We start from the raw sequence: 72089 nt of genomic DNA, 5'->3' as shown, positions 1-72089 counted from the left end.
TGTTTGCTATGAGCATTGTGAGACCTTTCCTGAATGTAACCCGCTGTGTAGTAGAATGGGTTGTAAACCTTCCTAAATGTAGTCTGATATGTAATGGAATGAGTGGTTGTACATAAACTAACCGGCATTTCTCGCTTCTGTAAATCTGCTTGCTTAGCACATTCCTCACCTATCCCCTTCCCCTTTTTTTTTTCTCCCACCACAAGTAACGGACAAAGCCTTCCCGCCAAAGGACAGACAAAGGACGCCCAATCAGAAAACCACAAATGTCCGTACTTTAAAATCGACTAATCAGGCCCCTCATAATTTGAAACCTCACCTATGCTGTTTGTCCCTGTCTATAAAAACCCTATACTAACTCTGATCGGGGCCTCTTGCGTCACCGGCGACGAGTGCGCAGAGGACCAGGTTTGAACCTGCAATAAACGACCCTTGCCGCTTGGCTTTGACTCACGACTCTGGTGGTCTTTTGTGGGAGGTTTAGGAACTTCGGGCATTACATTTGGAGGTTCCACCGAGACCTCCCCCGAGCCCACCAGACTTCTGATCAATGGGTCGTATCTGATTCCGATCGGTAAGTAAGCCGGCTCTAACGTTCTTCCTTTTCTCTCTGATCTGTGCTTCTTCTCTGGAGAACCGGTTCTGTCTGGAAGCTGGTGTGATCCTGGCGGACGCGCTATAGGGCACCCAGCCGGGGTCAGTTGGAGACGTCCACTGACATCTGGGGGCCTGTTTGGCCCATCTGGGGCTACTTGGCCCATCTGGGGACCTGTTCGGTCCATCTGGGGCTCCTTGGCCCATCTGGGGACCAGTTCGGTCCATCTGGGGACCTGTTCGGTCCATCTGGGGCTCCTTGGCCCATCTGGATTCTTTTCTGTGGGCTGCTTACGCCCAACGCGCCTGCGAACTAAATACTTTCATTTTCTTTATGAAACTCCAGAGTGCTAAAAAATATCTCTAGGCGTCTAAAAGAGAAGAAAAACCATCTAGGCATGCCAATTGTTACCGGTATTTTGATGTGATGTATGTCTGTGTGTCTGTCTGTTGAATGGAATGATTGTTGGGAGTCAGGGGCACGCGCCTGACTTACCCTATGTGTAGTCCCACAGCATAAGCTACGGGATTCGAGTGGGCTCTAACCCGATTTCCGCGGTGATCCTCATACGGCTTAAGGCGGTCAAAATCTTCTTGATCCGAGCAGGGGGTTTATACCTGCCCGCCCATGCTAAGAGGCACCTAAGTTCCCGCGAGGGACGCGGACGGGCGAGTACGCGAGTGCTTCTTTGTCAGTCTAAAGAGTGCTTCTTTGTCAGTTTAAAGAGTGCTTCTTTGTCAGTCTAAATGTATTGTCACCCCGGGGTCCTTGTAATTACCTCCGTAACCCTTTCTGTTGGGCTAGCCAAGAAAGTTGGAACCGCTGCGAAAGATTTTTGTTAGTTCTTGTTTTTCTTTCATGGGTCGGATGTTTTATTGGAATTAAGTGTTTTCTCGGCTGATCAGAATTAATTATTCCATCCTTTGCTTCTCTCTCCTCCTTTCTCAGCTCCCTGCGACTTTCCTTCCCGCCCCCTGGCCAGCGGCGCCCCCCCTTCTCCTCTCCTCTTCCTCAGAATTATAATATGGGCCAAACGCAGAGCACCCCTCTCTCCCTCCTTCTCGCCAACTTCAGGGACGTAAAAGCTAGAGGACACAGCTTAAGCCTAGACATTCACAAAAGGAAGTTGATTACCTATTGTCGCTCTGAATGGCCCACCTTTGGGGTTAATTGGCCTACAGAGGGAACCTTCTGCCTCCCTGTGGTCCTTAAAGTAAAATCAAAAATTTTCCTACCAGGGAAAGAAGGTCACTCGGATCAGATTCCCTATATTCTGGTGTGGCAAGATTTAGTAGAAAACCCTCCTCCTTGGATGGCCTCTTCCTTAATAGCAGAGTCATGCCAAATCCTGGCGGCTAAATCCATCAACCCTCCCAAGCCGCCAACTCCAGCTGCACCCCCTGTTCTCCCCGACAGCCAAGATTTACCTTTCCTTGACCCTCCCCCTTATCAGGTTCCTCCTCGCACTCCGCAAGCTGCCCTTATCCCTGCTGCGCCAGCAGAACCTCCCATAGCCCAGCCCATAGGAGAACTGGAGAATAGAGAGGCTCAACCCGCGCCCATGCTTAGTGGGGGCGAAGTCCAAGGGCCGGCTGGACATACCCGTAGGCGGGCCCCACGTGAGCCAGGACTCCGCCTTCCTGACTCCACCGTAGCTTTACCCTTACGGGAAATAGGGCCTCCCGATGATACGGGGAATCCCCGACTTCAATACTGGCCCTTCTCTACTAGTGACCTATATAACTGGAAAACCCAGAATGCCCGATTTTCTGACAACCCTAAAAATTTAATAAGTCTCTTAGACAGCGTTATGTTTACTCACCAACCCACCTGGGATGATTGTCAGCAGCTCCTCCGAATCCTGTTCACCACCGAGGAGCGAGAACGAATTCAATTGGAAGCAAGAAAGGTGGTTCCTGGAGATGACGGCCAACCCACTGCTAACCTTGATCTCATTAACGCAGCTTTTCCCTTGACCCGACCCCCACAGGATGGCTGGGACTACAACACGGCAGAAGGTAGGGGACGGCTGCGCATTTATCGCCAGACTCTAATGGCGGGTCTCCGGGCTGCTGCACGCAAGCCCACTAATTTGGCAAAAGTGTATTCAATAATACAAGGTAAGACAGAGAGCCCTGCCGCTTATTTAGAAAGATTAATGGAAACCTTCAGACAGTATACCCCCATGAACCCCGAGGCCCCCGAAAATCAAGCTGCTGTTGTAATGGCCTTTGTAAATCAAGCAGCCACTGATATTAAAAAGAAACTCCAGAAGCTAGAGGACCAGGAGGGAAAACAGATTCAGGACTTACTCCGTATTGCCCAGCGTGTCTATAATAATAGAGAGACTCCAGAGGACAGGCAACTTAAAGCCACCGAGAAAATGACCAAAGTCCTGGCTACTGTTGTCCAAAAGCCCCTGGATAAACACAAGCCCCTAGATAAGGACCAATGCGCCTATTGCAAAGAAAAAGGCCACTGGGCCCGAGAATGCCCTAAAAAGAAAAAGCCACATCATGGTCAAAAACCGTGGCAGCCAAAAACTACACCTGCCCTCTTCACTCAAGATGCAGAATAGGGGGGACGGGGTTCGGATCCCCTCCCCGAACCTAGGGTAACGCTACAAGTGGAGGGGAACCCAGTTCAATTCTTAGTTGACACAGGGGCACAACATTCGGTCTTGATCAGACCCCATGGAAAAATTTCTGAAAAATCTTCCTGGGTCCAAGGGGCTACTGGAATAAAAAAATATCCCTGGACCACCCAGAGAACTGTGGACCTAGGAAATGGAAAGGTCACCCATTCCTTCCTAGTCATCCCTGACAGCCCGTGCCCCTTATTAGGAAGAGACTTACTCACTAAAATGGGGGCCCAGATTCATTTTACGCCAGGGGGCCCCCAAGTGACTGGCCCTCACAACCAACCCATTACCATACTTACTCTGAGATTAGAAGATGAATATCGACTCCATCAGGGGCCACCCTCACAAAGTCAAAACATAGAGCCCTGGCTCCAGCGGTTTCCAGAAGCATGGGCTGAAACCGGGGGTATGGGGTTGGCTAAACATCGCCCAGCTCTATTTATAGAGCTGAAACCGGGGGCAGATCCAGTTCGGGTCCGACAATACCCGATGTCAATGGAGGCCAAAAATGGCATCACACCACATATCCGTCGCCTCCTAGACTTAGGCATCTTGCGGCCCTGCCATTCAGCCTGGAACACCCCCCTGCTGCCCGTACGAAAACCTAACAGTGCAGACTACCGTCCGGTACAAGACCTGAGAGAAGTTAACCGCCGAGTCATGGACATACACCCAACAGTACCCAACCCCTATACCCTCCTAAGTGCCCTCAGCCCAGAAAAACAATGGTATACGGTCCTTGATTTAAAAGATGCTTTTTTCAGCCTGCCTCTGGCCCCCAAAAGCCAGGAGCTCTTCGTCTTCGAGTGGTCCGACCCTGAGAGAGGCATAAATGGGCAACTCACCTGGACCTGGCTCCCCCAAGGATTTAAAAACTCACCCACCTTGTTCGATGAGGCACTCCACGAGGATATGGGTGAGTACCGGAATCAAAACCCCGAAGTGACTCTCTTACAGTACGTTGATGATCTTTTAATCACCGCTGAGACTGCCGAAGCTTGCTTGCAAGGCACCAAAAATCTCCTCCGGACACTTGGTGCCCTGGGGTACCGGGCTTCAGCAAAGAAAGCCCAAATTTGCAGATCCGAGGTAACCTACTTGGGCTATCTGTTAAGGGAAGGCCAACGATGGCTCACTGATGCACGGAAGGAAACCGTTCTCCGCATCCCCCGACCCACAACCCGAAGGCAGGTAAGAGAGTTTCTGGGATCAGCCGGGTTCTGCCGCCTGTGGATACCTCGGTTCGCCGAGATGGCTAAGCCTCTTTACTTGGTCACCCGAGAACAGGCGCCCTTTGAGTGGACAGAGGAAACTGAGCGGGCTTTCCAGCAAATTAAACTCGCCCTGTTGTCGGCACCAGCCTTAGGGCTCCCCGATATCTCCAAACCCTTTCATCTCTTCATAGATGAAAATAAAGGGGTAGCCAAAGCAGTGCTGACGCAACTCCTTGGCCCATGGCCCAGGCCCGTTGCCTATCTTTCGAAAAGACTGGACCCAGTAGCGGCTGGCTGGCCCCTTTGCCTCCGTATGATCGCTGCTACAGCTCTAATGGTAAAGGATGCTGATAAGTTAACTATGGGACAAGAGTTACATATCACAACCCCTCATGCCATCGAGGGAGTCCTCAAACAACCTCCTGACCGATGGATTAGTAACGCCCGACTGGTTCACTACCAGGGACTATTATTAAATCCCCTCGGAATCATTTATGCTCCCATCCGAACACTAAACCCTGCCTCCCTGTTACCAGACCCGGACTTAGATACCCCTCTCCATGACTGCACTGAGATATTGGCACAGGTTCATGGAGTTCGGGAAGATTTACAGGACCATCCGCTGCCAGATGCCGAAGTTACCTGGTTCACTGACGACAGCAGCTTTATACATCAGGGTCAAAGGTACGCGGGGGCAGCAGTCACAACTGAAACTGAGACTGTTTGGGCAGAGCCTTTGCCAGCTGGCACCTCTGCCCAACGGGCTGAACTTGTGGCCTTAACCAAGGCACTGACTTTGGGAAAAGATAAGAGACTAAATGTGTACACCAATAGCAGATATGCTTTTGCTACGGCCCACATACATGGAGCTATATACAGAGAGAGGGGACTGTTAACTGCAGAGGGGAAAACCATCAAAAACAAAGAAGAAATATTGGCTCTTTTAAAGGCACTCTGGCTGCCTAAACGACTAGCCATAATACATTGCCCAGGCCACCAAAAACCGATCACACCGGTGGCCAGAGGAAATAATCTGGCTGACCAGGTGGCCCGAGAGGTGGCCTTACAGGTGGACTGTGCTTTAATGACCACCCTACCAGACCCCGGTCCAGCTAGTTTACCAGAAAGTCCCACCTACACTAAAAAAGACCTAGACTGGATCCAAAAATTGCCTATGACTCAGTGCCTTAACGGATGGTGGAGAGCAGCAGACTGTAGCATAATCCTCCCAGAGGAAATGGGAAATAAAGTTTTATCCAAGATGCACCGAGCCACTCATATGGGCACGAGAAAAATGCAAGATTTAATAAGACATGCTAGGATCACCATCAAAGACTCTAGGACAAAAATCGAACAGATAGTTACTAGCTGTAAAGCTTGCCAACTAACTAACGCCACCAACCACGGGAAAAACCCTGGCTCAAGAACTCGCGGAACCAGGCCGGGAGCCTATTGGGAAGTAGACTTCACCGAGGTAAAGCCTGGAAAATATGGATACAAATATCTGCTAGTGTTTATAGATACCTTTTCAGGATGGACAGAGGCCTTCCCCACCAAGCATGAGACTGCGCAGATAGTAGCAAAGAAAATGTTGGAAGACATCATGCCCAGGTACGGATTCCCTACCCTAATAGGATCAGACAACGGACCAGCATTCATTTCAAAGGTAATACAAGGGATAGCACAGTTTATTGGGGCCGATTGGAAACTACATTGTGCATATAGACCCCAAAGTTCAGGACAGGTAGAAAGAATGAATAGAACCCTAAAAGAGACCCTAACCAAATTGACCATGGAGACTGGCACTAACTGGGTAGTCTTACTCCCCTACGCTCTGTTCAGGGTGCGGAATTCCCCTTACAAACGTGGATTAACCCCCTTTTTTGAAATCATGTATGGAGTGCCCCCCCTATAATTCCCAACCTATAGTCTAATGTGTTAACTGAATTTGATGATCATGAACTTCTTATTTCCCTGAGGGAACTCCAGCACACCCACCAGGAAGTTTGGCCCAGATTGAGAGCCATTTATGAGAACGGGCCCCCTCCCGAGCCGCATCACTACCGACCCGGAGATTGGGTATACGTGCGGAGACACCAGCAAGAGACCCTCCAACCACGGTGGAAGGGACCCTACATTGTGATCCTAACCACACCCACTGCTCTCAAAGTCGACGGAATTGCTACCTGGATCCATTACACCCACGCCCGACCAGCTGATACCTTTGCGGTTCAAAAAGACTTCGTGCCGGAAGCCAACACCGCCTGGACGGTTGACCAGAGTAAGACCCATCCTTTAAAATTGACTCTGCGTCGAAAACCTGACCCCGAAAACCGGCTAAGACCAAAGGCCTGGGTGTCCCATACCAGGACTGTTGCAGCAGCTCCGGACCTACAATGATCGGAGGAGCCCTCATTAGCGTACTCCTGCTCACCTCCTACGGACTGATAAGCATTGCAAGTAACCCCCATACACCCTATACTTTAACCTGGGAAATTACTAACCTAGAAACCCATGAAATATATAATGTCACCACTAAGACAGATGTCCCCCTGAATACCTGGTGGCCAGATTTATATTTTAATCTAGAAAAAGTCAGTCCGTTAGAAGATATGGAAGAGGGTGAGTGGAGGAAGAAACAGCGAAGGGTGTCAATCAGTAGAAATGGATTTTATGCATGTCCGGGATTTAGGGAACCAGGAAAGATGAAACGCACCTGTGGGGGGATAGAATCTCTCTATTGCGCCGCATGGAGTTGTGTCACAACTAATGATGGGGAATGGAAGTGGAAAGTAACCTCCCAATTCATTGAAATGTCCTATGTCCGACCATGTACTCGCACCAGGTATAATGAAAATTGTAATCTCATCCGTGTGCAGTTCACAGAAGAGGGAAAAAAGGACCCTCGATGGGTTCACGGGCTGACTTGGGGACTCTATTTATATCAGTATCCTCTCTATGGAACCCTCATTCAGATAAAATTAAAGGTACAACCCAAGGTTCCACCACTGTTAGTAGGACCGAATCCAGTAATAGGGGCCACAAGTGAGCCTACTACTACTCCAGGGCCCACTAGTAAGCCTACTGACACCACGGGCATGGGTACTAGTTCTTCGACCACTCAGGTGACCCCGAAAAAACCCAAAAAAATTCAAATCCCATTCAAAGATGACCCCTTATGGGTAATGATAAATACTACTTATAAGGCCTTAAACCATACTAAACCCAATGAAACAGAAGCTTGTTGGCTGTGCTATTCCACAAAACCTCCATTTTACGAGTCAGTAGCAATAACAGGGAATTATAGCACTGCAAACAACTCAGACGCTTGCAGTTGGGGACAGAGAAGACCCGGCCTCACACTACCAGTGCTTACGGGAAACGGGACATGTATAGGAGCAGTACCAACAAAATATAGCCACTTATGCATAAGTAACAGAAATATATTCAATACTTCAGGGAACTGGATTATTCCACCAAATAACGCATGGTGGCTTTGTTCTCATGCGGGATTAACCCCTTGCCTCTATAAAGATATGTTCAATCAGTCAGAATTCTGTGTAATGGTAATTGTGTTCCCAAAAATCATATACCACACAGCTGAATATGTAGACCAGATGTGGATAGCACCTAAAAGAGTGACTAAACGAGAACTCATTACTGCAGGGACTCTAACTTTAGCCACCATATTTGGACTCGGGGCCATCGGAACTGGGACAGGGATTTCGGCCTTAACTATACAAAACAAGGGATTTAGTATACTTAGAGAAGCGGTTGACAAAGATATAGAAAGAATAGAAACTGCCATCACTTCGCTTGAAAAGTCCCTAACCTCCCTCTCGGAAGTAGTTTTACAAAACAGGAGAGGATTAGACCTGCTGTTCCTACAGCAGGGTGGTCTCTGTGCAGCACTAGGAGAAGAATGTTGTTTCTATGCTGACCACACAGGAATAGTAAGAGATTCTATGGCCAAGGTCCGAGAAGGGCTAAATAAGCAAAAAAAGGAAAGAGAACAAGAGGCTGGATGGTTTGAATCCTGGTTCAGTGCGTCCCCATGGTTAACTACCTTGCTCTCTGCCTTACTCGGGCCTCTGGCCATCCTACTTTTCGCTCTCACATTCGGCCCCTGCATCATAAACAAAATTATTAATTTTGTCCAAGACAGGTTCAATGCTGTACAATTAATGGTCTTAAGAACTCAGTACCAACCGCTCGAGACATTACAAATAGAAAACTGAAGATCCAAGATTGGCTCTTTAGGCACAAGAAAAAGGGGGGAATGAAAGGAACAATCCGAATGACAGCCCTACCTTAGTTTAAAGCTAGGTTCTCTTTTCTGCTTATTATGGATTTTTGATAAGAAATACAATTGCTGAGAAGTCTGTTTTGCTTGCTGTTTGCTATGAGCATTGTGAGACCTTTCCTGAATGTAACCCGCTGTGTAGTAGAATGGGTTGTAAACCTTCCTAAATGTAGTCTGATATGTAATGGAATGAGTGGTTGTACATAAACTAACCGGCGTTTCTCGCTTCTGTAAACCTGCTTGCTTAGCACATTCCTCACCTATCCCCTTCCCCTTTTTTTTTCTCCCACCACAAGTAACGGACAAAGCCTTCCCGCCAAAGGACAGACAAAGGACGCCCAATCAGAAAACCACAAATGTCCGTACTTTAAAATCGACTAATCAGGCCCCTCATAATTTGAAACCTCACCTATGCTGTTTGTCCCTGTCTATAAAAACCCTATACTAACTCTGATCGGGGCCTCTTGCGTCACCGGCGACGAGTGCGCAGAGGACCAGGTTCGAACCTGCAATAAACGACCCTTGCCGCTTGGCTTTGACTCACGACTCTGGTGGTCTTTTGTGGGAGGTTTAGGAACTTCGGGCATTACAGCATCGGTGAGATGCTGGGGAGAGAGAGCAAGTTTCAAAAGCACAAAGGTTTTATAGGGGTCTAGGGGCAGTTGGTGAGGTAATGGCTGTGGCCTCAGCCGATTGGCTGGGGAAGGGTCGTGACCTCAGCCGATTGGCTGGGGAAGGGTTGGAGTCCTGTTAGGCAGGTCGCCGGGTGTATTTTGATTGGGAAGTTTGAATGGGTGAGCGGGAGGTTACTCAAGGGGAGGAGGCATGGTCTGAGGTTTCTGCGATTTTCCTGGAAAGGGGACATGTCGGGGACATAGTCACTCAAGGTGGAGGACACAGAACAAGATGGAATCAGCCGGCATAGGTCCGCTCTTTCAGTAGGGAATTTAACACCCCATTTACAACAATGGACAGTTCATCTAAGCAAAAAATCAGCAAAGAAACAATGCCTTTGAATGACACACTGGATCAGGTGAACTCAAAAGATATGTTCAAAACATTTCACCCTAAAGCAGCAGAATACAAATTCCTTTCAACTGCACATGGTACATTCTTCAAAATATATCACAGAATAGGTCAAAAATCAGTCCTCAATTAGTACAAAAAACTGAGATCATACAATGCATATTTTGTGATCACAACCCTATGAAATTTGAGGTCAACCACAAGAAAAAATTTGGAAAGACCACAAACATATGGATGTTAAATAATATTCTACTAAAGAATCAATGGGTTGACCAAGAAATTAAAGAAGAAATACAAAAATACATGGAAAAATAAAAATGAAAACATGGCAATCAAGCCTTTGGGATCCAGCAAAATTGGTCTTAAGAAGATAAAGTATATAGGAATACAGGGCTACCTAGGAAGCAAGAGAAATCTAAAATATTTGTGACATTTTTTCCTTCTTTAGGAAGGATTTAGGAAGGACTGAATTGTGTTATACTTTCCTCTTATGACTGCCTATGCTGCATCCCAAAGATTTTGAATATATGTTTTCATTTTCATTGGCTTCCATGTAATTTTTAATTTCCTCTTCAATTTCTTGTTTAACCCAAAAATTCCTTAGTAGGATGTTCTTTAGTCTGCAAGTATTGGTGGTATTTCCAATTTTATTCTTGTGGTTGATTTCAAATTTCATAGTGTTGGGGTGCCTGGGTGGTTCAGTCAGTTAAGCGTCCAACTTCGGCTCAGGTCTTGATCTCACGGTTCATGGATTTGTGCCCCACATCAGGCTCTGTGCTGCAGCTCAGAGCCTGGAGCCTGCTAAGGATTCTGTGTCTCCTCTCTCTCTGCCCCTCCCCCACTCATGCTCTATCTCTCTTTGTCTCAAAAATAGATAAGACATTAAAAAATTTTAAAAATTCAACTTTCATAGTGCTGCCTGAAAATACACATGGTATGATCTTGATTTTTTGTACTTCTGATTTGTTACCCAGTATGTGATCTATTCTGGAGAATGTTCCATGTGTGCTCAAGAAGAAATGTTTCTTTAGGATGGTATGTTCTGAATATATCTGTTAAGTCCACCTGGTCCAGTGTGACAGTCAAACCCATTATTTCCTTGTTGATTTTCTGCCTAGATGCTCTATCTATTGTTGTAAGTGGGGTGTTAAAGTTCCCTACTATTATGGTATTATTATCAATTAGTTTCTTTATTTTTTTTAAGTTTTTATGTTTTATTTTATATTTGAGAGAGAGACAGAGCCTGAGCAGGTGAGGGGCAGAGAGGCAGGGAGACACAGAATCTGAAGCAGGCTCCAGGCTCTGAGCTTTCAGCACAGAGCCTGACGTGGGACTTGAGCCCACAAGCTGCAAGATTATGACATGAGCCAAAGATTATGAAGCTCAACCAACTGAGCCACTCAGGTGCCCCAGTTTCTTTATGTTTTTAATTAGTTGACTTGCATATTTGGGTTTTTCCAAGTTGGGGACATAAATATTTATAATTGTTAGAACTTCTAGGTGGACAGACCCCTTAATGATGATATAATGCCCTTCTTAATCTCTTATTATAGTCTTTGGTTTAAAATCTAGTTTGTCTTATGTAAGTACAGCTACTCTGGACTTCTTTTAACATCCATTAACATGGCAGATTGTTCTCCATCCCCTCACTTTCAATCTGCAGGTGTCTTTAGGTCTAAAATGAGTATCTTGTAGGCAGTATAGAGATGGATCTTATTTCTTTCACCATTTCTGATACCTTATGTCCTTTGATTGGAACACTTAGTCCGTTTACATTCAGAGTTTTTATTGAAAGATATTAATTTAGTGCCATAGCTGTTGTTCTGGTTATGTTCTCTGGTCCTTTCTAGTCTTTGTCACTTGTAGTCTCTTTGTTTTGTTTTGCTTTGGTTTGGTTTGGTTTTTCCACTCAAAGAGTCCCCCTTAAAATTTCTTACAGGGCTGGTTTAGTGGTCATGTACTCCTTTAGTTTTTGTTTGTCTGAAAAACTATCTCTCCTTTTATTCTGAATGACAGCTTTGCTGGATAAAAAATTCTTGGCTGCATATTTTTCCCATTCAGCAGGTTGAATATATCCTGCTACTCTTTTCTGGCCTCCCAAGTTTCTGTGGACAAATCTTCTGTTAACCTGTTCTATCTTTCCTTGTAGGTTAATGACTTTTTTTCCCTTGCTGCTTTCATGATTCTTACCTTCTCTGTGTATTTTGTGAATTTGACTATGCTATGCCTTGATTATGGTTGATTTTTGCTGAATTTAATGGGAGTTCTCTGTGCTTCTTGGATTCTGATGTCTGCAATCTTCCTTGGTAGTGAAGTTTTCAGCTATAATTTGTTCACATAAACCTGCCCCTATTTTCTCTCTTAATCTTATGTGACTCTTATAATATGAATGTTATCCCTCTTTAATAAGTCATCAAGTTCTCTAAGTTTTGTATCATGACACTCTGCCTTTGTTTCCCTCTTTTTTCAACTTCATTATTTTCCATAATTTTATCTTCTATATCACTGATTTGTTGTACTATCAACAATAGCCAAGTTATGGAAAGAGCCCAAATGTCCATCGACTGATGAATTGATAAGATACACACACACACACACACACACACACACACACACAATGCAATATTACTCAGCAATAAAAAGAATGAAATCTTGCCATTTGCAACAACATAGATGGGACTAGAGTGTATTATGCAAAACGAAATAAGTCAGTCAGAGAAAGGCAAATATCATATGATTTCACAAATATGTGGAATTTAAGAAACAAAATAGATAAACAAGGGAAGGGAAAGAAAAAAAAAAAACAGAGAGGGAGGCAAACCATAAGAGGGAGTGCTGGAGGGGAGGTGGGTGGGAAGATGGGCTAAATTGATGATGAGCATTAAGAGAGCACTTGTTGGGGGGCGCCTGGGTGGCGCAGTCGGTTAAGCGTCCGACTTCAGCCAGGTCACGATCTCGCGGTCTGTGAGTTCGAGCCCCGCGTCAGGCTCTGGGCTGATGGCTCAGAGCCTGGAGCCTGTTTCCGATTCTGTGTCTCCCTCTCTCTCTGCCCCTCCCCCGTTCATGCTTTGTCTCTCTCTGTCCCAAAAATAAATAAACGTTGAAAAAAAAAATAAAAAAAAAAAAAAAAGAGAGCACTTGTTGGGATGAGTACTGGGTGTTATATGTAAGTGATGAATCACTAAATTCTAGTCCTGAAAACAATACAATACTATATGTGAACTAACTTAAACCTAAATTAAAAAAAAAAAAAAGTAAAAAAAAAAACTCAAATAAACAACTTAATGTTATACATATAGTAGCTAGAAAAAGAACAACAAAGCCAGCAGAAGAAGGGACATAATAAAGATTATAACAGAAATAAAATATATAGAATTAAAAAATATAAGAGATCAATGAAACCAGCAGCTGGTTCTATAATAAAATATATAAAATTTATAATATAATAAAATTGATAAACCTTTAGCCAGACTTATCAGAGAACAGAGAAAGGACCAAAATGAATGAAATCACAAATGAGACAGGAGAAATAACAATGCCCCAGAAGTACAAAAAAATTATGAGTATATTATGAAAAACTGTATGCCAACAAATTCCACATTCTGGAAGAAATGGGTAAATTTGTAGAAACATAAACACTGTAACAAGAAGAAATAGAAAACTTGAACAGACTGATAATCAGCATAGAAACCAAATCAGTAATCAAAAATCTCCCAAAAAACAAAAGTGCAGGGCAAATGGCTTCGTAGACAAATTATACAAAACATTTAAAAACGAAGTAATGTCTGTACTTCTCAAAGTATCCCCAAAAATATAAATGGAAGAAACTTCTAAAATATTATATGAGGCTAGCAGTACCATGATTTCAAAACCAGACAAAGACTCCACTTAAAAAAAAGTAACTAGGGGCGCCTGGGTGGCGCAGTCGGTTAAGCGTCCGACTTCAGCCAGGTCATGATCTCGTGGTCCGTGAGTTCGAGCCCCGCGTCGGGCTCTGGGCTGATGTCTCAGAGCCTGGAGCCTGTTTCCGATTCTGTGTCTCCCTCTCTCTGCCCCTCCCCCGTTCATACTCTGTCTCTCTCTGTCCCAAAAATAAATAAACGTTGAAAAAAAAAAAAGTAACTATTGGCCAATGCCTGGATGAACATGAATGGAGAAATTCCCAACAAAATACTAGCAAATCAAATTTAACAGCACATTAAAAGAATCATTCAGCATGATTAAGTGGGTTCAATATCCACAAATCAATCAACACGATACAACACATTAATAAAAGAAAGGATAAGTATAATATGATCCTCTAATATATACAGAAAAATTATTTCACAAAGTATAAGATCAATTCATAATAAAAACTCTCAACAAAGTGGGGATAGAGAGAACATATCTCAACATCCTAAAGACAATATATGAAAAACCTACAGCTAATATTACCATCAACAGGAAAAAAATACTAAGAGCTTTTTATCTGTGGTCAGGAACAAAACATGGATGACCACCTTCACTACTGTTATTTAATATAGTAGTGGAAGTTCTAGCCACAGCAATCAGACAACAAAAAGAACGGTATCCACATGGGCAAGGAAGAAATCAAACTTTCACCATTTTGCAGATGAAATGATATTCTATACAGAAAACCCAAAAGACTGCTCCAAAAATTTGCCAGAACTGATACATGAATGCAGTAAAGTTGAAGGATACAAAATCAAGATACAGAAATCTGTTGTATTTCCATACAATAATGAAGCAGCAGAAAGGGGAATCAAAGAATCAATCCCATTTACAATTGCACAAAAAATCCATAAGATACCTAGGAAAACCTAACCAAAGCAGAAAAAGATTTGTATTTTGAAAACTATAAAACACTGATTAAAGGAACAGAAGATGACATAAAGAAATGGGAAAACATTCCATGTTCATATATTGGAAGAACCATTATGGTTAAAGTGTCTACACTACCCAAAACAATCTATAGATACAATGCAATCCTTATCAAAGTATGACCAGCATTTTTTTTTATTTTTTTTTAATGTTTATTTATTTTTGAGACAGAGAGAGACAGAGCATGAACGGGGAAGGGTCAGAGAGAGAGGGAGACACAGAATCTGAAGCAGGCTCCAGGCTCTGAGCTGTCAGCACAGAGCCCGACGTGGGGCTCGAACTCACGGACCATGAGATCATGACCTGAGCCGAAGTCGGACCCTTAACTGACTGAGCCACCCAGGCGCCCCTGACCAGCATTTTTTACAGAGCTGGAACAAACTATCCTAAAATTTGTATGCAACCATGAAAGACCCTGAATAGCCAAGACATTCTTGAAAAAGAAAAGTAAGACTGGATGCATCACAATTTTGGACTTCAATTTACATTACAAACCTATGCTGATCAATGCAGTCTTGTATTGGTGCACACACACACACACACACACACACACACAGACACATCAATCAATGGAACACAATAAAAAAACCAGAAATGAACCCACAACTATATCGTCAACTCATCTTTGCTAAAGCAGTAAAGAATATTCAATGAAAAAAAAAAGACAATATTTTCAATAAATGGTTTGGGGGGAAATGGAAAACAAAATTCAAAAGAAAGAAACTGGTCCACTTTTACACATACAAAAAATAGATTCAAAATGGATGAAAGACCTAAATATAATCCAGGAAATCATCAAAATCCTAGAGAAGAACAAAGGCAATAACCTCTTTGACATTGGCTGTAGCAGCTTCTTACTAGATATATCTCCTTAGGCAAGGTAAACAAAATAAAAGTGAACTATTGGGACTTCATCAAAATAAAAAGCTTCTGCAGAGTGAAGGAAATGATCAACAAAACTAAAAGGCAACCTTCAAAATGGGAGGAGATTTTTGCAAATGACATATCTGGTAAAGGGTTAGGATCTAAAATATATGAAGCACTTATAAAACTAAAACCCAAAACACAAATAAAAAATGAGCAGAAGTCATGAATAGAATTTTTTTCCAAAAAATACATACAGAAGGCCAACAGACACATGAAAAGATGCCCAACATCACTCATCATCAGGAAAATACAAAGCAAAACTATGAGATATAACCTCACACAAGTCAGAATGGTTAAAATTAGCAACCCAGGGAAGAAGAGATGTTAGTGAGGATGCAGAGAAAGGGGAACCCTCTTGTACTGTTGGTGTGAATGCAAACTGGTTCAACCACTCTGGAAAATACTAAGGAGGTTCCTCAAAAAGTGAAAAATAGGACTGCCCTGAAATCCACCAATTGTACTCCTAGGTATTTACCCAAAGGATACAAAAATACTGATTTGAAGGGGTACCTGCACCTGGATGCTTGTAGCAGCATTATCAACAATAACAAATGATGAAAGAGCCCAGATGTCCATCTACTGATAAATGAACAAAGATGGTGTGATACACACACACACACACACACACACACACACACACACACGATTATTATTCAGCTATTAAAAAGAATGGAACCTTGCCATTGGCAATTATGTGGATGGAACTGGAGAGGCTTATGCTAAGTGAAACAAGTCAGTCCGAGAAAGATAAATGCCATATGATTTTACTCACATGTGCAATTTAAGAAATGGAACAGATGAACTTTGGGGAGGAAAAGGAGAGACAAACCAGGAAAGAGACTCTTAACTATACAGATCACACTAAGAGTTACTGGAGGGGTGGTACATGGGGGAATCAGTGAAATAGGTGATGGGGATTAAGAGGGGCACTTGTGATGAGCAATGGCTGATGTGTGGAATGATTAAATCACTAGATCCTCCACCTGACTAATACTACGTTGTATATTAATGGGAATTTAAATAAAACGCTTGAAGGGTTTCTGGGTGGCTCAGTTGATTGAGCATCTGACTCTTGATTTTTGGCTCAGGTCGTGATCCCAGAGTCATGGGACTGAGCCCTGCGTTGGGCTCTATGTTAAGCTTGCTCTCTCTTCTTCTGTCCCTCTCCCCAGCCCACACGCTCTCTTTCTCTAAAATAAATAAATAAATAAATAAATAAATAAATAAATAAAATGAATCTTATAAATATATCCATTTAATCTTATCCAGCTTTGACCTCGCAGCACAAAATTCTTCTCCCATAAACCTGAAATCTTCTGTACCCACTCAGGTTCTATCTCTTTTTTTTTTTTTTTTTCACATTTTACTTAAGGACAAAATTACTCCTATTTTTTCCTAAACAAACAAAAAAAATGCATATCTTATATTCCTAATATTTTTTTCATGTAAAAACACATCCAAGTTGCCTTTCATACTCTGTGTAATGAAGTTTTTCTTTCACTGTTTCTAATAGTTTTATTTTAATGTATTGATTATAAATAATAACAATTAGCATCCTTTATTTTACAGGGAAAACTACAAAGTAAACAATTGTAAATTGTCATATACCAATACACTGTAATAGATTAACAAATTTTATGAATATACTATCTCACAGTCTCTAGAGGTATATGTTTTATATTAAAATTCATTAATGTAGCAAGAACATGTTTATCAAGAAAACGTAATATATTTATCTTCTTTGTACCATATAAAAATAGGAAGCTAATGGTATATAAACCTAAACTTATGCTTAATAATAAAAGTTCCAGCATGCTAGCTTATCTGGAAATTATTTAGCTATTCAATGGATATCTAATTACTTAATTTTGGAGGTTACCAAAATATTTTGGAAAATATTTTTAGGCAAACATATTAAAAACACAATTATTGTTGGGGTATCTGGATGGTTCAGTCGGTTGAGCGTTTGACTCTTGATTTCAGCTCAGGTCATGATCTCAGGGTCATGGGATTGAGCCCCATGTCAGGCTTGCACTGAGTGTGGAGCCTGCTTAAGATTGTCTCTCTCTCTGTCTCTCTGTCTATCCCTATTTTCCACTCATGCATTCTCTCCCTCTAAAATAAAAAAAAAAAATAAAAAATAAAAAATAAAATAAAATAAAATAAATAATAAAAAATAAAAATGCAATTATTGTTTAAATGAAGTTTGTCAGAATAATGATACACTTTTATTAAAATTAATTTCATCATTTGTATAATCTTAAACACTAGTGTATATAATATTAGTTTATTTGACTAGTAAATGAAAGTAGAATGTATGCTTGCATTATATTTAATGCTTACAACTCTGAGGACATGCCTGTATTATTAAATCAACAATATCAAAGTATTCTTATTAATATATGGAATTGTTAAATCACTATATTGTACACCTGAAACTAATATAACACTGTATATTGACTAACTGGAATTAAAATAAAAACTTTAAAAAAGTAGTCCTATTTACCAAATATTTGTCCAACCCATGTAAATTTGTAAAACATTTGAGTTGGTTCTTATATTTTTGGAATTTAGAAATATTTAATTTATACAAGTGTTGATTTCTCCCTAAGCTAATTATGATAGAACTCCCTTAAGGGATTTTATAAATTAATTAGTAATGTCAGAAGATAGAGAAAATATACACTTGCACACACACATACACACAAATACATACAAATGTAAATAGAGACTTTATGATTTTCATTTCAAAAATTTTAGCCATGAGTCAGGCATAAATGCAGTAATACAAAACTCACTAATTTATATCTGAGTTGGTTCTCTTTGTTTTTGCTCCATTTTATATTTTTTATTGGAAATGTGTTTAGGGCAAATGGGAAATGTTAAATGTCATCTGTTCAATATGCGGGTAAAACTATTTACCAATATTTATGGAGAAGACTTTTAAGTTTCCTGTGCTCTTATATGTTATCTTATAGGACTGTGGAATACATTTTAGGTGAGGGACTAAGGTGACATGAAGCAGCACTTTGGACATCTCTAAAGCCTATCTGAGTGAATAAAATATCCATTCTGTTTCCAGTTCGTTTTTTTTTTTTTCTTTTCAGCCTCAGATAGTTTTGCTTTTTGGAGTCTGCACATTTTTGAGAGCCCCTGATAGGGCAAAACACCTAAAGTTCCAGTGAATATAGGGACTTTAGGAGCTGCAGTCAGAAAGGAAAGGTCTGGCAGGAGTAAAGAGAGGGGTGGAGGAGGTAAGACTTGAAAGAAGACATACAAAAGGATACAAAGGATCTGAAGAAAAGATAAACAGTGGTAAAAGGAGGAGTGGGGGTAATGGAAAGACAGAGTCCTTAGAGGGGCTAGTGTGAGGGGATCTTAACTTTCCCAAAGAAGTCACTGAAGTTCTACATTATTTTTAGTCAGTTACTGACACCAAGAGAAGAAGTAGAGAGTTAGCCATGTAGTGGCATTTTTGTCACTTGGAGTTTAAGGTAGGGGGTATTTGGACAACTGAGAAGTTCCCATTGGAGAAACAGGATTAAGTACAGAGAACAAAGAGACATCAAAAGAACCAGAATCAAATAGCAAATAGCAATTATCAAAAAGGCAAGAACTAACTAGTATTGCCAAGGATGTGGAAGAGAAGAAACCCACGTGCACTTGTTGGTGGGAATGTAATTTGATGCAACCACTATGGAAAACAGTACGGAGGTCCCTCAAAAAATTAAAAATGTAACTGCCATATAATCCAGCCTTCCACTTCTGGGTATTTACAAGAAATAGTAATGCAGTTACTATCTTGAAAAGATATCTGTACCCCCATGTTTATTGCAGTATTATATACAATAGCCAAGACATTGAAACCACCTAAGTGTCTAATGGCACATAAATGGGTAAAATACACACACACACACACACACACACACACACTCATACACACAGTGAAATAGTATTTGGTCATAAAAAGGAGATCCTGCTATTTGTGACAACATGGATGGGCTTTGAGGGCATGAAGCTAAGTGGAATAAGTCAAACAGAGAAAGACAAATACTGTATGATTTCATTTATAAGTGAAATATAAAACAAACAAATAAATAAACCAATAGACAGAATAAATTGGTGGTTGCCAGAGGTGGAGGTTTGGGGATAGGTAAAATGGGTGAGGATAATCAAAAGGTAGAAAATTCCAGGTATAAAATAAATAAGTCGTGAGGGTATAACATACAGCATGGTGACTACAGTTAACAGTACTGTACTGTATATCTGAAAGTTGTTAAAACAGTAAGTCTTAAAAATTCTCATCACAAGAAAAACCTTTGTATGATGGATGTTAACTAAATGTATTATAGTAATCTTTTCACAATAAAAATATATATCAAATCATTATGTTGTACACCTAAAATTAATATAATGTTATATGCCAGTTAGAAAAAAGAGGCAGGAAGAAAAAAGAACCTTTATTCTAGCTCAGGAGTCAGGGTATGAGCCCTACTCAAAACAAGAAGCCATCAGGGACATCCATTCAAGCAGATACCTTTCATTAGAAGTCTGGGGCGAGTGGGGAGGTTGTCTAACTTAGTTCCAGTATGTACTCAAAATTGTAAGAAACAAAATTGTTCCTCATCATGCTTCAACAGACATTTGTCCAGAGCATTAGATCAGGACTTGGACTTACCACCATAGGAACAAGAAGTTTGAAGATGATACAAAGGTCTCTATGCAGCTGAGAAGTCCAGTTGTCATGTCTGAGGAGGGTCTAATGGTGGTTACAATACAGATCCAAGTTGTGGAGGCCAAAACTGTCAAAGGTAAACAAAGTTGGGCACTAGTTAAAGTGCAAGGACTGATTTTAATTAGAAATATACCACTGCAATAGTGAGAAGAGTCCAGTGTGATTTGAGTTCAACTTGTATTTACTCAGAAGTGAATGGTCTTTTTAAAGGAGAATGAGGGAGAAGGGAGGGTTTGAGCAGGGTCTCAGTAGAGTCATGGAAGTGAAAAATTACAAACAGTGGGAGGATGGTTCGGTCCATATGGAACCCATCTGGGTTTGTTAACAAGCACTTATCAAACTTAGGCTCCTTCCTTCCAACATAGACTGGAAAACCAGGACCCTTATCATCAGGAGTTGGCTGCAACAAACAGAAAATGCTTTTGGCTGAGTTTTTTCAGGCTCTTTAATGACAGTGTGGGGGTGGGGTCAAGTGTGGGGAAGGAAGAGGGAGTCTAGGGTCATCCTCGGGATGCAGCTTGAGGTTTCAGAAACTATATCAGCTTTCGTCCAAGTCTGTAGGCCAAGTTTGTTATGCTCAGCTACATACAATTTATCCTTGACATATGAAGTATTAATAATATACCAATATTTAGGTTTGGCTAACTATTACTACTTCAGCCCCACAAGGAACAGATGAAGATAATGCAGCAAGAAAATTCTGTTCTGTAAGACAATGGAAAAAATCACGAGGTTTGTGTTGGAAAATCAAAGAGCTTCTAAGAGAAAAGATGCACAGAGGATATATGCTCCAGTGAGAAATGGCCTGAAAGAGGCGCCCCCACTGCCGAGCTGTGGTACCTCAGCGCCCCCTGCCGGCGTCAATTGTGCCGCTCCCGTCGGGTTTCTTCTGTGCTCAGCGGCCGAGGACCCTTTCCCATAGCATTCTGTTAAGTCCACTCTTGGCCTCCCATCTGTGGACGCCAGAGGGCGCTGTGACCCAGTCCCTTTGAATGTTCTACTCAACATTCAATATCCCCCCTATGCACACATGCAAAATGGCGAAGAAACAGGAGCCTGCACTCAGATGGGGGAGAGTTGTGAGGCATGGAGAAAGGGATGCAAACAGGGACATTCAGGATCCCTGCCGTCCACTAGCCTGGAAATTCTCTTTGCCCCCTCCAGCCTGGCTCCTCCCCTGGTGCAGAACCACTCCTGGTAGTGTCCAGGGACCTGTCCAGTGGACTGGAGCCATCCTCACTTGTTTTCACTGTCTTCCTGTCTTCCTGACAGACCTCGTGGGCAGGGAGTAACGTCTCAAGGAAAAATACCCAGGCGTTAGAAATTCCCTGACACCACATGCATTCCTCTGTGGGCTGCCCCTGCAATACTTCCTGACTTTCCTCTCCCACTGGCTAGTCCCACCATGCTCTTCCCTTAATGTTTCTGATATCCTTACAAATTACTGTTCCCAAAGGTCCTTTGAAACCACTGGCCTCTTCATATGCCCTTGCCTGTGATGAGGACATGCTTTTACTTCTCGTTGCCCTCCCCATTTTGCATAACTGGCTGTTCCCCATACTTCAACACTTCCTCAGATATGGTCCTCCAAGTGGTCTTCCTTGTGCATCCCATTGTAAGTCTGATTCCTCACATCTGAGTTCCCAAGTGCAGCTCTCCACCCACAGCTTAGTTTCCTGTTAAGTTTTGGGAATTCCCACTGTACCAAAATCTTAGAGAATATGGAAACTTCATCTATGTTAATCCCCCATGAGGCCCCTCACATGTATTGGACACAGAGTAACAGAGGAGATTTCCTTTAATTGTAATTTAAAATCAAATAAGGCTATTTCAATCTTCCACATCCTTGACCTCTAGTGTTTCTAGACTATAGAATTTGCAACTATAGACAGGATTTGAATCTGAAGATGCTTCATCAGGTAGATAGCACCACAGGATAAGACCTTGCTTTTTGGCTGAGTTGCTTCTTCACAAATCACCACTCTATTAATAAATCACCATGATATGCATTTGTCCTTCTCACCTCTTTTGCAACCATTCTTTCTTTCTGGTTAGGGAATCTCACCTTGCTGGATCTGAGTTAACTATGCATTCACCAAGAATCATCTTGGTAATTAGTGTTCCTTTTATAAACTAATTAAAACATCAATTTTCAGTTTCATCAATTTTAACATGCACATTTTATTACATTTTTCATCCTGGATAGAGAAAAAAAACTTCTTATGATTAATATAACATCATAGAGAGCACATCATCATTGCATATACACAGTCTGAAAATCCTTACATTGATATTTTCTAGTTAGATCACCAGCATGAAGTTCTGCAGAACTGGTGCCAGTGTCTTGGAGGAAAGTCTCAGGGACAAAAAAGTGTATTCTATTAAGAAGCATTACATCACAATCTATATTAACAACACTTTGAGAGATACTACATTAAACATTATGAACATTGATGACTCTAAGTCTAAACCTGATTCTGAAGAATTGGATGCAGACTGTTCATATACTTTTGAGAATCTAGTTAATTTGTTTCTTTTTTAATGTATATGAGGGCTATATCTATATAGTTTTCAAAGAGATTTTTTATATGTACAAAATAAGGATTATGACCATTATGATATAATACACTGAGCATTTTTTCCTTAATACACATCTTTAATGATCTGTTGAGAGGATGACATATTCTGAGTCCCACTCACTTGCACTCAAAGAGAAATCTTGCAATATCAACTCTTATACTCCTATTTGTATTACAACTGCCAGGTTTTTAATCTGTCTCATTTTGTGGATTTTATTTGAATTATTCCTTCAAGTAAATACTATTAATGAAAGCCTAAAACTTGGTGTACAGAAGTCTTTAATATAGGTTTGCAGAAGAAATGAATCAGAAAATTGTTGGGAAATAAATTTTTAAAAGATGAAAGATTCTAAGGGGATTCCACCTGAAAATTTGGAATATATTAGCATGGTTTGGGCAACTGAGTATTCAACCTAATAGAAAGAACATGGCCACTGAAGTGCTCTCTGAAATAAAATTTGAGATGCAAAGGGTAGGCTCCTAAAAATTATAAGTACTGAAAAAAAATTAGTTCCCAAGGAAAATTGTTTAACATATAAATACCCATTTTGACTAGATTGAGTAAAGTGGGAACACATCATTCCTGGTGATAACAATGCTACTTCTCATAACTTACATAAATAAATTATACAAAGATAAGAATATAATTTTAATCCTATAATTGTTCTTTTAGCTTTTTATGAAGAAGTGAAATAGATAATTATTTAAGTAATTCTTCAAATATAATCTGTTCTTGCACCATAAATGTGGTGATAAACATTATCATAAAGCTTGAATTGACAGATTATTGAGTTTGAGCAACATCATCAACTCTATTCACATTTTAACAAAATTTTGTTGCATAATCTAATCATACCTATATATACATATACATATTTGATGCCAAAAGTATTCCAGTATTCTTTGTAGGAATGGTGATAAAACTGTGATCAAAAGAGAAGAATTACCTGCACTGTACTCTATTATAATACATGTTCAGTGTCTACTGTTTTTTCCAGATACTTGTGTATATTATGAAATCTTCCTCTCTTTGGTTTATGGTGTCCCCAAAAAAGGCATCTATTCAGAGATAAGTCAGAGAAGGAAAAATACTGCGTGATATCTCTTTTATATGGAACTTTAAAAAGTCAAACTCATAGAAACAGTGAGTACATATGGTTTCACTCTTATGTGGATCCTGAGAAACTTAACAGAAACCCATGGGGAAGGGGAAGGAAAAAAAAAGAGGTTAGAGTGGAAGAGAGCCAAAGCATAAGAGACTCTTAAAAACTGAGAACAAACTGAGGGTTGATGGGGGGGGGGTGGGAGGGAGGGAAGGGTGGGTGATGGGTATCGAGGAGGGCACCTTTTGGGATGAGCACTGGGTGTTGTATGGAAACCAATTTGACAATAAACTTCAAATATTGAAGTAAAAAAAAAAAACAGTGAGTACAATGGTGGTAATGAGGGGCTGCGGTGTAGGGGAAATAAGGAGATGCTGGCCAAAGGGTACAAACTTGCAGTAAGAAGATGAATGAGTTCTGAGGATACAAGGTACAACATAATAATTACAGTTAATCGTATTGTATTATATACTTTTAATACTAAGTACCATATACATCTATATATAATTTATTTTATGTAATGAGAACATTAAAGATCTAGTTTCTTTGCAACTAGATCTTAAATCTTATTACATAAAATAAATGATAATTATGTTATGTGATGGAAGTGTTAGCTGATGTTATGGTAATGATCCTATTACAATAATACTTGTATCAAATTAACATGTGTATACCTTAAAATTATCCAATGTTATATCTCAAAAAATTAAGATTCATTTTGAACCTCCTTAAAAAAACATTTGGATATAAGCTTGCAAGAATGCCCTTGTGCCTCTTAACAGTACAGTGAGATCAGACACCAAGCTTCAGGCATATCCTTCATGGTTCCTGGCACCTACCAGGATGCTAAACTGACCTGCAGGAGTTTTCATAATTTGTTGTGTTTGTCCTCTTCCAATTTACCTAAGGATAAACTCAGAGTTCTGTGGCCTATTTTAACCTACCTATTACAATCCTCTTCCCAATGGAATGGAGCATGGACTTTTAACAGAGATACACTTTTGTATTTTTTCAATTCAAGGTCATGGGTGACAATATTGTTCTAGCTACCAACATGTTGAATCTTTGTCCTTACAAAGCCCAGATATCACATTTTTTTTTTCTTAGAGAATTCTGTCCTTCCAGCAATTACTATATGGGGCATTCTTTTCTAATTTTAGATCTACAAAAGGACATTTTTGCTGATGGTTTAATGATAGCCCAGACAGAATCTATTATAACATGTGGACTGACACTCAGGGGCAGAACCAAAGTTAGAATCAACATAAGACCTCAGTTGTGCTCATGCAATGCATTGCTGTAGGATGGGAAGAACATACAGGGAACAAAGGAGAAAGCAAGATAGGTAAAGGACTTTTAAAGAATTAGTAACCATGTCAAGTGGTTTGTGATGAAAATGATAGTTAATGATTAAAAGTAAGTTTAATAATTTTGTATTGTGCTACTTAATATCTCAGTCCTGCTACTTAAGGCAAGGTTCCAAGAAAATCTCAGTTTGTTCTTCTCTAATATTAGAAAATAAACATACCATTGAGATTTGTTTGAAGATGTAAACAAGCAATGCATGTGAGAAATAAGACCATTGTTAATATTCACGAGTTCATTGCAGATATCCAACCCTGTTCAAAGCTGTTCTCATAACCTGTGTCACAGCACAGGTAATATGTGTCATGGCTTTGACTAAACATCAAGTATGTTTCTCCTGAAGAAAATGGTAAACCCATACATAGAAGCCACAATTCAATGGGCAGCAATGGAAATTAAGCAGGGACAATTCTTACCTGGATAAGTATCCCATATGATTGCCTTCTGTCTGGGTATTTGAGCAGAATCCTGATGTCCTTCCTCAAAGCATACTTGAGGATTGGAGGAAACAGTAGAAAGTTACCAATTAAGAATGTAAATATAGAAATCAGATGGATGCTGGGTCCATGAGGATATTCTTTTTTTTTTTTTAATTTTTTAACGTTTATTTATTTTTGAGACAGAGAGAGAGCATGAGTGGGGGAGGGTCAGAGAGAGGGAGGGAGACACAGAATATGAAACAGGCTCCAGGCTCTGCACTGTCAGCACAGAGCCCAACGCGGGGCTCAAACTCACGGACCTTGAGATCATGACCTGAGCCGAAGTCGGACGCTTAACCGACTGAACCACCCAGGCGCCCCAGGATATTCTTAAACTTTACAAGAGACCTGGCTCACATGTTCTAGGATTTTGCCATGCACATGAAAAATAAACTAATTGCTTCTGTATATAACTGTAATAATGTATTGTTTTATACCTTCATACTTAAAATATAGCTGTGTAACACCTGGGCAGCATTCTAAAAACAAAATCTACAAGAAGCAACATTAGAGTATTTTCCCCAACATTGTCTTCTCTGCTCAGCTCTGTTCCTCTGTTCTCTCCTGTTCTCCTGTGGTTTAGGTGGGGACTAGCGTAATTTTGCAGATGAGAAAGATTTAGGTAAAAACAGAGTAATGAAATGGTCAAAATAGTTAAATTATTCAAAGTTATAAATGGGGTTATATCTTATAAATATCAAAATGTTTCTGAGCCCATATAGAAAAATGAGTAAAACAATAATGCCATTTTATGACATGAGAAGATTTTAAAAGCAATTTTGGGAATATCCAGCAATATTTTAAATGAACACCTTCTGGCCCTAAGAATCTGCCACAAAAATGTATACATATTAACATATATGTTTATTTTATGTTTGAGTATGTTTGTTTCAACATTGTTTCTTGTATCAAACAATGATAATAATAACAGACAAAAATTCCCTAAATATTGAAATATCAAGAAAAAACGGTAAACTGGAAAATCACTGTGGCCCATCAATACAATGAAATACTATAAAAAACTTTTATTACAGTTGTATAGTGTACATCTGTCAATGTATGTATGGGTAAAGCAAACATGGTATAAATGTGTACAATGGAATATTATTTAGTGACAATAAGAAGGAAATTTTGCCATTTGCAACAATTTGGATAAAACGTGAGATCATTATGCTAAGTGAAATAAGTCAGAAAAAGACAAACACTGTATGATATCCCTTGTATATAGATTCCAAAAGGTGAACTCATAGAAACAGAGAGTAGAATGGTTCTTACTTGTAAGTTGCTTAAGATCTTTTGTTCTCAACCACAAAAAAATGGTAATTATGTGATATGACTGATTATTAGCTAATGTTATGATAATAATCATTTTGAAATATTTAAGTGTATCAAATAAACATGTTTATACCTTAAACTTATATAATGTTATATGCCAATTATTCAATAAAACTAGAAAATTTTGAATTATTAAAAAATGCATGCTTGGTAAAATATTAAGAGTAGACAACGATAAGAACTTTTGGTGATAATTTCTCTCACTTTTACTCAAATTTAATGTAATATGTTTACATTCAAAATATTTACTTGGGGCATGCAGCTGGCTCAGTCGTTAGCGCATGCAACTCTTGATGTCAGGGTCATGAATTCAAGTCCCACACTGGGTGTAGAGCTTACTTAAAATTAATAATAATAATAATAATAATAATAATAATAATAATAATATTTAGTTAAAATCTCAATATAATGTGGCTGATAAAAAAAGACTTGTTTTACAAAATAAAAAGTCAGAAATAATGGTTCTGGAAAAAACAATAAACTTTTATATTTAACATTTAAGCATTCATTACACGGAAGAACATAAAAAAATCAAATTCAGTTACCAGGACCCCAAAAAACTGGAGAAATAATACACAAAGTCTATGAAGAGACAATTAGAATATGAATTCAGGGGTACCTTTATGGTCTAACTCTCAGAGCTTTCCAGGGAGGCTTAAGTGGGTGAAGAGAAAGTTGTCAACTGAAAACCTGTGGCCACTTTTGATGGGAAGGAAGTGTTGGCTTGCTTTCTAATTTTCCTTTGCTTACATGGCCTCTGTCCTTGAACTCCAGGCTTTATTTCAGCACCTTTTCAGACCTAAGTCTTGACAATTGTATATACAGCATTCCTAAGACTGATACTCCCAATAAAGTTGATGAATAGTTAATAAATTCAGCACTCATGAATATGACATACAGTGATCTCAGAAACTAGATGTAATTTATGTAATAGTTAATATTTCCACAGTGCTTCAAATGTTTTCATGTTGAAGCTTATGTTGTGGCACTACGACTTTTGTTTTGTTTTGTTGTTTGTTTTTTGTTTGTTTTTTTTTTTTTTTTGTTTTGTTTTGTTTTTGCCTCCTTCTACTAGACCTGTGTCTTAGCTCAGGCTAGTATATCAAAATGCACAGACTGGATTATTTAAACAACAGACTTTTTTTTCTCATGCTTTTGGAGGCTGGTATGCCCAAGATCAAGGCACCAACAGTGAGTTGTATACAGCCTACTGACTTGTAGACAGCTGCCTTCTAATTGTGTGCCCATATTGAATATACATATGTTAATCCTATCGGTGAGGGGGAGGGATCTCATCCTCAAGATCTACTCTAAACCCAATTATCTCCAAAAGTACCATTTCATTGAGGAGTAAGTCTTCAACATATGAGGGGGGTGGGGGGGCACATTCAGTCCATAACATTCTTTACTGTTACTTTTTATACTGCATAATATCTATGGCAATGGAAATCACTTCTCTGTCTGTCAGAATGACCACTGGTTGCTGTATCTGAAGCAACAGGATCTTCATCTGTTCAGAACATTTGTGTATCTTCCGTGCACAGCGGAGTGGATGCCATGTGGGTGGCTCAATATTCCATTTTGTAAAAGTGACTGAAATGCTGCATCAATCTCCCTATGCTTATTTAAATAACCCAAACAAGTACATAAATTATAATTTGGTCTTTTTTATTTCAAAATTCTTTAGTAGCATTCTGATACATAGACATAAAGTTGACATGAGTCCTGTCTACTGATTTATCCCCATCTCTGCTCATTCTACTCATAAATCCATGAATATGGCACATGATTTCTTTGCAATTTACTAAACATATACTGCATTGTTACATTAGTTACATGAACCTCTATGTGGGTGACCAAGGAATTTTGAGGAAATCACAATTATTTTGCTTGTATGAACCTTCAAAATTAAGTATTTGGTGATAACTAGTTTTATCACATTGTCCAGGATGTCTGTGTGTGTGTGTGTGTGTGTGTGTGTGTGTGAGTGTGTGTGTGTGTTTCTTTCTTAGATCACTCATCACTGTAGATAGAAAAATACCAGGTCGGGGTAAAATAAACAACTAATATTTATGGATCTTGTATTTTCATTCTAATCATGGTTACTTATTTAGAGTTTTCTTGGGTCTCCTAGTTATTGGACTTAACATGAAGAAGACATTAAACACTTTCTCTCCAACTGTCTTTTCCTGCTTACATTGTTGGTGAAATATTTTAGGACTCAGAGATTTTTGAAGTTCAGAGGTTTATAGTGTTTTGTTTTGCTTTAACATGAAGTAAAGACAATTACAAAGCATGACTTGAACTAACCACAAATTTATGCAATAGCCAGAACCCAGCACAGTAATACATACCAGGTGAATCCTAGGAAATCCAGTTCTTCCTTGTGAGTAAGGACTCTGGATTGTAGTTGTAAAGAAGACCTCATGTCTAAGCCCTGATCTCTAGATAATGCTTAGTAACTATATATACTTAGTCACTTAGTAACACACACACACACACACACACACACACACACACACACACACAGACATGTCTGTGTATAACCATACATTACTACATAATTGTTTTTATATACATTTACATATTTATCCACTGATTTTTCTTCAATTGATTGATTCAGTGATAAAATCTTCCACGAGGAAGAGGTAAGGACAGCTTTGTGACTCCAAGAAATACAACAGACCCATCATACTAATGGGTCTGAAGAAACTGAACAGATATGAAGAGTTTATCCATCACCATGATAAAGAGGGTTGTCTTTGCATTTAGAAAGATAGGTTTTTAATTATATCCTTAATGTCTTCACATTAATGGGTAAAGGGTAAAATAATACTTTAATGGGTAAAATAATAGTTCATGATGAAATTGTGTGTGTGTGTGTGTGCGTGTGTGGTCAAAGGAAAGACCTAAAATAGAGTTCTGACACATACTATACCATTGGACTTTTATCTATAATGATTGTGTCTAACAATTATTATGATCATATGTGCACTCACATACAGGCAAACACACACAAGTACACACGCGCACACACACACACACACACACACACTCATAAATCCACCCTCAAATAATCCACATAAGTATTATAAGTAGAAGAACTGATTCATGAATTCAGCAAAGTTGCAGGATATAAAATCAATGCACAGAAATCGGTTGCATTCCTATACACCAACAATAAAGAAACAGAAAGAGAAATCAAGGAATTGATCCCATTTACAGTGGCACCAAAATCCATAAAATACCTAGGAATAAACCCAACCAAAGACGTAAAATATCTGTATGTTGAAAACTATGGAAAGTTTATGAAGGAAATTGAAGAAGACACAAAGAAATGGGAAAATATTCCATGTTCCTGGATAGGAAGAACAAATAGTATTAAAATGTCAATACTACCCAAAGCAATCTCCATATTCAATTCAATCCCTACCAAAATAATACCAGCTTTCTTCACAGAGCTAGAACAAACAATCCTAAAATTTGTATGAAACCAGAAAAGACCCCAAATAGCCAAAGCAATCTTGAAAAAGAAAACCAAAGCAGGAGGCATCACAATCCCAGACTTCAAGCTACACTACAAAGCTGTAATCATCAAGACAGTATGGTACTGGCAGAAGAACAGACACTCAGAACAATGAAACAGAATAGAGAACCCAGAAATGGACCCACAAACGTATGGCCAACTAATCTTTGACCAAGCAGGAAAGAATATCCAATGGAATAAAGACAGTCTCTTAAGTAAGTGGTGCTGGGAAAACTGGACAGCGACATGCAGAAGAATGAGTCAGGACCACTTTCTTACACCATACAGAAAAATACACTCAAAACAGATGAAAGACATCAATGTAAGACAGGAAGCCATCAAAATCCTTGAGGAGAAAGCAGGCAAAAACCTCTTCGATCTTGGCCACAGCAACTTCTTACTCAACACGTCTCCAGAGGCAAGGGAAACAAAAGCAAAACTGAACTACTGGGACCTCATCAAAATAAAAAGCTTCTGCACAGTGAAGGAAGCAATCAGCAAAACTAAAAGACTGACAGAATGGGTGAAGATATTTGCATTCTCCCAACTGACAGAATGGGAGAACATATTTGCAAATGACATATCAGATAAAGGGTTAGTATCCAAAATCTATAAAGAACTTATCAAACTCAACATCCAAAAAACAAATAATCCAGTGAAGAAATGGGCAAAAGACATGAATAGACATTTCTCCAAAGAAGACATCCAGATGGCCAACTGACACATGAAAAAATGCTCCACATCACTCATCATCAGGGAAATACAAATCAAAATCACAATGAGATACTACCTCACACCTGTCAGAATGGCTTACCATTAACAACAGATGTTGGCGAGGATGCGGAGAAAGAGGATCTCTTTTGCATTGTTGGTGGCAATGCAAGCTGGTGCAGCCACTCTGGAAAATAGTATGAAGGTTCCCCCTCCCCCCCCAAAAATAAAAATAGAACTACCCTATGACCCAACAATTGCACTACTAGGTATTTATCCAAGGGTTACAGGTGTGCTGTTTCGAAGGGGCACATGCACCCCCATGTTTATAGCAGCACTATCAACAATAGCCAAAGTATGGAAAGAGCCCAAATGTCCATCGATGGATGAATGGATAAAGAAGATATGGTGTGGGGTGGCTGGGTGGCTCTGTCGGTTGAGCCTCCGACTTTGGCTCAGGTCGTGATCTCATGGTCTGTGAGTTTGAGCCCTGCATCAGGCTCTGTGCTGACAGCTCAGAGCCTGGAGCCTGCTTTGGATTCTGTGTCTCCCTCTCTCTCTGACCCTCCCCCATTCATGCTCTGTCTCTCTCTGTCTCAAAAATAAATAAACATTAAACAAATTAAAAAAAAAAAGATATGATGTATATATACAATGGAGTATTACTCAGCAATCAAAAAGAATGAAATCTTGTCATTTGCAACTACATGGATGGAACTGGAGGGTATTATGCTAAGTGAAATTAGTCAGTCAGAGAAAGACAAATATCATATGACTTCACTCATATGAGGATTTTAAGAGACAAAACAGATGAACATAAGGGAAGGGAAACAAAAACAATATAAAAATAGGTTGGGGGACAAAACATAAGAGACTCATAAATATGGAGAACAAACAGGGTTGCTGGAGGGGGTGTGGGAGGGGGTATGGGTTAAATGGGTAAGGGGCATTAAAGAATCTACCCCTGAAATCATTGTTGCAGTATACGCTAATTTGGATGTAAATTAAAAAAATAATAAAATTAAAAAAATATTATAAGCAGAGTACATCCTTAGGAAAGAAATACATGAAGATTTTGATAGTGGTCACCAGTGAAAGGTGATATCAGAAGATATCTAGGATATATGCAGATTGCTAATGTCTACACTTGAGACTTCTACACTTAAGATAAAATAAAAAAAATCAATGAAGTGAAAGATATATATATGCATAAGTTGTAAGTATTAGAAAAGATGTCTAAAAATTATAATTGTTATTCTATGTTTTTTCTGATTATATTCTGCTTGCTTATTCTGTTTTTTATAAACTTTGGAGGACTGATTAGAGAGAAGAAAAATTAAGTTTTTGAAGACAAAATAGTAATTACAATCACAATAATAGTCAGAATTCATAGGGTGTCAATGAAAAGGCTTCAGGAACACCTTAGTGAGGAGACTATTAGCTTAATAGTATGGGGATCCTGGAGTAGAGACAACTCTAAAGGCAAATGGAAGGTTAGAACATAATTGTTACTGTCAATTTGGGGTGAGGGGAGAGAAATAAAGGGCAAGGAGCATATATAAAGGGGCACAACGAGAATATGTTTGGCAATTGGCTGAATAGTGTAGACATAGCCTATTCTGGCACAAATATATGTTCAGGAAGTTCTGAATTTTATTTTATTATTTTTATTTTTTTAAAGTAAACTGTACCCCCAATGTGGGCTCAAACTCACTGCCATGAGATCAAGTGTCACATGTTCTACCGACTGAGCCAGCCAGGTGACCCAAGTTCTGAATTTTATATTTAGCTCCATGAAAGTTGACTTTAAAGTGTAAAGGGCCCATTTTGTAGCTGTTGGTAGATCAAACAACACATTTTAAAATTAGAATAAATAACATCATAACGTGTAAAATTCATGGAAATTTAAAATATAATATGAGGGGCGCCTGGGTGGCGCAGTCGGTTAAGCGTCCGACTTCAGCCAGGTCACGATCTCGCGGTCCGTGAGTTCGAGCCCCTCATCGGGCTCTGGGCTGATGGCTCAGAGCCTGGAGCCTGTTTCCGATTCTGTGTCTCCCTCTCTCTCTGCCCCTCCCCCGTTCATGCTCTGTCTCTCTCTGTCCCAAAAATAAATAAATGTTGAAAAAAAAATTTTTTAAAAAATTAAAAAAATAAAAAAATAAATAAATAAATAAAATATAATATGAGACTCAGAGCAAAGTTTCCCACTCATCTTGATATCCTCTAGATATATTGCTGTGGAAAAATTTTAAAATATTAACACAAGAAACATTACTAAAATCTGTATTTCATACTAGAAGTAGCATTCTCATTCACATAAAAAAAAGTGATAGCCTATATCATTATAATTGATAATTGAAAATTTTCTAAGACTACAAATATATCAAAACAGAATTGAAAGACATAGATACTAAAATGAAGAACTTGGTTTTAACATGATATTTTATAAGTATAAATATGAATTTGTGAACATAAATTAAACATTTTTTTGGTCAAAATTTAAAAACAAAGGTGGAATAGACTGCATTCAAGGTTCCTTTTCCAAGTAAGAGGGAGCAAGCACACTCCACTCTGTTTCTTCCACTGAATATAACTATAAATGTTGAATAAAATATATGGAACAGCTATTTAAACACTGAAAATAAACATTAGCGGGAATCAAGGAAAGACAATGGATTGTGAAGTACTACTAAACTGGTGTTTTCTTACTCTTTCCTTTCCTTTTTCTCTTTTTCTTTCTTTCTTTCTTTCTTTCTTTCTTTCTTTCTTTCTTTCTTTCTTCTTTCTTTTCTTTTCTTTTCTTTCTTTCTTTCTTTTTTCTTTTTTTCCCACTGTGTATTTCCTGGCCTGAGATACACATATATCTCCCAGCTTGTATTTAACACATACAGAAACCCAGAAATTAGCACTGTGGTGCAGACAGAATGCTTCAGAGCCCTCTTATTCTAATTTGAGAATTGCAAAGGGAACTGCTAATGCTAAGAAAGTGCAGAATTTGTCTTCCCTTCCCCCCTTTCTTTTCTCCAATCTCTCCTTCCCAAGCCCTGAGGTCACTCTGTTGTCATGGTGACAGTGGCAGCTAAGGGAGCTCACAAGAAGAAAAAAGTAAGAGTAAGGGAACTTTCTTTGCTGCTAGAAGTTGTAGTTCTAAAAGCCAACACATATTATTTTTATGTTTTCTTTCTATGTCTTCTGACTACTTCATCCCAAACATGGTCAAAATTATGGCCTGAGAACTGAAAAGGACCAATGGAAGCAGAGAGTATTGGGAGTTTGTGGAGAGAAAGGAGCCTGAGAAGGGGATTCTTTGAAGTAGTATAAGAATTCACAGGCTCACCAGCCTCCTCTGTCTTAGTGTGGATTTCTTCCTAATTAACATACCAAAGACTGAACAGCCTAGGCTCTAAACTGAACTCTGGGTGGGGTAAAGACTAGATAGTGAATATTTTGGCTTCATGAGTCATATTGTTTCTCTCAAAACTACTAAATTTTGCCATTGCAGCATGAAAACAGCTATACACAATTAAATTTGCATGCCTCTTACATTAAAATTATATTTACAAAAACAGGTTTGAGGCAGAATTAACCTTTCAGGCTATAAGTCAACAGAAATATGTGATACTGTGATTTACAGGAGTGAATAATATGGTCTCAGCATGTAAAATAATAATCTTGTGTTGTTACTCCAACAATTGCTGCTTCAATGTTGTGAATGCATTTTACCTTTGTTTTCTCATCTATATAATGGTTAAATTCATAGAACAAACTCCATGTACCTTTTATGAGCTTTAATTTCAGAAAAAATGCACAGTACCAAATAACTTTTCAATAAGTATTTGGTTAAATCAATATTATCTTTATATATTATGTATAATCTATTTAAACACAAAGAAGCAAATGTTGTGAGACACATTAATGTATTTTATAAATATAAGTTTAAAAAAGCACCAAAGTATTAATGGTGGCAATGTACTGCAATGATTAATTTTTGGATCAGTGGTATAAGGCGGAAATTCCTTAACTGTAAAAAATTACAATGTTTTCTTTTTCCATTTTGTTTCTTCTTTGTTACTGACAAGGATTCTTTGCTTGGCCAAACTTCAGTAAGTGTCCTGAACCTTCTCCTGGTCCTATCTATGCTCTTCCTTGTAAAAGCTAGTTTTAGCAAGTACTCCACTAAGATACTTTAACCAGAAACTCCCACCCTAAATATTTGAACCTCTTGAACATCCTTAATCAGTTTCCTTATCCTCCACTATCCCCAGTTCATATATCTTGAACCTGGCCTTTCTTCAGCAAGGATCCTGTTAGGCTGATTGACCCAGAACTCTGAAATTTTACCTGACTCCTACCCTAGTTTTTGTCTGTATATTCCCACTTGCCCATCCTATATTCAATAGTTGAGCCTAACTTCTTTCTCCTACTATAAAATCCCATTGCAGTGATCCCCGTACCTGTCATAATGGCCCCAAATAAAACCTAACATCACTTTTAACTAGTTTCATTGAATATTTTTCTTTAATATTATTATCAGCATGTATTCCCATTTCAAAAAAAAATAGGGTAGTCAATATGACAAAATAAGTATACAAGACTATAGAACAATAATAGAATCAACTAATGAATTATAGCAGACCATAGTGCCTTTATGTTGGGATTCCCTCCATTTCCCTTACCTTCTCTAATATTGCTTAAATATTTCAACTTAATGCAAAAAATACAGGTAAAATCAAAATAATTTACAACAAAAATAAAACATGACTTTTGAGTTGTATAAACTACAATGTCGTTTACCATAAGCAAGGTGCTGATTAAGCTACAGTCAGAAACCACCTTCATTGGTCAGTTCATACATTTGTAAATAAATCTTTGCTGGAATGGAGTCATATCCATTCATTTATATATGGTCTATTGTTGCTTTCATGTTACATCGCAGAGATAAATAACTGTCACAGAGACCATAGTGGACCTTCCAAGCTTAAAATGCTTAATATCTGGCCCTTTACAGAAAACAAAAATAATGCTGACCTCTGAATTAGAGTTTGGGGAATATATTCTATGAAAAAGAAAGAATGAAAGAAAGGGAGAGAGAGAAAGAGGAAGGAAGGAAGGAAGGAAGGAAGGAAGGAGGGAAAGAAGGAAGGAAGGAAAGAAGGGAGGAAGGAAAGAAGGGAGGGAGGGAGGGAAGAAAACTGAACCAGAACTGGGAGGATAGTATAGGGGAAGCAGAGGCAGTATCAGAACAATTTTGGGATTGAATGATCAGTTCTAAGATGTCAGCTAGGACAATGGAGTAAGATAAGTCAGGACATATAGAAAACCAAGATTCAGTAGGTATTTTAAAAGTCGTAAAACTTTTTTCAACTTTGCACCATAATTGTTTAAGAATCTTAAAAAAAATAAAATGTGAATATTGAGACTTTGGGAAAGTTTAACGTTGAAGCCCCTAAAGTCTTCGTATATTAAAGATATTTTATTGGTGTAGAAAGAAAAAAACAATTAGAGAAGCAATACAGAATCTAAAGGAAAACATAGAAATGATTAAAATAGTATACCATAAAAAACACTCAAGATCAGTATTATTAAAAAATATTTAGACTTTGCAGATGGATGCAATAAATGAAATGTAAAGAAAGGGTATAAAATTATGGCTTTGGTAATGCTTATCTAACTGTACAAAAAAAAAAAAAAGGGAAGAGAATGCTGTGGAAACATCAGTTTGTACTTTTCTCAGGGGCGGGAACAAATAACCCGAATTTAATATAAAGTTAAAGATCAAGACCCGAAACCATGATAAGAAGTCTGGGAGAATTTTTTTTTGGGGGGGGGGGGGGCGGGGGGATACTTAAATAATTTGTTAAAGGCTTTACAGTGCAGATGACAGGAAATTCGCGGAGGGTGACAGAAAGAGGAACGCACATAGCGCAGAGCACGGAAATGAAACCCGGACGGTAAGGAGTGATGCACCTGATAACGCCCCGCCTATGCCCCGCGGAACTTACAGGATCGGCCTTTGCAGTCGCCGGAAAAGCACGTGACCTTCCCACAGCGCACTGCGAGAGCCAGCCGGCCGCACTGTACAATGGTGCATTTCCTGCCGGCTGAAGTACTGCTAGGAGGCGGCGAAGGCTGCCTGTGCTGTACGAGTCGGAACCCTGGGGTGTTAAGAGTACAAGGCTCCGCCCGAGGAGCCTCAAACAAACACGCCAGGCCTATCAGATTAGAAAAATGGTTTAAAGAATAATAACGTATAAAGGCCTCAGCTTAAAATTATGCTCATGAACTATAATGTGACTAAAGAGGAAAATGGTGTTTGTAAACACACATACATATTTCCAAGGATTAGTGTGACACCGTGAGAAGTCAACTGAATTAGTTTTATATCAAACATGAAATATATATATATATATATATATATATCCATGGTAATCCACTCCTTTAATCCATGTTTGTAAATGAAATCAATCTAATAGAATTCACATCAGTTTTTTAACCCTTATGTTACTTGTAAAATGCAAAGTGGATATGGGCCAGTCTTCTCTCTATCTTTATCGAGAATAATCATAAAATCACATTATTTTCCCCCTGCAACAATTATTCATTATGTTTCACTTTTCAAATAAATATTTAAAAATCCTGCTCAAATGAACACAGGCATTTCTGGTTCCTGGGTCACCGCCCCCCCCCCTCCCCTCCGCAGCCACCTATTTTTTTAAACTTGTTATTTAGTTTGCTGTTGGCCTCCCATTTCTGTTGATGCTAGATGGCGCTATGAGCCCAGGGGTCCTGATTCCAAAATCAGTGTAGCACGTACTTCTGAAACATGAGAAGTTTAGTTTAAGGCTTGAAAGTAACCTGTGTTTGGAGCTGAATTGCCTCCTTACAGGAGGGGCGTTCATGGTCTGACTTGGCATCTTTCACATGGAGGTCTAACTCAATCAAGAGAAGGCTGTACCCTGCAAACACTACATTTTTCTGTGGCTATTTTTCCAGGACCTTAGGCTCTCATTTTTTTTTCACCCCATGCTTTTCCGTTGCCTAGTCTGTCTCTAAACCCCATAAATTTTGTTATTCAAATTTACAAGTCCCCCAAATTCTCATTTTACAGTTACACCAGCTGTGTTTCTAGTAAGTAGACCCCATAGTAGTCTGATAAAATGTTAAAAACTATAAATCCAAGTTCAGTAACAGAGAATACATTCCTTCAAAAATCTACCACAGGCATATGCTTCCAGCTTTCTTCAAATTTCCTGAAAATGCTACTTTCCATGTTATTTCTCACATCTTTTGTCCTTTATACCTGAATACAATTTCTTTATTGGCTTCTCTAGCTCTAATTTACATGGGCTTCTAATGCTTTATGTATTCAATCATAGAACGTTTTCTCCAACAAATCTTCAATGACCATTTAAATTCAGGTTTCATTCCAGTAGATATTGTGGATTGCAGCAGAGTAATGCACATTCCCTCCTCCAGCATATTTAATCTTATTTCCATTGCCTATTTGAATCTTCACTTGCCTTATGTCTCAAGTAAAAAGGGAAACATTACATTAATGTTTCATTTCTCCATTCTTAATATATAGCAAAATACATGTTACATGGTTATCACTTAATTTCCTTGGTTTTCAAAACTGAATGGCTCAAAATCAGTTGTCTTCATATTTTCCAACAATGAATAAATGGATATTCGGGGGCTCCCTAAATGGATATTGAAGTTAAAATTATATTTTACAGTAGTATAAAAATATAATAAATTAGAACTTAGGGATAAATCTGACAAAATGTGTGCAAAATTTGTACTATGAATATTAGATAAGATTAATAAAAAAATATTGAAGTAAATGTAGAAATACTCCAATCTCATGTATTGGAAGGGTCAATATTTTAAGACATCAATTATTTCATATTTATCTAAATATTTCCACACAATCAACAATCAACATCTCATTATGAATTTTTGTAAAAACTGACAAGTGCATTCTAAAATTTATATACGGGGCGCCTGGGGGGCTCAGTGGCTTGAGCGTCCGACTTGGCTGGGGTTATGATATCATGGTTCCTGAGTTCGAGCCCTCGCTTGGGGCTCTGTGCTGACAGCTCAGAGCCTGGAGCCTGCTTCGGATTCTGTGTCTCCCTCTCTCTCTGCCCCATCCCCACTCATGCTCTGTCTCTCTCTGTCTTAAAAATTAGTTTAAAAAACATTAAAATTTACATAGGAAAGTAAAAGACTTAGAAAGCCAAATCAATTCAGAAAATGAAAAGCGATGTTAGAGGACTCACATGATTTATTTCAAGACTTAATATAAAGGAAAGTTGAGGTCATGATAGACATTTAAATAAATGAAATATCATAGCATCCAGAAAAAAACCTACAGGCATATGGTCAGTAGGTCTTGATAAGTGAGCTAAAGGAAGTCAACGGAGAGAAATAATAGTATTTGCAACAAATGGTGCTAGCACATTTGAGCATCTGTATGCTGACAACAACAGCAACAAAATAAAACCATCCAATTGCATTTTTCACTATATTAAAAATGAACTCAAAATGTTTCATAGATATAAATATAAAACCTTAATATATGTCTAAAAGAAAACATAGCAGGTAACCTTTGTGGTCTTGGGATGAGCAAAAATTTCATGGGTAGGAAATAAACATAAGTCACAAAAGAAAAAATGGATAAATTGTACTTAATATTAAAAATAAGTTATATTCTATGAAAGACTCTGTTAACAAAAAAACAAGAGATACGATAGACTTAGAGAAAATATTTTCAATATCTAACTGATACAAATCTTATATCAAGAATTTATATAAATATAATATATATATTATATATATAATTTTAATAACAAAACAAGAAACAAATTTTTAAAGCAGGAAAATGTATACTTAAGCAAAAAAGAGTTGGCAAACAAGTGTATGAAAATATGCTTAACACCACTGTCATCAGAAAGATGAGAATTAAAACCACAATGAGATACCACTACCCATCCACTAGATGAACTTTAAAAAATTCAAAATATACTGCCAATACCAAATGCTAGGAAATATGTGAAGCAACTTCAACTCTCCTATTTTGCTGTTGGGAATGTAAAATGGTATAGTAGCTTTCTGAATCAATTTGGCAGTTTATGTAAAGTGAATAAAAATCAATTATATGATCCAGCAACCTTAATATTAGGAACTTTCCTAAGATAAGTAAAACTATATGTTCATAAAATGCTGTATCTAAATTCTTTTTTTTTAATGTTTTTAATGTTTATTTATTTTTTTGAGAGAAAGAGAGAGACAGAGTGAGAGTGGTGGAGGGGCAGAGAGAGAAAGAGACACAGAATCCAAAGCAGGCTCTAGGCTCTGAGCTGTCAGCACAGATCCCGACATGGGGTTCAATCTCACTGATCTCTCATGAGATCATGACCTGAACTGAAGTTGGAGTCTTAACTGACTGAGCCACCCAGGCACCCCTGCTGTATCTAAATTATTATAGAAAACGTATTTATAATAATCCAAACCTGGAAACAACCCAAATGTCCGACAAGTTGTAAAAGAGATGAATACATTCTAGTACACTTTTTCAGTAGATTACAAATCAATGTTGAAAAGGAACAAACTACATATACCTGCAGCAGTATGAATGAATCTCAAAAACATTATTCTAAGTGAGAAAAACTGGACAGAAAGCTTGCATACAGAATAATTTCATTTAAATATTCTGAAAAAGACAAAACAATCAAGAGAAATATGAAAAATAATTGCTAAGGCTGTGAAGGGAGAGAATTGCAGTAAAGAGACACAACAGAAGTTTTAAGGGTGAAGAAAAATGTTCTGTATCTTAATTATGGTGGTGGTTGCATGACTGTATGTATTTGTTAAAATACATTGAACTATATACTGAAAAAAAAATGAATTTCATCTTAATAAACCCAACTTAAGAATAAGTGGATTATTTATCAATCTCCTTACTTTTAGTCCTTGCTTATTTAAATTAGTAGCCTTATACATTTAAAAAAAAACATATTACACATTTTTCATAGTAGAAATGTTCAACTTACATTTCCGTGTAGAGATAAAATAGTAACAGTCCTACCTACATGTTCAGACTCATCTCTTGTCCCAATGCCATTCACGATTTTATGAGTAGGTAATTATTTTTGCCTTATTAAATTTGGACATCTTTACATCTGGGTATCATTCCCTTATTTCTGTAGCCTTGAAATCTCTGTGCTTGCTACTGGCTGAATTATATCTTCCCCAAATTCATATTCTGGAAATCCCATCCCCATACCTCAGAATGTGAATGTATTTGGAGATAAGTCCCTTAAATAGGTGATTAAGTTAAAATGAGGCCATTAGGGTGGATCCTAACCCACTCCAGCTGGTATCCTTACAAGAAGAAAATAACTGAACACACAAAGAAATATCAGGGATGCTAACACTGAAAGAACACATGAGGATACACTGAGAAGGCAGTCCTCTGCAAGCCAAAGGAGAGTCCACAGGAAAAAACAAACAAACAAACAAACTTCCAATACCTTGATATTGTATTTATAGTCTCTACAGCTGTGAGAAAATAAACTAGTTTTGTTTAAGACACTCATTATGTGGTAATGTATTGTGGAAGTTCTAGCAAACTAATGCAATGCTCTAATAACTAACTCAGTCATTATATCATTTTAGAAACTGACTCCCTGACTAGATGATTTTGAAAACTGAGTTATTAAGGATGCATTTTCTGTCTGAGCTATAAACCCAAGTCTTCATACATAAATCTATGTATTTCATCTATATATTAATTCAATATCTAGGTGTTTTCACCAGTGAGGTCAGAGAAAATATCCTAGTTCCAGGGGATACGTAAATGAATGGTAAAATAGAATAATTCGTCTCCAAAGGGCTTACAGTCTAATTCTTGTTTTCCAGAGGCTAACTATAAAAGTCATAAACATGATGGTCACATCTATTACTAATAGGATAAATGGAAATAAGCTTTCAAGAAGCTTCCCTGTGACCTCACAGTGTAGTCAATAATCAGAAACCATCCCCATTTTATCTGTTTTTACTTTCATTAACTTTGGAGTTTGTCTCATTACTCATCTATAACAAAAATCCCCACGTTCTGTTGCTGTTATGGTTGTTGTTTTTCACATAACTGCCATATATATACATTTTGTTTATCTATTTGTTTGTTTTATATATTTTATTTATTTGTTTATCCATTCATTTGTGAGTGTATGTGTTTTGTAAATAGGTTCCACACCCAGCGCAGAGCCCAGTGCAGAGCCCAGTGGAAGGCTTGAAATCACGACCCTGAGATCAAGACCTGAGCTGAGATCAAAAGTTGGACCTCGAGCCTAATGGGTGAGCCAGGTACCACGATCTGTTCATCTGTCGATAGACACTTTGGTTGCTCCCAACTTTAGGCTATTGTGAATAATTCTGCAATGAAAATGGGTGTACAAATATTTCTTCAAGACCTGCTTTCAAATTTTTTAGAAACATACCTAAAATGTAATTGTGGGATGATATGATAATTCTACTTTTAATTTTTTAAGGAACCACCATACTCTTTTTCGTAGTAGCTGTACCATTTTACATTTCCATCAACAGTGAACAATGATTCTAATTTTCCACATCCTCACAAACACTTGTTTGTTTTTCTGTTTTGATGTCTATGTTTTTTTAGAAGCCATCCTAATGGGTGTAAGGGGGTATTTCATCATAGTTTTGATTTGCATTTCCCTAATGATTGTTGATACTGAGTAACTTTCCATGTATTCGCTGGTCATCTGCATATCATTTTTGGAGTAATATCTATTGAAAGTTTTTACCCCCATTTCCATAGATTGCCTTATCAGTCAATGGATTGTATCTTTGGATGCACAAAATTTGTTAATTTTAGTGTACTCCAATGTATCTATATTTACTTTTGTTGCCTGTGCTTTTAATTTATATCCAAGAAATCACTGCCAAATTTAATGTCATCAAGCTGTCTCTATATGTGTTTTTTTTCCAAAGACATTTACAGTTTCTAGACCTTATATTTAGGTTTTTGACCCATTTTGAGTTTTTTATACTTTATACTTTTTCATATATTTTTTGCATCCAGTTTTTCCAATACCATTTGTTGAAAAGACTGCCCTTCACTCCTTGAATGATCATGGAACCTTTTTCAAAATAATTTGACTATGCATAAAAGGGTTTAATTTAGACCTCCCTATTCTGTTCCATTGTTCTACATGTCTGTCTGTATGCTAGTACCACACTATTTTAATTATTGTAGCTTTGCAATCACTTTAGAAATCAGGAGCTATGAGGGGCGCCTGGGTGGCGCAGTAGGTTAAGCGTCCGACTTCAGCCAGGTCACGATCTCGCGGTCCGTGAGTTCGAGCCCCGCGTCAGGCTATGGGCTGATGGCTCAGAGCCTGGAGCCTGTTTCCGATTCTGTGTCTCCTTCTCTCTCTGCCCCTCCCATGTTCATGCTCTGTCTCTCTCTGTCCCAAAAATAAATAAAACGTTGAAAAAAAAATTAAAAAAAAAAAAAGAAATCAGGAGCTATGAAACCTTCAACTTTGTCCTTTTTCAGAATTTTTTTTTACTATTTTTTCCTATTTTATTTTTTTAATATTAATTTATTTTTACTATTTCATTTACTTATTATTACTTATTATTTTATTTACTATTGTTATTATTTTACTATTATTATTATATTATTATTATTATTATTATTATTATTATTTTGTATTTACCATTTAATGGCGTCTTTTGAGACTCTATATGTATTTTGGGATGCATGGTTCTTTTTGATACTGGTAAAAATCATCCTTTTTTTTAATCTCTAGTCAGGTTTCTCTAAGTCCACATCTTGGCCTATAAAAACTATAGACTCTCAGTATAAATGATTTTGTTCATCTTCCTACACATACATTAAAATTTTTAAAGATTATAAGTTTCTAACAGCTCAATCCCTAGGATGACTTTTGCTGCCAAAATAATTTACTATTTGTTCTAATCAACACCTGATGATAGATACCTGATCTTTTTATTAGACACTTACAAAAAATACTTAAAATTTTGAGTTATTTTGAGTTATAAATAACTGACATATATATGTATCTCTTTCAACTCAGAGGTTTCTTTCTCAAGTACCTGAAAATCATTAGTTTGAAATGAAATTAGGAAGGATAGGGCCTCTGTTGGGGTATAGAATCTTAACTTTAATAATTGTCAGCTAGCAGACACAGCTGGCCTAATCACATTTATACTGACCAACTACATCATTTTTCACTTCCCAGACTCTACCAAGCCCCTGTTCACTTCTCTCTTTTTCCCTTATTCTTTCTTTAAAATGCCCAGTCTTCTCTGTACAAACAGATGTTAGACCATAATTTCTATTGCAGTAGTATACTATTGATTGAAATCTCTCCTTACCATGAAGTGGTGTCCAGCTTTGTTTAAATTTGACAATACTACTACGTTGTATTTGGGGAGGGGGGGCTGGTGCAAAGGAACACTTGGATCTCATATTTTACTTTAAAAATCTTGGCATTTCAGTAAACACCATATGATAGGTTCTTTGATTTTGGAAGCTGACATTTGCTCTTATGGGCCATAGCTTGAGGCCATTCCCCATATAGAGGTTATTTTGAGAGTAGTATTGCCATCAGTCCAAAGAGGAGTTACCAAGGCAGTTTTTCAGCATAGTGTTCAAATAAAGTGCTGCTAGAGGACAGGAGAATCAGGTTAATAGCTTTAGAGTAATAACCTCAGAGGGAGGCAGACAAGACATTTAAAATTCCAGATTTTTGATACTTACGTGCTGTTGGAAGTGGGTTTTCATATTGAGAGGTAATATTTGTGGAATCTGGCTGCCTGTGCTGATTTCCCAATTCTGCCATTTTCTGTGTGACTTAGTTAAGTTTCTTAACCTGGATGTGCCTCATATTTCTCATCTGTAAAATAGCAATGAGAGTCCTGATAAGACATTTTGAAATTGAATGGTGATAATACATTTGGATATTAACACTGTGGTTAATATATACTGGTATATGTATTGTCAAACACAATTCTGAGAACTCTCCAAGAATGTTCTCACTGTGGGGATGTTGGGTATGAATACTAGGTATTAAAACAGGTTCTATCTCCTGGAAGTAACTGCAAATCACACTTTGGCAGTCAATTTTCTATGTGAGAAGTCACAAACCAAATTCCCCATCTGTCCACATTCCCATTGACTCTACATCCAGAATCAAGCAGTAAGTTCTAGCCAATTTGGAGATTGGTAAAGGAGGTACGTCCTTTGTTCTTTTTTTTTTTTAAGCTTATTTATTTTGAAAGAGAGAGAGAGAGAAAGAGAGAGACGATGGGAGGGGCAGAAAGAGAGAGAGAAACTCAAGCAGGCTCCGAGCCACCAGTGCAGAGCCTGACGAGGCATAAACTCATGAATCATGAGATCAAGACCTGAGTCAAAACTAAGAGTCAGACTCTTAACTGACTGAGCCACGCAGGAGCCCCAAGAAAGTACATCCTTTGTTCTTTTTTAAAAGCTTATTTATTTTGAAACAGAGAGGAAGAGAGAGAGAGAGAGAGAGAGAGAGAGAGAACAGGGGAGGGGTAGAAAGAGAGAGAGAAACTCAAGCAGGCTCCAAGCCACCAGTGCATAGGCTACGCGGCACTTGAAACTCATGAATCATGAGATCATCACCTGAGTCAAAACTAGGAGTGACTGAGCCACTCCTTAACTGACTCAGGTGCAGTTATTGAGCACAGTTACGTACTAGTTACAGTTATTAACGTACTTAACTCTCACATATCTCTAGGAGGTAATTGTTGTTATTGCCATAGAACATATAACAAAATCAGATATTGAACAACTGACTGGCAGTCTTTGATCTAATAAGTAGTAGAAACAGAAATGTCTCAGTCAATTCCCCATATTTCTGTTACCAGCTTTTTACAACTAGGCAAATTTTAGAATTACATAAAACTGAAAATAATACTTGGTATGTGGCACTACCTTCTGCCTATAGTGGCCTAGAACATTCCTCAGATGCAGAAGAGGAAAATATGACAAGACACTACATATTGGTTCACTCAATATCTAGCTTAGTACATTCTATCAAACCATTATCCACATCTAGCAATAAGAAGAGATGATAATCATGCCAGTTACCTTGCAGATAGGGTTGCTATGTGAATCATTATCCACTGAGATATGGGTCACAGAACTATGGGAACTGTGCAGGAAAAAAAAAAAAAAAGCAAAGACACTAGGAAATGTCATTTGAACTTGGCTCTCAACCTTTTAATCCTCCTGACTACAAAAAGATAGAGGTCTTTACATGTCATTGTTATCTTTCAGCAAGCCCAATGGTGAAGAGTTACATATTAGAGACAAAGGAAATGATGTCTATTAGTAGGTTGAACCACTCATAGGGACCCTAATCTGCTTTTCTTGTGATTTCATATTTGAGGTCAATAAACTTACAATAATTTTATTAAATAATTCAATTAGAGTTTTTTATTTATAAGACCAAAACATATCATCAAAATACAGAGCAACCAGTAAGGTTTATCATTTCTATTTATTTCTTCCCAAATCCTCTTTCCTTTGCTATATAAATGCTGCATTCTATGTCTCTTTCCTTTGCTATATAAATGCTGCATTCTATGTAGTTTGCACTGAAACAGTGGATTGTTCTTCACATGCAGGAAAATTAAGGTTAATGGTGAAATAATCAAATGAGGTGAAGATGAGGCACAAATTTTTTAACAATATTTGGCCTTTAAATTCTCTGTATAGAGTACTAATTTCCAGTATTGACATCTTGACTGCAGCCATACAATTTTGAGTAAAGATATCCATAAAAACATCATGATTTTACTCTGTTTTGCTCATATTTTACAAACCTAGAACAAATGATGCTCCCCACCCCAGAACAGTTTTTAGACCATTAGATCAAGAATTTCATTGCTTGCATAGCAAATATAGCTATTGAGTCTCAGAGATGCAACCTGTGAGGATGCTTCCTTCACAGGAGAATGTGTTCCTTTAAACACATTTGTGCTCTCCACATTTCAGGCCTCAAATAAATCTTAAGTCTGCTTGTTGGAGGCCTGAATTGTTTCTACCTCTTCATGCTTTTGTGTCTCTTGGTCGTTTAGGGTGAGGAAATATCTATTTAACCCAGTCAAGGAATCCCATCTGCACTCTCCAGGATACTCATCAGCCTATTCACAAACAAACTATGTCGCAGAGGTGTCAAAGATTCAAGTTGAAACAATGAACATTGATGAATCAGCTAAGTCATAGAAAGGTGGATAAATAATTGACTAAGTCAATACAATGATAATTTAAAAAGTCACAGGCACACATACTTTAATATTATGGTAATTGGTAAAATATTACAATTTCTTCTCTAAAAGACCATATTACAAAAGTATGTGCTACCTGTAACAGATGTGTATACACATATTTTGAGTGGCATTTAGTATCCTCTTACTAAAGAGTAAGAAAAGAATATATATCTATATTATGGGCCATGTATATTTAAAAAAATCATGCAAACGTTAAAAAAATGATGTGGAAATAACTACAGGCTCCAACTAAGGTTTACAGCTTTTAGATAAGGAAAAAAGCAAACAATGTTACTAAATTCATACTTGCACAGCAAATGAGTAATCTGGTCTCCATATTCAGAGAGGGAATCTTAGTATTCTGTTTACACGAATGAATGCCTTTCTGAATCTTTCACAATTAGAACAAATTAAGTCATATAATAAAATATTCACAGCACGTTTCAAAGCATGAGACTCTGAGAAAAAATCTGGAAAACACTAAAACAGTAAAAATGTTACATCTGTCTTCCTTAAAAAATCAATTTAGTAAAGAGTAATGCTTCAAAACATTCAATAAAAATGATTTCAAAATTCTTTGAAAAATGATTATTCATGCATTTAAAAAGCAAGAAAGGCATACACAATACAAAAAATATGAGTCTGTTTGTAGATGATGTCTATGTAATTTTTTTACAGTGGGAATTTATACGCATGTGTTAAAGACATTTACATGCCAAACAAAATGCAAGAACAAATATTACAAGGCAAGGCCCGAAGCAATAACGCACAGCAAGCGGTATGATTTCTGAACAAACGTTCTTTATACAAATTCTCCGACCGAATCCTGAGGGAAAAGCAAGGAGCAGCTAGCTTCGCCTGCATAGTCGACCCCGCGGAGAAGTACTCGTATCAGCCTCGCCAGCTAGGGCTCTGCCCTTGTTGGGCGGGGTTCGGAGAAGGTCCACACCTACTAGGTCATCTGCGCTTGCTCAGTAGCCTCTCTGGGACTCCTCCCCTGGGGCTCCCGCCACAGCTGGCTGTTGCAGGAGCAAAGAGCGGAAAGTCCCTTAAGCTGCAGAAAAGGGGGGGGGGGGGGCGGGGGGCGGGGGGGGAAGGCGGGGATAAAAGAGGCGTGCCGTTGAACAAAATTCACTGAGAATGTACTAAAAAATTAAAGCGGGAATGGTGTTGGGGAGGTTGCCTAGGATCCACAGTGGTTTTAGAGACATTGAAGTCCGTGGAAATACAGAATCTTCCATCATTTCCTGTCTCGGGGAAAAAAATCATCAGTGAAGCTCTTGGGGGATAGTTGGAGAAATTTTCATATGGAACAAAATCATGGTCTTAGGGAGCTATCCCCTTCCTTTTTGATAGAAGTGATCTAGGTATTGTGGTTACAGAAGAATATCCTTAATTTTGTCAAAATGCAGGCAGAAATGCCATGCCTTAAAATTGTCTACTTCAGACTTAGGTATACAATGAGCTTATTACAGAAATATGTTAACGATTTTGGATTGAGGTGAATAGGTGTTAATTTTACTATTCCTTTTGCTTTTCTAAAAGTATCAATTTTTATTATACATTTAAACATTTTAAATTCAAGAACGATGTGCCAAATTATATACAAAAATGATAAAGGTACTAGAACTGAAATTATAAGAGTACTAGAATGCCACAAATTGCAATAACAATCTAATGCTCTTAAATATTTTCCAACTTTCTATAAAATCAAGTTATTTTGAAACACAGCCTGTGCAGCTGCAGACCAGGTTTATTTTCAGCATTTTAAGATTGGTCTTGGCTTCCAGGATGTGGACGCCAGATGGCGCGGTGAGCTGGCAGCTCAGAATGTTTAAATCCATGAATTCCATATACGCTGGCAAAATGAGTGAGGGGAAAGGAGCTTGCCCTCAGGTGGGGTGTGGGGTAAAAGGAATGGAAATAGAAAGATGAACAGGATCACTCAAGGTCAGTATGCAAGTCTGTGAAATCCCTTCCACCCTTGTTGTTTCCCAAACCCAGTATCCTCTTGGCAATGTACAGGGATCTGCTAAGTGGACAGGACCAATCCTCGCATGTTCTTTCTGAAGAGGTCCTTTAAATAGAGGTAAGAAGGCCAGCATATTTCTTGTTGGAAGCAACACAAAAAAATATGAGAGTGCAGTGTTATTGTTAAAATACTAAAAAGAAAATAATGTCAATCTTGTATTCTGTACAAAGCAAAAAACTCTTTCCAAAACAAAATAAAATAAAGACTTTTTAATGTGTATAAGCTGAAAGAATTCATCACTAATAGACCCTCATCACAGGAATTGTTAAATTTCAGGCAGACAGAACAAAACACCAGATGGAAATGTGAATCTACACCAAGTAATGAAGAGCACAGGAATTTGTAACTGTATGAGTAAACATATATACTTTCTTATTAGTTAATAACAGCATATAATTTACAGTTTAGAAAAAATAATTATAATGTAGTATGGGGTTACTTGTGTAAAGGTAGAATTTATTACAACCTTTATTCTTAAAAGTTGGAAAATGAGAAGTGGAACTATAGTATTTTTAGGCTTTATGCATTACATGAAGTGGTATAATATCACTGCAAGATAAAATCTTATAAGCTAAACCTACATACATTAAATCCTAAGTCAACAATACTAGTAAAAAAGAGTTATAAAATAGCCAATAAAGAAGACAAAGTGGAGTCATTAGACATACAATATTATTGCAAATAAGGCAGAGAAATAAGAAAAAGGGATAAAGTAATATATGTGACAAATAGAAAAATGATACATTTTAACGTAACTATATTAATGATAATTTTAAATGGAAAGGGTCTAAATCCACAAAATCAAAGACACATTGTCAGATTGGACATAAACACAAGAGCCAACCATAAGTTGCCTGCAGAATATACTTTAAATATAAAGGTATAAATAGGGAGAAGGTAAAAGGATAGACAAATATATATCATTCCAACAAAAAACAAGACACCTTTAGTGGCAATATTAGTATCATTTAAAATAAATGTTTTTTTTTTAGTGTTTATTTATTTTTGAGAGACAGAGACAGCATGAGCGGGAAGGGGCAGAGAGAGAGAGAGAGACCCAGAATATGAAGCAGGCTCCAGGCTCTGAGCTGTCAGCCCAGAGCCTGACGCGGGGCTCGAACTCACAGACTGTGAGATCATGACCTGAGCCAAAGTTAGACGCTCAACTGACTGAGCCACCCAGGCACCCCTTAAAGTAAATGTTATACTAAAAGAATACTGCCAGTATTAAAGAAGATTATTTCACAAATTATTTTTTTTCTTTTTAAATAGGCTCCATACACAATGTGGGACTTGAATTCATGATCCTGAGGTCAAGTCGCATGATCTACTGACTGAGCTAGCCAGGCATTCCCAAGAGTTATTTTATCATAACAACTGATCAGTTTATAAGACATAACAATCCTAATCCTTCATGCACAAAATAACAGATTTTCAAAATGTATGCCAACTAAAAAAAAATTTGATAGTGCCTCAAGAAGAAATATAGACAAATCCAAAACTATATTTGGAAATTCCAATCTGCCTCCCAATATTTAGTAGAACATATAGAAAAAGGTACCAGGAAGGATATAGAATATTTAAACATTATCAACTAACTTGATCTTATTGACATATATATTTATATGCTTCACTAAAACAGCAGCAAAGCACACTCCTTTGACGTGAACATGGGACATTTACCATGATAGCACATATTCTGTGTCAAAAAGTCTAAATAAATTTACAGGGATCAAGGCATACAAACTGTAACATTTATTCTGGATGAAATCTATCATAAAAGTTGATATAGCTCAAAAACAAAAGAAAGGAGTTTGCTCAACTTGATAAAAAAAAAAAAAAACATTTACAAAACCCAGCCTGGAAAAAACAAAACAAAACAAAAAACAGTATCAAATATAATGGTAAAGAGAGATGCATTATCTTTAAGATTGAGATGAGGTAAAGATATCCCACTGTAACTGCTTTTTCAGCAAAGTAATACATGTTTTAACTAATGAAATCAGGCAAAAAGATATAAAAGTCATAGAGGTAGGAAATAAAGATGTAAAAGTATTTCGCAGATGATATGATATCTACGTAGACAGTCTTAAAACATCCAACAAGTAACTCCTAGAACTAATAAGTGAATTTAGCTAGTTTGCAAATAGGATGTCAACACAGTGAACAGAACATTGGGAATTCAAACTGAAAATGCAATACCATAAATAATAACCAAAAAAAATCCACCTTAGGTATAAATCTAATACAACATATGTGGGATTTTTATTATGAAAATTACAGAACACTAAGATATACCTTGTTCATATAATGAAAGACTCAACATAGCAAAGATGCCAATTCTTCCCAAATTGATCTATAGGTGTAAATAAATTCCAAGAGTTTTTGTGGACATCAGCAAGCATAATCTAAATTTTATGTGAAAAGGCAAAGTAACTAAAATAGATAAAATAATTTTGAAATAGAACAATAACAAAGGAGGAATCAGACAAACTGATTTTTTAGTTTTTGTTTAAATTCCAGTTAAAGAGTGCTTGGGTGGCTCAGTCAGTTAAGTGTCCAACTATTGGCTTCAACTTAGGTCATGATCTAATGGTTCATGAGTTTAAGCCCCATATCAGGCTTTGCGCTGACAGCATGGAGCCTGCTTGGGATTCTGTCTCCCTCTCTCTCTGTCCCTTCGCCACCCGTTCTCTCTCTCTCTCTCTCTGTCTCAAAATAAAAATAAACTTAAAAAGTAAATTCCAGTTAGTTAACATACAGTGTAATATTAGTTTCAGGTGTATAATATAGTGATCAACAGTTCCATACAACAGCTGGTGCGTATAACAAGTACACTCTTTAATCCCCACCACCTATTTAACTCATCCCCCATCCCCTCTAGTAACCATCAATTTGTTCTCTATGGTTAAGAGTCTGTTTCTTGGTTTGCCTCTATTTTCCCGGTGCTCATTTATTTTATTTCTTAAATTCCACATATGAGTGAAATCATATGGCATTTGTCTTTCTCTGATTAACTTATTTTGCTTACTCTCTAGCTCCATCCATGTTGCTGCAAATGGCAAGATTTCAATCTTTTTATGGCTGAGGAATATTCTGTCATATATGTATACCATTTCTTCTTAATCCATTCCTTAGTCCATGGACACTTTTTCTGTTTCCATAATTTAACTATTGTAGATAATGCTGCTATAAACATTGGGGTGTATGTATCCCTTTGAATTAGTATTTTTGTTTCTTTGAGTAAATACTTAGTAGTGCAATTGCTGGATAATAGGGTAGTTCCATTTTCAACTTTTTGAGGAACCTCCATACTGTTTTCCAGAGTGGCTGCACCGCTTTGCATTCCCACCAATAGTTCAAGAGGGTTCCCCTTTCCCTACACCCTTGCAAACATTTACTGTTTCCTGAGTTGTTGATTTTAGTCATTCTGACTGGTGTGAGGTGGTATCTCATCGTAGTTTTGCTTTATATTTCCCTGATAATGAGTGATGTTGAACATCTTTTCGTGAGTCTGTTGGTAATCTGGATGTCTTCTTTGTAAAATGTCTATCCATGTCCTCTGCCCATTTTTTAACCAGATTATTCATTTTTGGGTGTTGAGTTTGATAATTCTTTATGTATTTTGGATACTAACCCTTTATCAGATATATCATTTCCAAGTGTCTTCTCCATTCTGTAGGTTGCCTTTTAGTTTTTCTGTTTCCTTTGCTGTGCAGAAGCTTTTTTACCTTTATAGAAATCCCAATAGCTTGTTTTTGGTTTTGTTTCCCTTGCTTCAGGAGACATATCTAGAAAGAAGTTGCTATGGCCAACGTCAAAGAGGTTATTGCCTGTTTTCTTCTCTAGGATTTTAATGGTTTCATGTCTAACATTTAGGTATTTATTGCATTTTTGAAATTCTTTTTCACACAATTTGATTTTCACTTAGTGTATAGGTACTGTAATCAAGAATCTGTGATACAGGTGAAAGAATAAAGACATATATCAATGGAACAGAATAGAATTTATAAATAGACTCAGGCAATAATAACCAAAACATTTTTTTAAACAAAACGTTTTCTGATAAACTTACAAAAGAAATTCAGTGGGAGCACCAGGGTGGCTAAGTAGGTTAAGTGTCCAACTTTGGCTCAGGTCATGTTCTTGGGGTTCATGAGTTCAAGCCCCGCATCAGGCTCTGTGCTGACTACTCAGGGCCTGGAGCCTGCTTTAGATTATGTGTCTCCCATTAACTATGCCCCTTCCTCTTTCAAAAATAAATAAATATGAAACAAAAGGAATTCAGTGGAGATCTAATTTTAAAATAGATGGTATTAGTTGTATATTCAACACACACACACACACACACACACACACACACATATCCTCAAGTCACACCTCATGCTTTATGCAAAATGGATTCAATATCTAAGTTTAAAATGTAAAACTGTAAAATTCTCCAAAAAGGAGCACATTTGTTGACTTTTCTTTAGAAGAAGAGAAATTAGATATGACACCAAAAGGACAATCTATAAAAGAAAAAATACATGAATTGGACTTCTTCAAAATTAGTAACTTTTGCTCTGTGAAAGACATCGATAAGAGACTGAAAAGTCAAGGTGCAGAATGGGTGAAAACATTTACATATACGTGTGGTACATATACATTTACATATACGTGTGGTAAAGGACTCACATCCAGAAAAAAACCCAAAGAACTCTCTACACCAAATAGTAAGAAAATTAAGAAATCTATCATCTATCTATCTGTCTATAACTAAATCATGAGAAAGTCATGAACTGACAGTATACCAAATATAAGATAAGCACACGAAAAATATTCAACATTCTTGGCTATTAGGGAAATTCAAATTAAAACCACGATAAGATACTACTAAAATTGATAAAATATATTTTTAAAACATGACAGTACCAACACAATACATAAAAATTAACCCAAAATAGATCTAAATGTGTGACCTGAAAACATAAAAATCTTGGAAGAAAAGAGACAGTAATTTCTTTGACATTAGCTGTAGCAATATTTTTCAAAATATGTCTCCTCAGGCAAGAGAAAAAAAACAAATATAACTTATTGGGACTACATAAAAATAAAAAGCTTTTGCATAGCAAAGGACTCTATCAACAAAGCAAAATGTAAACTACTGAATGGGATTGTATATTTGCAGATAATATATGTGATGAGGTTAATTTCCAAAATTATACAAATAACTTAAAAAAATTCAACACCAAAATACCCCAAACAATCTAATTAAAAATGGGCAGAGTGATACAGAATTGTTGAATCACTGTATTGTACACCTGAAACTAAAATAAAACTTATTTTTAATTATACTTAAACACCAAATCTATAGGCAGAAGACCTGAGTAGACATTTTTCCAAAGAAGACAGAAAGGTGGCCAACAGACACATCAGAAGATGCTCAATATCACTAATCATCAGAGAATTATCAGAGAAATTTAAATCATCAGAGAAATTTAAATAAAAAACACAATGAGATATTATCTTACAACTATCAGAATGGCTAGGATAAAAAATAAAAGAAACAACAACAACAAAAAATGTTGGCGAGGATGTATAGTAAAAGGAACACTTGTGCACTATTGATGGGAATACAAATTGGTGCAGCCACTGTGGAAAATACTATGGAGGTTCCTCAAAAAATTAAAAACATAAATACTATATGATGTATTAATTCCACCAGAGGGATTTATCCAAAGAACTTTTTTTTAATTTTTTTTAACGTTTATTTATTTTTGAGACAGAGAGAGAGCGTGAACAGGGGAGGGGCAGAGAGAGAGGGAGACACAGAATCTGAAACAGGCTTCAGGCTCTGAGCTGTTAGCACAGAGCCCGATGCGGGGCTCAAACTCACAGACCGTGAGATCATGACCTGAGCCGAAGTCGGACGCTTAACCGACCGAGCCACCCAGGCGCCCCTCAAAGAACTTTTTAAAAAATGAATTCAAAAAACATATGTACCTCTAAGTTTACTGCAGCACTATTTACAATAGTCAAGGTGTGGAAACAACCTAAGTATCCATCAATAGACAAATGGATAATGATAGATTAGATACATATAATAGATATAGATATAAATATAGATGATATAGCTATAGATGATATAAATATAGAAATAACGGAGTATTAATCAGCCAAAAAAAGAATGAGATCTTGCCATTGTGACAACATGGATGGACCTTAAGGGTATTATGCTAAGTGAAATAAGTCAGACAAAGACAAATACCATGTCATTTCACTCCTGTGGAATCTACAAAGCAAAATAAATAAATAAACAAAAAGCAGATTCTGACCCTAAATACAGAAAATAAACTGGTGTTTGCCAGAGGGAGGGGGTGGAGAATAAGCAAAATGGGTGAAGCTGGTGGAAGATACAAGCTTCCAGTTATAGAATCAGTAAGTCATGGGACTAAAAGACACAGCATAAGAAATACAGTCAATAATATTGTAATAGCATTGTGTGGTGACAGATGGTAGTTACACTTGTGAGCATAGCATAACATATAGAGAAGTTGAATCACTATGTTGTACACCTGAAACTAACATTGCGTGTGAAGTATACTCAGATAAAAAAATTAAAAATTAAAAAAAAATTATGGTATCAAGTGGTATTAGGAATATATAATTTTACAGCTACTCTGGTAAACAGTTTCACTCTGGTAAACAGTACAAAAATGTACTTATCATGTTCTCCAGCAATGTTACTAATGGGAATATACCTTGTAGAAATGAAAACTTATGTTCGTACAAAACCATGTATATGAATGTTCATAGCAGCTTCCTCGTAATATCCAAAAGCAGGAAATAAACCAAATATTCTTCCAAAGATGAAGGGAAAAACCAACAAAAGTATACCCATACAATGGAATACTACTCAGAAATATAAAGGAATAAACTATTTATACATGTGAAACTTGGCTGAATTTCAAATCAATTGGCTGAGTGAAAAAAAAAATGTCAATCTCAAAAGGCTACTTTCCATAGGATTTAATTTATATAACATTATTGAAATTATACAATTGTAGGTATGGGGAAGAGATTAGAGGAGGAAAGAGATTAGTGTTGAGAAAGCGTGCAACTATCACAGAATAGTATATGAAAGTAATTTAGGGTGATGGAAAAGGTATACAGTCTGAATGTGATGGCTGTTACACAAACCTATTCGGGTGATAAAATTTCATAGACTTATATACAAAAAAGAGTGCATATAAAAATGGGTGTAATCTAGGACGCCTGGCTGTCTCAGATAGTAGAGCATGTGACTCTTGATCTCACGGTTGTAAGTTCGAGCCCCATGTTTGGTGTGGAGATTACTTAAAAATAAAATCTTAAAAACATGGATGAAATTTAAAATATATAATCATAATAATAATAAGTGAAATCCATATAAGTTGTGTAGTTTAGGTAATACCAAGTTCAATTCTTGGTTTTGATAATTGAACTATAACTATACAATGTTTTCATTGGTAGACCTGCATGAAGGGTACATGGGAACTTTGTTCTTATACTCTATCAAGTTATCATGCTTAAACATGGCTTACAGTTCTGTTTGCTTATCAGGTTCCCAGCAAGAGCCAACATGTTCTGTGTGCTGTTTAATTCTCTAATACCTACTCTTATGTGAATTAAATATATACTTTGAACAAACTTTTCACTTTAAGTTATCAATTGGCAATAGAGCCTTTGATACCAAAGTTTACATCTTTAGTTTGGCAAAGCAGAAGCTTCTTATTTTACTCTTGACAATTTTGCATACCAGTGAACATGACATTGGGAATTAACTAATTTTGTAGGCTGCCACTTCCCATTTATGAACATGTTTAAGGATTTTTCCATACAGGAACTATTGAGATGTATCTGTTCACACATGACCAGGGCCAAGTTAGAGATAAGGCAATACTTCAGTATAGTACCCCAAAAATGCATCATTATAAGAAGGGCGATGATGCAATAAGAAATAGAGAATAATAAGGCACAGGAACAATTTATGTAAAATTCTTGAAGATATCTCTATTAAACATCTAAAATTGAGTTTGGTTGCACTTATTGTTTGGGCTAATATAGTTCTCTGGCAAAAAAGTGTGACCTTAAGTAATTAGTTCTCAGTCAGTATTGCTTCTCCAAATTGTTTTTCTTGAATGCTTACATATTTCTTGTTTTTATTTTTAAGGTATGTGATTTTATTTGATATATGATATTTTATTTTTAAGTGCATGTAGCTCTTAAGATAATGGCTAAATAATTGTTAAATTACGTCTGTACTTCAAAAGTGACGCAAAGCCTTTTTCATGAAATATGTCATGCCACATCTAGTAATTTTTACAACTCTAATTCAACATAGATTCTTTCCACAAGAAAACATTAAGCCCTTGTGCTAAACCCACAACTCGACTGGCAGGTATGTAAGTGGAACAAGCATCTTTTACACTGGACACGTGATCCACATACATGCCATCTGAAGAGATGCAACAGTAATCCCTATTGCCTTCTTTATCTCTTTTTGCATAATTGTAATAATATGAATGCCTAGATATTGAGGATGGTGGAAAAGAAAACTAGAAGGAGGCTGAGACTAAGGACATTCTTGAGTTTCTATAATAGTCTTTGTTTGCTTACAATGATTGGACTTTTTGATGTTATAAAAATAAATTCTGAGAGCACGTGGTGGGTCAATTGGTTGAGCAACTGACTCTTGATTTCACACGCTGAGTGTAGAGCCTGCTTGAGATTCTCTCTCTCCCTCTGCCCCTTTCCCCTGCTTGAACGTTCACTCTCTCTCTCTCTCTCTGTCTCTCTCTCTCTCTCTAGAATAGAATAAAATAAAATAAAATAAAATAAAATAAAATAAAATAAAATAATGTCTTCATTACATTTATAAGAAACTAAAGTAGGGTTTTTTCTTTAATACTAGAATTCTTAAAATATGGTCAGTTAGTTTGTATTACAACTGGGTAGCACTTACACCAAACTCCTACACAAAAGCCTTCTGGAAAGTCTCGTAGTGGTTCTCGTAGAACCTTGTGCTCTGCTTTCTCTTTGTTCTTTTCTGGTTTATTGTCACTTTTTGATCAGTTAACAAATCATGTCACTCCCAAACTTTATGGAAGCAGTTCAAAGGGTTTAGATAAAGGCAATAGGCAGTATTGAAATAGCTGTTAAAGCAAAATAAAAGAATTATATACTCTAATTTGTAAATAAGATGCAAAATATTTCTCATGTCACATATAGCATAACTCTACAGAAATATGCATATTATAATAGGAAATAGTATAATTTGGATAGTGATTTGTCATTATGTAGTAAGATTGAAGAGATGCACACACTTTGGCCTAGCAGTTAAAAGTCTACAAATATATACAAACATACAAATATATCCACAAATATATCATATATAATTCCATATATAATTCCATACATAGTGGACCTGTAATGTAGATAAATGTAGAGGTTATGTGTACTCCAATACTGTTTCTTTCGACAAAAAAAGCAAATAAAATAAAACAAAAACAAAAACCCAAAATAGAAACAAAGTAAATACTGTATATACCTATCAAATAATAATGGATGATTGGGTAAGCAACATATGGCAATGGAATACAATAAATACTTGAGATAAGTAACAAGTCTAGTGTTAACACATCCACAGTACAAGACAATAGGACAATGGAATGTTTATGCTTATACAGTGGTGAGGATAATGGTGTAGAGAGAACAAAGGTGACAGAGTTCTGATTACATCACTTAATACCTATGTAACCTTTCACCAGTTACACTACCTACCTCATCGTTGGTGTCCTGAGCTGTGCAGTGGGTATAATGGTAATATATACATGTACTTTTTATCTGAGTAATAACATTCTAACAAAATAAAAAAAAAAAACAACACTAATAATAATGTGTGACAATACTATGGCTCAGTATATGTAGCTGAAAATTATAATATGTTATATGGTCTCTATATAGTTGTACATGTGAAAACAGAGAGATACACATATATGTGTCTTACAAGCATAGTCTGAAAAAAAAGGCATCAAAGTATGGATATTGGTGGTTACAAACTGCAGGAGTCAGAAGGTAGATGACAGTCATTAATTATGTAACTTTTATCTAGGTATAATTTGAAGTTTTATCAACATAAACTTATTACTTCAAAAGTTAGAAAATTAATACAGCAAATTATATACTTCTAAATATTCTATGAAGGAAAATTATAGGGCTATAAAAACAAGAGTTGAAAGTCAATACTGAATAACACATCAGGAATTTCATGTTTTTGGATTTTCCCTGCTTCTGTTTCTCCATTATATTTTTAATATTTTTCTAGAATAATTTTTGGAATGAAGAAGAAGACCAAATAAGTAAATTCCAAATAATTTATAATACATGGAAAACAGACCGAGACCCATTTTGTGTGATGTTCTACTAAAGAGGTTTCTACAACAAACGCAGAAGAATGAGCTAGGGTATAGCACTGAGAAACAAAGGCGGGTAAACCTGAAACAAAATTCTGAGGTCCAGTAGTTCTAAAATGAAATTAAGGGATAGTGGTTAAGAGGAGAGGGAGTTGTGTATTAGGGGAAGTTTAAAAGAAAAGTCCAACAGTTATTTTGAAATTAATTAATCAAACAATTTTAAGCTATTTTAAATCAAAATAAAATTGACCTTAAAAGATTAAAAGTTTTAAAGTGGAAGCAAAATTGCATACTGGCAACAATCACAAGATTTTTGAGGAACTGTATTGAATTCTAGTTCTTGGAACCACTGGCGTGGATAAATAGGTCTGCAAAACACTAAAGTAATCAGTACCCAGGTCTACAATGACCTTAAGTGCTGTTAGCTTTCCATTAAACAAAACAGAACATAAAAACCTCCACATCAATCTAAATTAACCATTTGAAAAATGACCAATGGAATTAATTTAAAGTAAATAAACAGAAAGCACTATTTAAAAAGGAATACTGTAAGCAACTTTATTTACGTGTTTTCATATAAATATACAAAGCGGATGATATTAAAAACACATTTTCACATTTTCAAAAAAAAGTCAACCTCTTTATAGGCTGAAAATCAAACATCAAAATCTAGGGAAACAAAGGGCTCAAAGCGAATCAGCCATGGGACAGCCAGCGACATCTAGCGCCAGTGTCTCCCAGGCGCAAATCACCGATAGGAAAGTCCCAGTTTAGAGCCTTAAACCTGAACGGATCGGCAGAGGTCCAAGAGACGGAGGCCTACAGGGACAGATATTCTACACCTCGTCTCACCCACCAATACCGCTCAGACGCTCATGAGATTGGCGCTTTCAGGCTGCCGTCTTCTCTGCCAGTCACGTGACCTTCCCACAGTGCTTAGCCAGTGAGCGCGCTCGGCGGACCGGGAAGCTTTTCCTAGCGGCTCTCTTTCTAGGTTGAGGTGATGGCAGCGGTCTTGGTACTGCCGGGGTCACTGTCCGGAAACCTGAGGCTCACGTAGTGTTCACTCTGGGCTATTCATAAGTCAAGAAGAACAAAACAAAACAAAACAGTTCCAGAAGTCTCCACAGTTCACTTCCGCTTCCTTGCTGTTTTTCACCATAATGTATGATAAGTGTAAAGAGTGTAAACTTTTTTTTTTTTTAACATTGTTAAAAAATTTCAGATCGCTTTGTCAGAAACTACAGTTTAGAGATTCTGTAGCTGCATTCTTACAGCTGCATTTCTTACATTCTTCTGAAATGCTGAATTTGAAACGTTAAAAGGACAAGTTACAGAGTAGCACCTGCTTTAAGATAAATGTTTAGGTAATGTGTCAGAATCAACAAAAGCATAGTAAGAAGCAAATGCTCCAAAATGGTAAAAAATAGCACTGTCCAACACCTTTCAGGGTATTATAGTACTTGTCTTTCACTGAATATATTTTCTGTTAAATGCATAACGACTTAATAAAAAGGAACTTTTAATTAAAATCCACAATGTAGAGGATGGATAATTAAAATATTCTGACATTATCCGCCATTCATTCATTAAATAAACTTAGATTCTCCATATTTTCCATAAATATACATAAATCCCAGATTAAATGATGTCATAAGAACATTTTTTTTTCAGAAGAGGAAACAAAATACATAAAAATAATGAACACTATATCTGCCCACCAAAAAACACACTAAAATAAGCTAATAAGCCATGTTAGCTTGAGTGGGGAACAAACGAATTGTTGCTAATATTCAGGTTTGAGAACTGTATATTTGGTACTTACACATTTTAAGGTAAGGTATATATTGCTGTAGCCTTTTTTTGACACATCAATTCTATTTTCACTCAAGTATGACATTTATGAAAATGCTCTCTGCAGCATTTTCCAAAAAAATGAAACGTAAGAAATAAAATGTTTATCAGTGGGGCATAGACAAACTAATTGTCATACATAATTTCTAATACAAAATGTTAATGAAAATAATGTAGTGATATCTAGTGATACAAAAACAAAAACATGATATATTACAAAAATATTTTGGACAAAAAATGTGAATATCATGTATCTAGTTTTATTAGATACATATATTTATGCATAGTAAACATATAGAAATATGTATACGTAGGTAGATATATACAGAGATCTCCAGCTGATATATTTGTAAATGTTATAAAGATCTGATGTCTATATTTGTGTCTATATATCCAACTCTATATAAGTAGATATATATATATATATATGTTGTATTTAATATATTTGTAAACATACTAAAAGTTTGAATGCATAACCACACTTAATAGATTGTATGGAATGAAATGGGATAAAAGAATACTTTGTATAAACCTTTTAACTTTTAATTTGTAAGCTTCTGTAATTCTTAAATACTTGCAGTAATATATTGATATTTTTAATTTAAAAGTATTCTAATCTTCTCTCTGTTGAAGTCCATCATCAGTGGTTTCTTGGACCGTGCTCTTTTTAGGACTCTGATGGCTCTCCTCACAATAACACCAACATATACAGCAGCAGCGGGGAGCCTGGATTCTCATCAATTTAATTTTTTTCTTGCTCCCATAATTCCATTTCTGGATGACAGATGGCGCTGTAACATGGGTCTTTGATAGCTGCGTACAGTTCTAACACTGACACCTCACATGAATAAGGTGAATTTTAACTAGGAAAATGGAGTTCTAAGGTTTACACATTTTTTTTTTGACAGTGGTGCATTGATGTAAACTTTTTAGGGAAATTTTAAGCACTGTAACAACAGCACACTCTACATGTGCTGAGAAAAGGCTACAAAATAAACTCTCCTGTAACTACTAACTGGAAGACTTTGAAGGTGGTTTCTCTTATAATCTAGCATTTTTTCTGGGCTCAAGATCTCTCCCAAACTTCAAAGACCAAGAACCATTACTAAACAGTCAGTCTGGGAGGAAAAAGTTTTATGTGGCACATGTTGGTTGGAATATGTAGAAAAAGGGCAGACAAAGCAGTGGAAGAGGTACTAGAAAACTGTGAGTTTCATAAAACCATAAAATAAAAAGGAAAAAAAATACATTTAAAATGAAAGACTTGAATGGGAAGGTCAGTTACTAATGAAAAAAAAAATGTTTGAAGCCCAAGCAAATGTTTTAAGCCTAAGCCTAGCAATTTTAAAGATGTGAAAAAAATCTTGCATAAGCCATTTCATTTTAGGATGTTTCCAAGAGTTTATGGGCTTACAGAAGCCCTCGCTTCATGATTTTGCTAATAAATTTATACCCTTTTGGTAGCCTACAAGTGCTGGTGAAGAAAGGATATTGGAAAAAATATTATAAGATTGAATATAAACCATGTATGTATGAAAAAGTCATAGAAGTATTTCAAATCAGAAAAGCAAGCACTAAAGAGTTAATCTTTGAGGAAAATAATGGTGGAATAAGGAAGTGCTTGAAAATACATGGAAACATGCCAAAAAGTATGGAAGCCAGCCTGAAGGAAGCAGATTTGGGAAAATATGTGCCTCAAAATAAATAAAGTAGTGTTGTATTATATCCTAAAACATAACATAAACATCCATGAATGTTTACTTATACTTATTTATGTCAATATCCTGTCCTCAGAAGACATGTGTGAACCCTGAAAATAACTATTTTTTTAGTTAAAATTCACGTTATTAGTCCACATTTATATAAATAATTTGATAAATAAGGAAATAAGACAAACATCCCATGCATAATAACCCTGAATAATTTATGTAGATGGTCCCCTCTAGCTGGTACAGCATTAACCCCCATTCTTTAAGTGCTGGCTGCCTATACTTACTTGCTCCAAAGGGGGAAAAAAAGTAACTTTTGAGAAACCTGACAAATACTACCTCAGCAAGTATTGGTATTCAAGGTCAATATCCACAGTGATAAGTCATTTTGATAGTATGTACCATTGATATGATGTGATTAAAATGGTACTTTTACTTTGTGATCCTCCTCTTCAAAATACATAGATCCAGTATAATCATGAGAAGAGCATGAAATAAATCCCAGTTGAGGGACATTCTACAAAATACTTGCCCAGTAGTCCTCAAAAGTGTTAAAGTCATCAATAACAAAGAAATTCTGAGAAATGGTCACAGTCTCAGACAAAAGACTGACAAGTAAGGAGACCTGACAAGTATATATAATGTGGTATCCTGGCTGAAATCCTGGAACAGATAAATCACATGAGGTGAACACTAAGGAAACTTGAGTAACGTATAACTTACAGTTAATAACATATCAATATTGGTTCACTAATTTTAAGAAATATACAATACTTTTGTGAAATGTTATTAATAGGGGAACTGGGTGTCGGACTTCAGTAGAAACTTTGAATAAGGATATAGGAACTCTCTGTACTATCTTTTATATAAAGTTTTATACATTTTTCTGTAAATTTGAAATAATGAAAAAATATAGGTATTTATGGATTTGAACCCAATGAGTAAAATGAGAATCATGAATCCATACTGATGTAAACAATGAATGAATGAATGAGTGAACGAAGGCGAAGTGAAAATTCTTCCAGATATAAGGATACAAGCTTACAACTGAAGAATGAATGATAAAGTAAGAATTAGAAAGTCATCAATTTGTGTTAAAATAGTGAGTGGAAGTATGATCAGCAACACATTATTTACACAATCTCAAAATGTCTCCTATAAATTACTTTTATTAATTACAAATAGAAAATGTTAATCATGGAGAATCTTAACTTTTTACCTTAACCAAATAATCAAAGTTAGCATCACCAATATCAGTACAAATCAACATTATATGTCTCCTGAAATGATGCTTTGAGAAGGACTATCATTTCAACATCATTGTTGATAAAAATGTATAACATAATTCTAACCATGGGTCAACATCAGACAAACACAAACTAAGAGGTATATTGCAAAATGACTTGGATGCTTCAAACACATAAAAGTCAATAATCACAAAGAAACACTGAGGAATTACTCAAGGTAAAAGGAGACTAAAAATATATGAAAATGAAACACACCATGCAATCCTGAATCCCAAAGTAACTGTTGTAAAGGACATAATTGAGACAATTGACAAAATTTGGGTATGGATTGTGGAGTAGATAGTAACATTTAATCAATCCTAAATTTCCTAACTCTGGTTATGTAAGAGAATGTCAGTGTTATTGGAAATGTATTCTAAACTATTTAGGTTTGAAAGAACATACTTTATCTAACTATTTTTCAAATGTTTTGGAAATTTATTGTGTGTGTGTATACATATGCACATATAATTCTATATCTACCCATGTATATATGTAGAGAGAATGATAAGAATGATAAGTCAAGTGGGGTGCGTGTGTGCAAAATATAAACATTTGATGAATGTTTATAAAAGGTAAAAATAATACAAGAATCCCTGTTGTAATCTTGCAACATTTCTTTAAGTTTAAAATTTTATCATAATAAAAAAAGTTACAACAAATAATTTTGGCACAAGTGACTGTTTAAACTACCTAGGAAAAAAGGTGAAATCCCTCTATCACAATATTTACAAAAGTGAGTTTAAATTAAAGCAACTGTCTATAAAACAGTGAGGAAATCATCCTATTTGGAAGAAATATTTGTAGCACTTATAATTGGCACAGATTTCACCTCTAGAATATAAAGCAACTTTCGCATTTTTTTAAGATTAACAAATAAAACACCAAATGGGGGAAAATAACAGTTGATATCCAACAGGAAATTCACAGAAAATACAAATTACCCAGAAACATAAAAAGAGATACGTAGGAATCAGGAAAATAAAAATACACTATTTTTAACCTATTAAAATGGCAATTTCAAAAAGTTAATTTATACAGTGTGGTCAAAGGATTGGGGAAACAAGTATTCTCTGTGTGGTTATAGGAGTGCAAATGTATTAGGTATTAGTATTGTGCATAATGTCTATGCTAACTACCCAGAGAACGACTAGCCAAGATTCTGGAAGAAATAATGAATGATAGGTTAAGTTATTGCTGTCATTAACTACTATGGCTGACTAATTCCCACTACGGCTGAAGAAATATTTGTGAAATGAAAGATAACTCCGAATAGTTAGAATGTTATAGAGTGTCCCCAGAATACAATAAATCCTTGGTTTTCAACTGAAAGGAAGAAATGAACATTTTTTTTTATTTTTAATTTTCTCTGTGTCTTCAATATCTCAATCTTGAACAAAATTTGAAGAAAATGCTTTGAAGGGTCATGTTATTCATGGTTTTCCCACTCTAAACATAGATATCTACCTCAGGTGCTTGATGTTGGAGCTCCCAGCTGGACCCATCCATCTACCAACTGCATCACCAGGATTCTGGCCAGGACAGGAATAGAGCCTGGCATGTCTTTTAAAGCCATAGAAATGCATTGGAGATTACCATGTGCCCTGTGACTGCTATGAATCATGAATAGATGCTGTGATTATTTTTCATGTGGTTGGTAATATTTAGAGTGATTTTTCAGTTACAATTAAGAAAGCCTATCCTATACAGGGAAAACTATAACGTAGTAAACAACAATGAGTCATTGTACAGACACTATTCGCATCCAAGTCTCTGTCCTATTCTGGATGGGTTTTCCCTCTCACTCCATCAAAACAAATCTTTCAAACATTGTTGTGGATCTTCGTGCTGTTAAAACTGGCAGGCACTTCCCACCATTTTCTTTGATCATTCATCTATATTCAAGTGTTTATGAGCCTCTTTTCTATGTATCCTCTGTTTCTGAGCCTCCATTCTCCTTATTGCCCAGTGAACTCTCTGACTAGTCTAATTCAGTCTCATTTATTGGTTCCCTCTCCATTGTTCATAACCTTAAAATGTTGGAATCCTTAAGCTACGGTGGAAGGTCCTCCATATTATCCATTTCCACGTGTGAGAAAATTGTTACAATTTCATTCCTTGCATCCAATTTAATGGGTAGTCCCTAGCCACACTAACTCTGGGCCATGGACACATGTATTGCTTTAGCAAACAGGAATATCTCCAATGTGACACAACCAGACATGCAGAAAAAGTACTTGCACATTGAGGCTTGTCTTCTCTTGATGCTCTTAAAAATGCCATAATTATATTAAGAAGGCTAGTCTAGTCTGCTTTATGATGAGATACCTGTTGCTAATCATCCCTGTTACTGAACCTGCCACCAAGCCAAACTTTGCACATATAGAGGATGCCATGATAGACCATCCAGGTCTAGTCCAGATCAGAGGAACCACGAAACGGACTAGAAATGTCCAATACTGTTGTTTAAAGCCACATATTTTGGGGGATAGATTGATATGCACCAAACCTAATTAATACATAGGCACTTAGAAGTGTGGTGGTAACAAAAATATGAAGCACCAGCTTTGTAGCGAGCAGAAGGTACAAACTGAAAACACAGTGAAGAAACTGTTAGGAAAAGCTGGAAAAGGGAGAGCAAACCTCTTGTGCTTTGAGGCTGAAAAAAATGGCAGGGAAACAATTGTAACAGGTTCAAAAAATGGTGATCCATATTATATAATGGTAGAAAAAGTGGTAAACCTATGGCCAATGATTTTTACCTACCTTGAAAAAGATGGTTTCCAGGTAGTATGGTTAAATTGCCAATTGACACCTTTTGGTTAAGTATGATAAGGTGCAACAAAAGAGACAGCTGATCTTAAAAAAATGAATTGTTCAGTACATAAGCAAAATTTAGGAGAAACACAAAATGGATGAGAATATGCTGAATTGAAAAATAAAACTATTTCTCACAATCTCAAGCAAACGAAGAGAATTTAAATAATGAATGACTACTCCTCTAAGACACTAAGTATGGGCACAACAAAAACTGATAGATTTTTGCTATCAATTGGCTTTCACTGTAGGTATGAGTCCATGCTTTTATCTCCACCTCAGACTCCATTTAAACTCCACATACAATGATCTACAGCTAAATTTAAATCCCCTTGAATTTTCACAGATTTTTTCTTATACATAAAAAATAAGAAATTGAGCTCCACTTTCTTCCTCCGAAAACAGACTCCTATTCCATTGTTCTATATCTCAGTAAGTGGTGTTATCCTTATTATTAGCTGCTACTTAGACCAAACACCTAGATTATCCTTCCTATTTCTTGATGATTAAATCCCTCCAATCCCTCCACCCATTCACCTCTGCCAAATTCCACCTATCTATGTGGAAATATATAACTCAAGTCTATGTACTTTTTCATCACCAAGATAATTCAAGCAACTGTATCTCCTTTTTGGATTACTGCAAAAACCTATCAATAGCAGAAAATATTTTGGGATACTAACCTATTTTATTCTTCCTCATAGTTTTCTCTTCATTTCCTCAATTCAAGGAGATAGCCATATCTCTGCATGTTAAATTAATGTGGAATGCAGCAGGGATCAAAGCTGTAATATTTTTCAAGTCTTCCCAGCTTCTGTTTCCAAAAACCTACACCCTATATGAGAGAGAGGATTTAATGATAAAGCAAAAACACCTCAGTCAAAAGCAGGGAGGAAAGCTAAGCTACTTCATCCACCAGACTTGAAAGAGAGTTTTGTGGGCTGAGGGAATATGTAAGGATCCGTGGAAGAGAAAAACACAACTGGACCTGGAAAGCATAAGGGACTTGGGCTCATTGTCTTTTCTGTTCACCAGAGACAGGACAACATCCTATGGTGATAAACACTCTGTGGTGAATGGAGGTGAGAACTTTAAGGAAGTTCAGGAAGCTATAAAGTCCATACAAACCAGGAGAATGTCTTAATTATATGATGATCCTTTGTGTTTGCATGTGTCCTAATGGGCATATAAGAGTCTGTCCCCAAATCACACTAACATGAGGGCTCGGGCATAGATGTCCAGTTGAAACAAAACAAAGCAGCACAACAATGGAAGATAATTCCCATGCTGAGAAGACTCCTCTGAACACAGAGGAATGTTGCATTTCTTTTCACTTATATGTGTCCATTAGTGCCAGGTTGTATAGGCATGGATATGGGCAAGAAAGTTCCTAGGACAGCAGAAGTAACTGTTACACACACTATGGGAGAAACAATCTCTAGCTTTCATTATTGCCTACATACAATAAGAGGATTAAAAGATTTGAATATTAATATGAGAAATGTTTATGATTTTCTAAGTCATTGCTTTCACTCAAATGTAGTGTATAGGACATCCTTAAGCCCTTGCAAACTCATAACTCACCCCTTGTCACATTACTGTTTATGTCCCATTACAAATTCAACCACTGGAAACCCTTCACCCTTCCATGAAATTTGGACAGGTATTTAGTGGACAAATTGGGACAAAATGTAAAGTGCCATATTTGTCTTTTCCTCAGCTAAATGACCAGAAAATAGGTGATTAATCATTAGTATCCTAGAAGGAAGAATAGGCAGTGAGAAGCCTTAAAAAAATTAGCATGTCTTCTTAAAAGATTCCGCCCCCCTCCCAAATTCTCAGGACACAGCCATGAGGTACATGGGACCCAGTGTGGGTGCCATATTGCACGAATGAAACACATCCATCAGGAAGACCCACTGAAGTTCAGAAGTTGTCAGCCTGTGCCTCCTCTCTCGCCCCATTCCTTCCCCAAAGCGGCAGGTACAGCTTAGTTCTAGCAGGCCAGGGTTTGGGGGTGGCGGGGATGGGGGTAAAATTCCCAGTTTTCCTTGGGCTGTTTCCACCACAGTCTCTCAGCACTCTGACTGGCCAATGTTTAAATAGTCCATTTTCAGCTTGAAGGGACTGGGGATCTGCAGCTGAGAATCTGCATTTTTAACTAGTTCACAGTGCTGCTGCTGCTGGTATGGAAAGCACTCTTTCTTCAATCATCGGTGGCTTCTGGGAATACAGTCCCAGGGAGACAGAGGCTGATAAACAGGGGATTCAGTTGCTGAGGTGAGACTTCTTTGGGTCCACTCACCTCCAGCCTGCCAAACTGCACAAATTGCTTTCACGCAGCTGCTCTCTTTCCAAAATTAGGGTTTGTTACTTGACTCTAATCCTACTCAGTGACTCTCATAGTTCATTTCCAATTTACAATATCCCACTTAGATGCTGTCAGAGAACAGAAAGGGGCAATCCCTATGTAAATCTGTTGTGGTCTGTTGATGCAGTAGCATGTCACAAAATGAACACTTGGGGGCTGTAAGCTCCAGCAGAGGGAGGAGCAGGAGAGAATGCCAAGCCAACATCCTTCGCTATCTCCCCCGCCCAGCCCTCGAGCTTTCTGGAAGGTGCCAAACTTGCGCAGCCGCAAAGCTGGCCCCGCAGTGCTGTAAAAAGAGTGCGCATGCTCTACGAAGCCCCCTCCCCGCGTGAATCTGGCCCTGCAGTGGATCAAGAGTGCGCATGTGCCAAAACCCCCTTCCTGTGTGAAGGGACCCCTGCAGTGCAGTGAAAAAAAAGTGCGCAAGCGCCAGGAGCCCCCCTCCCTTTCAGGGCTGTGAGCTGGTCTCCACCTATCTCCTCCCACCTCCTCTTCTAGGTGATTGACACTAGACTTGGCCTAAGGGATGAAGGGCTGCAGAATGGTGGTCCTAGGAGAAGTGTCGTCAAATACAGATGCGACATAAACATTCTTGTACTGCGACATAACCTAGATACCAGTCCCTGTCCCCAGTCCCATAGAGTTCAGAATAGGGCAGTGATCTAACAGTGGCCCGGGGTCAGATAAGCTCAGATTTCTGAAATCAGGGCTGTCTTACACTGAGATTCTCAATTCACTCTTATTCTTCAAAACTCGTCACTGTTGCAGCCTTCAGATGGCAGATGGCATGTTAGGAAGCCCACAACTGACCTTTACATTTTTTCTGCCTCTTAAATTATAGAATGTTGTTATCAGTTGTTAAAAATCTATACACCTATATCAATGAGGCTCAGAGCTTCTTCTGAAAGCTCTATGTCACAAGTGCAGGAAATCAGGATAGTCGGAGAGAAGAGGGCCTAGTGACACTGCAGTTCTGTTAAGGGGAGAAGAGTCCATTTGGAACCAGAGATCTAAAGCAGGAAAAGGAGAGGTGGGGGAAGCATGCCTCCCTACTGGCCCCTCCCCCACATCTGCCCTCAAAGTCGCACCCTGCCCTTCACTATGCCTTTGTTCTCAGTCTAAGAACCACATTTCTTTAATAGACTCAGAAACCATTAGCATCCTGCCCCAAGATAGAGCCCCATATAGGCAAGACTTCCTTGGGCGGCAGAGATCTGAGACAGCACAGCAACAAAGCTTTTAGTTCTAATATTAGTTCAACACTTCCTAAGGTACAGCATTTTTTCATACTCAAACATTACAGACAACCTGAACACATCACCCCTTTCGTCTTCTATCAGGGACCCACATAACTTCGTAGTTTCATCAGACTGAATAGGAGATAGACATAACATAACATAACATAACATGTAGGTGAAACCTGGTTAGATCCTTAACATCTCTCATTTGGGTACTGTAGTAGTCTCCGTGCATGTCTTCCTGCTTCTTCCTTTTCCTCTCCTCCAGCCCATAATCATCAATAAAGCAGGATGACTCAGACTCTGTACAACCTCTGTTCAAGCCCCTGCAATGGCTGCTTACTGCACTCAGTGGAAGCCACAGTCTCCTAAACACTATGAATGGCTATGAATGACCCTTCTGACTTCAGCTGCACTCCAGCCACAGGGCCCCCCTTGCCATTCCCCTGACAAATGAGCTCTCTTAGAGGTCTTTTGCTCTATGCTTAGAACAACCCCCACTCTGCTCCTGCTTGATTAACTCTTTCACTTCCTTCAAATCTCTGATCCAAATTCACTTTTTTGAGT

At 37.3% G+C, this 72089-nt stretch overlaps 1 protein-coding gene and 1 long non-coding RNA gene across 2 annotated transcripts; one reads left to right on the top strand and one right to left on the bottom strand.

Annotated features, from left to right (window-relative positions):
* Window positions 1-1619: 1619 nt before the first annotated feature.
* Window positions 1620-6661, top strand: LOC123583610 (the record flags this gene model as incomplete). The annotated part of the gene is given in 3 exon segments (XM_045450789.1): window positions 1620-1988; window positions 2307-6420; window positions 6423-6661. Coding segments are annotated over 3 exon segments (4722 nt in total), but the record flags the coding sequence as incomplete, so codon positions are not given.
* A 13489-nt stretch (window positions 6662-20150) lies between these two features.
* LOC123582614 lies at window positions 20151-48209 on the bottom strand. The gene is made up of 4 exons (XR_006704479.1): window positions 48086-48209; window positions 46596-46659; window positions 45240-45375; window positions 20151-20389 (listed from the first exon to the last, which is right to left on the bottom strand). It is a non-coding gene; the product is annotated as an uncharacterized LOC123582614 (long non-coding RNA).
* Between the last annotated feature and the right edge of the window lie 23880 nt (window positions 48210-72089).

The sequence above is a fragment of the Leopardus geoffroyi genome, chromosome B3, assembly GCF_018350155.1.
Source record: "Leopardus geoffroyi isolate Oge1 chromosome B3, O.geoffroyi_Oge1_pat1.0, whole genome shotgun sequence".
In the NCBI taxonomy this organism is placed as follows: domain Eukaryota; kingdom Metazoa; phylum Chordata; class Mammalia; order Carnivora; family Felidae; genus Leopardus; species Leopardus geoffroyi.
This window is presented reverse-complemented; position numbering and strand designations above follow the sequence as displayed.